The following is a 72,089-nucleotide window of genomic DNA, read 5'->3' as shown; positions in this document are numbered from 1 at the left end:
CAACAGTGACAGCGTCAGCTCTGTTCAGAGGGAACAGCTTTAACAGTCTTGGTGATCAACAGTGACAGCGTCAGCTCTGTTCAGAGGGAACAGCTTTAACAGTCTTGGTGATCAACAGTGACAGCGTCAGCTCTGTTCAGAGGGAACAGCTTTAACAGTCTTGGTGATCAACAGTGACAGCGTCAGCTCTGTTCAGAGGGAACAGCTTTAACAGTCTTGGTGATCGACAGTGACAGCGTCAGCTCTGTTCAGAGGGAACAGCTTTAACAGTCTTGGTGATCAACAGTGACAGCGTCAGCTCTGTTCAGAGGGAACAGCTTTGACAGTCTTGGTGATCAACAGTGACAGCGTCAGCTCTGTTCAGAGGGAACAGCTTTAACAGTCTTGGTGATCAACAGTGACAGCGTCAGCTCTGTTCAGAGGGAACAGCTTTAACAGTCTTGGTGATCGACAGTGACAGCGTCAGCTCTGTTCAGAGGGAACAGCTTTAACAGTCTTGGTGATCGACAGTGACAGCGTCAGCTCTGTTCAGAGGGAACAGCTTTGACAGTCTTGGTGATCGACAGTGACAGCGTCAGCTCTGTTCAGAGGGAACAGCTTTGACAGTCTTGGTGATCGACAGTGACAGCGTCAGCTCTGTACAGAGGGAACAGCTTGAACAGTCTTGGTGATCAACAGTGACAGCGTCAGCTCTGTTCAGAGGGAACAGCTTTAACAGTCTTGGTGATCAACAGTGACAGCGTCAGCTCTGTTCAGAGGGAACAGCTTTAACAGTCTTGGTGATCAACAGTGACAGCGTCAGCTCTGTTCAGAGGGAACAGCTTTAACAGTCTTGGTGATCAACAGTGACAGCGTCAGCTCTGTTCAGAGGGAACAGCTTTAACAGTCTTGGTGATCAACAGTGACAGCGTCAGCTCTGTTCAGAGGGAACAGCTTTAACAGTCTTGGTGATCGACAGTGACAGCGTCAGCTCTGTTCAGAGGGAACAGCTTTGACAGTCTTGGTGATCGACAGTGACAGCGTCAGCTCTGTTCAGAGGGAACAGCTTTGACAGTCTTGGTGATCAACAGTGACAGCATCAGCTCTGTTCAGAGGGAACAGCTTTAACAGTCTTGGTGATCAACAGTGACAGCGTCAGCTCTGTTCAGAGGGAACAGCTTTGACAGTCTTGGTGATCAACAGTGACAGCGTCAGCTCTGTTCAGAGGGAACAGCTTTAACAGTCTTGGTGATCAACAGTGACAGTGTCAGCTCTGTTTAGAGGGAACAGCTTTAACCGTCTTGGTGATCAACAGTGACAGTGTCAGCTCTGTTCAGAGGGAACAGCTTTAACAGTCTTGGTGATCAACAGTGACAGCGTCAGCTCTGTTTAGAGGGAACAGCTTTAACAGTCTTGGTGATCAACAGTGACAGCGTCAGCTCTGTTCAGAGGGAACAGCTTTGACAGTCTTGGTGATCAACAGTGACAGCGTCAGCTCTGTTCAGAGGGAACAGCTTTAACAGTCTTGGTGATCAACAGTGACAGCGTCAGCTCTGTTCAGAGGGAACAGCTTTGACAGTCTTGGTGATCAGCAGTGACAGCGTCAGCTCTGTTCAGAGGGAACAGCTTTGACAGTCTTGGTGATTAACAGTGACAGTGTCAGCTCTGTTCAGAGGGAACAGCTTTAACAGTCTTGGTGATCAACAGTGACAGCGTCAGCTCTGTTCAGAGGGAACAGCTTTAACAGTCTTGGTGATCAACAGTGACAGTGTCAGCTCTGTTTAGAGGGAACAGCTTTAACAGTCTTGGTGATCAACAGTGACAGCGTCAGCTCTGTTCAGAGGGAACAGCTTTGACAGTCTTGGTGATCAACAGTGACAGCGTCAGCTCTGTTCAGAGGGAACAGCTTTAACAGTCTTGGTGATCAACAGTGACAGCGTCAGCTCTGTTCAGAGGGAACAGCTTTAACAGTCTTGGTGATCAACAGTGACAGCGTCAGCTCTGTTCAGAGGGAACAGCTTTGACAGTCTTGGTGATCAACAGTGACAGCGTCAGCTCTGTTCAGAGGGAACAGCTTTGACAGTCTTGGTGATCAACAGTGACAGCGTCAGCTCTGTTCAGAGGGAACAGCTTTAACAGTCTTGGTGATCAACAGTGACAGCGTCAGCTCTGTTCAGAGGGAACAGCTTTAACAGTCTTGGTGATCAGCAGTGACAGCGTCAGCTCTGTTCAGAGGGAACAGCTTTAACAGTCTTGGTGATCAACAGTGACAGCGTCAGCTCTGTACAGAGGGAACAGCTTTAACAGTCTTGGTGATCAACAGTGACAGCGTCAGCTCTGTTTAGAGGGAACAGCTTGAACAGTCTTGGTGATTAACAGTGACAGCGTCAGCTCTGTTTAGAGGGAACAGCTTTAACAGTCTTGGTGATCAACAGTGACAGCGTCAGCTCTGTTCAGAGGGAACAGCTTTAACAGTCTTGGTGATCAACAGTGACAGCATCAGCTCTGTTCAGAGGGAACAGCTTTAACAGTCTTGGTGATCAGCAGTGACAGCATCAGCTCTGTTCAGAGGGAACAGCTTTAACAGTCTTGGTGATCAACAGTGACAGCGTCAGCTCTGTTTAGAGGGAACAGCTTTAACAGTCTTGGTGATCAACAGTGACAGCGTCAGCTCTGTTCAGAGGGAACAGCTTTGACAGTCTTGGTGATCAACAGTGACAGCGTCAGCTCTGTTCAGAGGGAACAGCTTTAACAGTCTTGGTGATCAACAGTGACAGCGTCAGCTCTGTTCAGAGGGAACAGCTTTAACAGTCTTGGTGATCAACAGTGACAGCGTCAGCTCTGTTCAGAGGGAACAGCTTTGACAGTCTTGGTGATCAACAGTGACAGCGTCAGCTCTGTTCAGAGGGAACAGCTTTGACAGTCTTGGTGATCAACAGTGACAGCGTCAGCTCTGTTTAGAGGGAACAGCTTTAACAGTCTTGGTGATCAACAGTGACAGCGTCAGCTCTGTTCAGAGGGAACAGCTTTAACAGTCTTGGTGATCAACAGTGACAGTGTCAGCTCTGTTCAGAGGGAACAGCTTTGACAGTCTTGGTGATCAACAGTGACAGCGTCAGCTCTGTTCAGAGGGAACAGCTTTAACAGTCTTGGTGATCAACAGTGACAGCGTCAGCTCTGTTTAGAGGGAACAGCTTTAACAGTCTTGGTGATCGACAGTGACAGCGTCAGCTCTGTTCAGAGGGAACAGCTTTAACAGTCTTGGTGATCAACAGTGACAGCGTCAGCTCTGTTCAGAGGGAACAGCTTTAACAGTCTTGGTGATCAACAGTGACAGTGTCAGCTCTGTTCAGAGGGAACAGCTTTGACAGTCTTGGTGATCAACAGTGACAGCGTCAGCTCTGTACAGAGGGAACAGCTTTAACAGTCTTGGTGATCAACAGTGACAGCGTCAGCTCTGTTCAGAGGGAACAGCTTTAACAGTCTTGGTGATCAACAGTGACAGCGTCAGCTCTGTTCAGAGGGAACAGCTTTAACAGTCTTGGTGATCAACAGTGACAGCGTCAGCTCTGTTCAGAGGGAACAGCTTGAACAGTCTTGGTGATCAACAGTGACAGCGTCAGCTCTGTTCAGAGGGAACAGCTTTAACAGTCTTGGTGATCAACAGTGACAGCGTCAGCTCTGTTCAGAGGGAACAGCTTTAACAGTCTTGGTGATCAACAGTGACAGCGTCAGCTCTGTTCAGAGGGAACAGCTTTAACAGTCTTGGTGATCAACAGTGACAGCGTCAGCTCTGTTCAGAGGGAACAGCTTTAACAGTCTTGGTGATCAACAGTGACAGCGTCAGCTCTGTTTAGAGGGAACAGCTTGAACAGTCTTGGTGATCAACAGTGACAGCGTCAGCTCTGTTCAGAGGGAACAGCTTTAACAGTCTTGGTGATCAACAGTGACAGCGTCAGCTCTGTTCAGAGGGAACAGCTTTAACAGTCTTGGTGATCAACAGTGACAGCGTCAGCTCTGTTCAGAGGGAACAGCTTTAACAGTCTTGGTGATCAACAGTGACAGCGTCAGCTCTGTTCAGAGGGAACAGCTTTGACAGTCTTGGTGATTAACAGTGACAGCGTCAGCTCTGGGTTTTGGAAAGAAGCATGACAGTGGCAGAACAAAACACACCCCAGAAGCTCACAGGTTCCTGCTCCAGCTGTGGTGTTTTAACACCTCACCTCCCAGATTATTCAGTGGTAGTTAGAGAGAGACAGAAAGACACTGCATTCTCTCAACTCATTCAATTCTCTCAGGCTCACACTAACAGGCTCCATATGATCCAGAGGACATTACAACTTAATCCATGATAATATACATACCGTCTGTGCATGCATGGGGGCGGGGCAAACTCATTTGAATATGTGCATGTGTAATGAAGGTTCTCTATGTGACAATTAAGTACTGATTTCCTGGTTTAGCCATAGAAACTCCAGAAAAAAAAATATTTTAGGGTTATTTTGTATATATATATATATATATATATATATATATATAAAGGTTAGTTCATTTAGAGATATTTTCAGGTGGAATACTATTTACTACTGTTGTTGCATCAAGCGTTTTTAATTATCAGTCCAGTTTCCCTTGAAATTCTCCCTTTCCCTCATCAAAGAGTTGGTGTCCATTAGCCTTGTTTAAAGGACACCCAGCCCTCCCCCACCCTTTCCCTCCCTCCCTTTGCCCTAGTGGAGGAGCAGCGAGAGTTTAGCTCATCCTCCCAGTGCCTTCTGAAGTGAACGGCTGGAGGACAGAGTCCCCTCCTAAAGCCAAAGATTCCCACTGGCCTGGAAGGCCTGGTCTTCTCTCCCCCAACATCAGGGTCCCCAGAGAGACTATGTGCTAGCTATCTGTTTCTTCATTTCACGGTTCGTTTGTGATCACACTGACTACACCTTACTATGGTGTGTGTGTGTGTGTGTGTGTGTGTGTGTGTGTGTGTGTGCATGTGTGTGTGCGTGTGTGTGCATGTGTGTGTGTGAGTTTGCATGTGTGTGTGCGTGTGTGTGTGTGTTTGCTTCCCTTGAACCTGCAGTGAACAACCAGACACAGAGTATCCTTATGGGGATATCATCCTGATGGGATAGAACACACCCAAGCACCCAAATTGAAAATGATCAACGGAAGGAGCACCCAGTTATTTCAATTTGCGGTAACTGTGATCATTTTCCAAGGGCATGGAAGCTCACAAGTTAAGCCTAGCAACACACTAGGTATTGTTTTGGTTGATGTAGTAGTATGCAATCATCAAGTTCTCCTTCTACTGAGATGTTGTTATGGGTTGGGCTGCAAGACAATGGTCACAATGCAACGATTCGTCATCCACAGTTCGTCTTAGCTACTAATTGTATTGAAATCCACATTTGTTTTGACATGACAGTAATGTTATATGTCAGTATGAATATGACAAAAACTGTCAATTTAGGACAAGAAAACAAATGGCGTAAAAAGTTCCATGAAACATTTTCAAGTTTACTGCAAAGTCAATAAAACTCTTTCAGTCTGCAATTGAAATAGGTTTTCTAATACCAAGCCAGTGTCATCGGACAATTTCCTTGATCCAGACCAGAATCAAGATTACTACAGGATCTCAAATATAATGGTTTCAGAGCACAACACAGGGTTTTCATTGTATCACACCACAGTATAAATTGATGGGAACTATCAAATGTGAGCAAAAGCAATCGAGTCACAAATTAAAGGCATACAGTATGTCCTGAAAGAGTGGGGACAACTCCAGATACATTCCTCTTCTGTCTAGCTTTCCACGCCTGCCAGGTGGGAATGAATGACTGTAATTTCAGAGAGAGCGCGAGAGAGACAGAGAGAGGTGATGGAGGAAAGAGAGAGGTTGTGGAGGACAGAGAGAGGTGGAGAGAGAGAGAGGGAGACAGAGAGAGATGTGGAGATAGAGAGAGGTGGTGGAGGAGAGAGAGGTGGGGAGAGAGAGAGGTGGAGAAAGAGAGAGGTGGTGGAGGAGAGAAAGGTGGAGAGAGAGAGAGGGAGGGAGAGGTGGTGGAGGAAAAAGAGAGGTGGAGGAGAGAGAGTGTGGTGAAGGAGAGAGAGGGAGTGAGGTGGAGAGAAAGATAGTGGTGGTGGAAGAGGAGGAAGATGGAGAGGTTGTGGAGGAGAAAGAGATGGAGAAAGAGGTGGAGAGAGAAAGGGAGAGAGGTAGAGAGAGAGAGTGGTGGAGGAAGAGGAGGAAGGAGAGGTTGTGGAGGAGATAGAGATGTTGTGGAGGAGAGAGAGAGGTGGTGGAGGAGAGAGATGGTGGTGGGGAGAGAGAGAGGTGGTGGAGGAAGGAGAGAGATGGTGGAGGAGAGAGAGAGAGGTGGTGGAGGATAGAGAGAGAGGGAAAAGGAGAAAGAGAGAGAGAGAGGTGGTGGAGGAGAAAGAGAGAGAGGTGGTGTAAGAGAAAGAGAGAGAGAGGTGGTGTAAGAGAAAGAGAGGTGTGGTGGAGGGGAGAGAGAGAGATGGTGGACGAGAGAGAGCGAGAGAGGTGGTGGAGGAGAGAGAGATGATGGAGGAGAGAGAGGGGGTGGAGGAGAGTGGGAGAGGTGGTGGAGGAGAGAGAGAGAGGTGGTGGAGGAGAGAGAGAGAGGTGGTGGGGAGAGAGAGAGGTGGTGGAGGAAAGAGAGAGATGGTGGTGGGGAGAGAGAGAGGTGGTGGAGGAAAGAGAGAGGTGGTAGAGGAGAGAGAGAGGTGGTGGAGGAGTGAGAGAGTGAAGGTGGATGAGAGAGAGAGATGTGGTGGAGCAGAAAGAGAGAGAGGTGGTGGAGGAGAAAGAGAGAGAGGTGGTGGAGGAGAGAGAGAGATGGTGGAGGAGAGAGAGAGAGGTGGTGGAGAGTGAGAGAGGTGGTGGAGGAGAGAGAGAGGTGGTGGAGGAGAGAGAGAGAGAGAGAGGAGTGGTGGAGGACACAGAGATGGTGGAGGAGAGAGAGATGGTGGAGGAGAGAGAGAGATGGTGGAGGAGAGAGAGAGATGGTGGAGGAGAGAGAGAGATGGTGGAGGAGAGTGAGAGAGGTGGTGGAGGAGAGAGAGAGGTGGTGGAGGAGAGAGAGAGAGAGAGAGAGAGAGAGAGAGAGAGGGGTGGTGGGGAGAGAGAGAGGTGGTGGAGGAAAGAGAGAGATGGTGGAGGAAAGAGAGGTGGTAGAGATGAGAGAAAGAGGTGGTGGAGGAGAGAGAGAGGCAGTGGAGGAGAGAGAGAGTGAAGGTGGATGAGAGAGAGAGGTGGTGGAGGAGAGAGAGAGGTAGTGGAGTAGAGAGAGAGATGGTGGTGGGGAGAGAGAGAGGTGGTGGAGGAGAGAGAGAGAGAGGTGGTGGAGGAGAGAGAGAGAGAGGTGGTGGAGGAGAGAGAGAGATGTGGTCAAGGAGAAAGGAGAAAGAGAGAGCGGTGGTGGAGGAAAGAGAGAGGTGGTAGAGGAGAGACAAAGTGGTGGTGGAGAAGAGAGAGAGGCAGTGGAGGAGAGAGAGAGTGAAGGTGGAGGAGAGAGAGAGAGGTGGTGGAGGAGAGAGAGAGAGAGGTGGTGGAGGAGAGAGAGAGAGAGGTGGTGGAGGAGAGAGAGAGATGTGGTCAAGGAGAAAGGAGAAGGAGAGAGCGGTGGTGGAGGAGAAAGAGAGGGAGGTGGTGGAGGAGAGAGAGAGAGAGGTGGTGGAGGAGAGAGAGAGAGAGGTGGTGGAGGAGAAAGAGAGAGAGGTGGGGGAGGTTGAGAGAGAGGAGTGGTGGAGGAGAGAGAGATGGTGGTGGAGGAGAGAGAGATGGTGGAGGAGAGAGAGAGATGGTGGAGGAGAGAGAGAGATGGGGGAGGAGAGTGAGAGAAGTGGTGGAGGAGAGAGAGAGGTGGTGGAGGAGAGAGAGAGAGAGAGGTGGTGGGGAGAGAGAGAGGTGGTGGAGGAAAGAGAGAGAGAGGTGGTGGAGGAGAAAGAGAGAGAGGTGGGGGAGGTTGAGAGAGAGGAGTGGTGGAGGAGAGAGAGATGGTGGTGGAGGAGAGAGAGATGGTGGAGGAGAGAGAGAGATGGTGGAGGAGAGAGAGAGATGGTGGAGGAGAGTGAGAGAAGTGGTGGAGGAGAGAGAGAGGTGGTGGAGGAGAGAGAGAGAGAGAGGTGGTGGGGAGAGAGAGAGGTGGTGGAGGAAAGAGAGAGATGGTGGAGGAAAGAGAGAGGTGGTAGAGATGAGAGAAAGAGGTGGTGGAGGAGAGAGAGAGGCAGTGGAGGAGAGAGAGAGTGAAGGTGGATGAGAGAGAGAGGTGGTGGAGGAGAGAGAGAGGTGGTGGAGGAGAGAGAGATGGTGGTGGGGAGAGAGAGAGGTGGTGGAGGAAAGAGAGAGGTGGTAGAGGAGAGACAAAGTGGTGGTGGAGAAGAGAGAGAGGCAGTGGAGGAGAGAGAGAGTGGAGGAGAGAGAGAGGTGGTGGAGGAGAGAGAGATAGGTGGTGGGGGAGAGAGAGAGAGAGAGGTGGTGGAGGAGAGAGAGAGATGTGGTCAAGGAGAAAGAGAGAGCGGTGGTGGAGGAGAAAGAGAGGGAGGTGGTGGAGGAGAGAGAGAGAGAGGTGGTGGAGGAGAGAGAGAGAGGTGGTGGAGGAGAAAGAGAGAGAGGTGGGGGAGGTTGAGAGAGAGAGAGGTTTGGTGGAGAAGTGGGAGAGAGAGGTGGTGGAGGAGAGAGAGAGATGGAGGAGAGAGTTAGGTGATGGAGGAAAGCGAGTGATGGTGGTGGAGGAGAGAGAGAGGTGTTGGAGGAGAGAGAGAGGTTTGGTGGAGAAGTGGGAGAGAGAGTGGTGGTGGAAGAGGAGGAAGATGCAGAGGTTGTGGAGGAGAAATAGATGGAGAAAGAGGTGGATAGAGAAAGGGAGAGAGGTGGAGAGAGAGAGTGGTGGAGGAGGAGGAAGGGGAGATTGTGGAGGAGAGAGAGATGTTGTGGAGGAGAGAGAGAGGTGGTGGAGGAGAGAGATTGTGGAGTAGAGAGAGAGAGATGGTGGAGGAGAGGGAGAGATGGTGGAGGAGAATGAGAGAGGTGGTGGAGGAGAAAGAAAGAAAGGTGGTGGGGAGAGAGAGAGATGAAGGAGGTTAGAGAGAGTGGTGGAGGAGAGAGAGATTGTGGAGGAGAGAGAAAGGTGGTGGAGGAGAGAAAGAGAGGTGGTGGGGAGAGAGAGAGGTGGTGGAGGAGAGAGAGAGAGTTTTGGTGGATAAGTGTGAGAGAGAGGTTCCAACGACCTTCCAGTGCCACCTTCAGTCAGTTATCAAAATCCTTCAAATGACCTTCCAGTGTCACCTTCAGTCAGTTATCAAAATCATTCAAATGACCTTCCAGTGTCACCTTCAGTCAGTTATCAAAATCCTTCCAATGACCTTCCAATGACACCTTCAGTCAGTTATCAAAATCCTTCAAATGACCTTCCAGTGTCACCTTCAGTCAGTTATCAAAATCCTTCAAATGACCTTCCAGGCCACCTTCAGTCAGTTATCAAAATCCTTCAAATGACCTTCCAGTGCCACCTTCAGTCAGTTATCAAAATCCTTCAAACGACCTTCCAGTGTCACCTTCAGTCAGTTATCAAAATCCTTCAAATGACCTTCCAGGCCACCTTCAGTCAGTTATCAAAATCCTTCAAACAACCTTCCAGTGTCACCTTCAGTCAGTTATCAAAATCCTTCCAATGACCTTCCAGTGCCACCTTCAGTCAGTTATCAAAATCCGAGAGGGAAAAGGAGAAAGAGAGAGAGAGGTGGTGGAGGAGAAAGAGAGAGAGGTGGTGTAAGAGAAAGAGAGAGAGAGGTGGTGGAGGAGAAAGAGAGAGAGGTGGTGTAAGAGAAAGAGAGGTGTGGTGGAGGGGAGAGAGAGAGGTGGTGGAGGAAAGAGAGAGATGGTGGTGGGGAGAGAGAGAGGTGGTGGAGGAAAGAGAGAGGTGGTAGAGGAGAGAGAGAGGTGGTGGAGGAGAGAGAGAGTGAAGGTGGATGAGAGAGAGAGATGTGGTGGAGCAGAAAGAGAGAGAGGTGGTGGAGGAGAAAGAGAGAGAGGTGGTGGAGGAGAGAGAGAGATGGTGGAGGAGAGAGAGAGAGGTGGTGGAGAGTGAGAGAGGTGGTGGAGGAGAGAGAGAGGTGGTGGAGGAGAGAGAGAGAGGAGTGGTGGAGGACAGAGAGATGGTGGAGGAGAGAGAGATGGTGGAGGAGAGAGAGAGATGGTGGAGGAGAGAGAGAGGTGGTGGAGGAGAGAGAGAGGTGGTGGAGGAGAGAGAGAGAGAGAGAGAGAGAGAGAGAGAGAGAGGTGGTGGGGAGAGAGAGAGGTGGTGGAGGAAAGAGAGAGATGGTGGAGGAAAGAGAGGTGGTAGAGATGAGAGAAAGAGGTGGTGGAGGAGAGAGAGAGGCAGTGGAGGAGAGAGAGAGTGAAGGTGGATGAGAGAGAGAGGTGGTGGAGGAGAGAGAGAGGTAGTGGAGTAGAGAGAGAGATGGTGGTGGGGGAGAGAGAGAGGTGGTGGAGGAAAGAGAGAGGTGGTAGAGGAGAGACAAAGTGGTGGTGGAGAAGAGAGAGAGGCAGTGGAGGAGAGAGAGAGTGAAGGTGGAGGAGAGAGAGAGAGGTGGTGGAGGAGAGAGAGAGAGAGGTGGTGGAGGAGAGAGAGAGAGAGTTGGTGGAGGAGAGAGAGAGATGTGGTCAAGGAGAAAGGAGAAAGAGAGAGCGGTGGTGGAGGAGAAAGAGAGGGAGGTGGTGGAGGAGAGAGAGAGAGAGGTGGTGGAGGAGAGAGAGAGAGAGGTGGTGGAGGAGAAAGAGAGAGAGGTGGGGGAGGTTGAGAGAGAGGAGTGGTGGAGGAGAGAGAGATGGTGGTGGAGGAGAGAGAGATGGTGGAGGAGAGAGAGAGATGGTGGAGGAGAGTGAGAGATGGTGGAGGAGAGTGAGAGAGGTGGTGGAGGAGAGAGAGGTGGTGGAGGAGAGAGAGAGAGAGAGGTGGTGGGGAGAGAGAGAGGTGGTGGAGGAAAGAGAGAGATGGTGGAGGAAAGAGAGAGGTGGTAGAGATGAGAGAAAGAGGTGGTGGAGGAGAGAGAGAGGCAGTGGAGGAGAGAGAGAGTGAAGGTGGATGAGAGAGAGAGGTGGTGGAGGAGAGAGAGAGGTGGTGGAGGAGAGAGAGAGATGGTGGTGGGGAGAGAGAGAGGTGGTGGAGGAAAGAGAGAGGTGGTAGAGGAGAGACAAAGTGGTGGTGGAGAAGAGAGAGAGGCAGTGGAGGAGAGAGAGAGTGAAGGTGGAGGAGAGAGAGAGGTGGTGGAGGAGAGAGAGAGATAGGTGGTGGGGGAGAGAGAGAGAGGTGGTGGAGGAGAGAGAGAGATGTGGTCAAGGAGAAAGAGAGAGCGGTGGTGGAGGAGAAAGAGAGGGAGGTGGTGGAGGAGAGAGAGAGAGAGGTGGTGGAGGAGAGAGAGAGAGAGGTGGTGGAGGAGAAAGAGAGAGAGGTGGGGGAGGTTGAGAGAGAGAGAGGGGTTTGGTGGAGAAGTGGGAGAGAGAGGTGGTGGAGGAGAGAGAGATGGAGGAGAGTTATCAAAATCCTTCAAACGACCTTCCAGTGTCACCTTCAGTCAGTTATCAAAATCCTTCAAATGACCTTCCAGGCCACCTTCAGTCAGTTATCAAAATCCTTCAAACGACCTTCCAGTGTCACCTTCAGTCAGTTATCAAAATCCTTCCAATGACCTTCCAGTGCCACCTTCAGTCAGTTATCAAAATCCTTCAAACGACCTTCCAGTGTCACCTTCAGTCAGTTATCAAAATCCTTCAAATGACCTTCCAGGCCACCTTCAGTCAGTTATCAAAATCCTTCAAACGACCTTCCAGTGTCACCTTCAGTCAGTTATCAAAATCCTTCCAATGACCTTCCAGTGCCACCTTCAGTCAGTTATCAAAATCCTTCAAACGACCTTCCAGTGTCACCTTCAGTCAGTTATCAAAATCCTTCCAATGACCTTCCAGGCCACCTTCAGTGTCACCTTCAGTCAGTTATCAAAATCCTTCCAATGACCTTCAGTGTCACCTTCAGTCAGTTATCAAAATCCTTCCAGTGCCACCTTCAGTCAGTTATCAAAATCCTTCCAGTGACCTTCCAGTAACATCTCACAAGGGTGCCGTAATCTTTCATTACTTTTTCCACCTATAGTTTGTCATATTGTAGAGTCTGTATGCAAGGCTGGTTTCCTAGTCTTTGTGATTAACACTGGATCTCTGTCCCGCTTCTCTGAGTGTGTGTGTGTGTTTGTGTTTGTGTTTGTGTGTGTGTGTGTGTGTGTGTGTGTGTGTGTGTGTGTGTGTGTGTGTGTGTGTGTGTGTGTGTGTGTGTTAATTTGTGCGTGTGTGTGTTAATGTGTGCGTGTGGGTCTTGTCAGGCCCTTTCATCGGCAGCATTAGCATTAGCAGTAAATGGGTGGCCAATGAGAGACGTTATCATACAGCAACAAATGAGCAGTAATCCCCTGTTTAAACCAGCCAAGAAAGAGGGAGAGAACAGCCCAAGTCGATAGGAGGTACTGACCGTACGGTGACAATGGAAAAGATCAACTTGATTATGATGAAGGACAGTTAGTGTTTTTCCAACATAGAAAATTACCTCAGGCACACAGATGTAGCATCCCTAATGGTACCCTATTCCCTAGACTCTGGTCAAAAGTAGTGCACTACGTAGAGAATATGGTTCCATTTGGAACGTAGTTAGAATCACATCTACCTGACCTCACATGTACACACGTTTTCCTAATCCTGAGACTATAAGGATTCAACCCTGAGAAGGATTTAAGTGGATTTCTGCAAGGTAATGTGAATGACTTGATAAACACAATCTGATCACAGTGTGTTTGACCTTTTAACCCACATCCCCAGAACCGTTTCCATTGGATAATAATCACATTTCTCTCACTCTCTTCATTGGCTTTAGCATTCCAGTCAATGTATAACTAACTGTCTGACTCTCACGTTTAGCAATTCAGCAAGGTTGAAACGACAACGTGAGGATTATTTGATTATGATGAGCTTTAGCTCCCTCATGTGGTTACACGAGAGAGAGGTGGAGGAGTCCTTCTCCTTGGTCAGGTGACAGATCTATAACCTGCTCCTGTCACACATTTTAAGAGATCAAATTCAGCATGATATCATAATAAATCCTTGTGGTAGGAATTTATGAAATCATAGTCTTGTGATATAAAATCATGAAAATCCTTGAGTCCTGTGATATGACATCACGGTTTTGTGATATAAAATCCTTGAGTCCTGTGATATGACATCACGGTCTTGTGATATAAAATCCTTGAGTCCTGTGATATGACATCACGGTCTTGTGATATAAAATCCTTGAGTCCTGTGATATGACATCACGGTCTTGTGTGATATAAAATCCTTGAGTCCTGTGATATGACATCACGGTCTTGTGATATAAAATCCTTGAGTCCTGTGATATGACATCACGGTCTTGTGTGATATAAAATCCTTGAGTCCTGTGATATGACATCACGGTCTTGTGATCAGATAGAACATTAGCTGATGCACAACAAGGAAACCTCATAATGATCCTCTTTCAATGTGATGGGAGGCAGCTGTCCGTCCAGCCATACTGAGGATGTTCCATCATTCATGAAAGGGAAGACATTCCTTCACTCTCATAACTACCTCCTGCTCTCTTGAATAGGAGTGAAGTTTGATGTACAGTATCAGTCAGAACTCATTCCAGTTTTTTTTTTTTTTTTTTTTTACTATTTACTTCATTGTAGTAAAACTATTAAATAACACACATGGAATCATGTAGTAACCAACAAAATATTAAACAAATCAAAATCTATTTTAGATTTTAGATTATTCTAAGTAGCCACCCTTTGCCTTGATGACAGCTTTGCAAACTCTTGGCATTCTCTCAACCAGCTTCATGAGGTAGTCACCTAGAATGCATTTCAATTGTGAGGTGTGTTTTGTTAAAAGTTAATTTGTGGAATTTCTTTCCTTCTTAATGCGTTTCAGCCAATCAGTTGTGTTGTGACAAGGTATACAGAAGATTATGGCAAGAACAGCTCAAATAAGGAAAGAGAAATGACAGTCCATCATTACTTTAAGACATGAAGGTTAGTCAATCCAGAACATTTCAAGAACTTTGAAAGTTTCTTCAAGTGTAGTTGCAATAACCATCAAGTGCTATGATGAAACTGTCTCTCATGACAACCGCCACAGGAAAGGAAGACCCAGAGTTACCTCTAATGAACTTTTCCTCTGCAGCAGAGGTAACTACACCTCAGATTGCAGCTCAAATAAATGCTTCACAGAGTTCAAGTAGCAGACACATCTCAACATCAACTGTTCACAAGAGACTGCGTGAATCAGGCCTTCATGGTCCAATTGCTGCAAGAAACCACTACTAAAGGACACCAATAATAAGAAGAGACTTGCTTGGGCCAAGAAACACGAGCAATGGCCATTAGAGCGGTGGAAATCTGTCCTTTGGTCCGAATTTGAGATTTTTGGACCCAACCTCCGTGTCTTTGTGAGACGCAGAGTAGGTAAACGGATTATCTCTGCATGTGTGGTTCTTTCAGTGAAGCATGGAGGAGAAGGTGTGATGGTGCTTTGCTGGTGACACTGTCTGTGATTTATTTAGAATTGAAGGCACACTTAACCAACATGGCTACCACACCATTCTGCAGCGATCTGGTTTGCGCTTAGTGGGACTATCATTTGTTTTTCAACAGGACAATGACCCAAAACACACCTCCAGGCTGTGTAAAGGCTTTTTGACCAAGGAGAGTGATGGAGTGCTGTATCAGATTACCTGACCTCCACAATCACCTGACCTCAACCCAATTGAGATGGTTTGGGATGAGTTGGACTGCAGAGTGATGGAGGGCTGCATCAGATGACCTGGCCTCCACAATCACCTGACCTCAACCCAATTGAGATGGTTTGGGATGAGTTGGACCGCAGAGAGATGGATAAGCAGCCAACAAGTGCTCAGCATATGTGGGGACTCCTTCAAGACTATTGGAAAATAATTCCTCATGAAGCTGGTTGAGAGAATGCCAAGAGTGTGCAAAGCTGTCTTCAAGGCAAATGTTGGCTACTTTGAAGAATCTAAAATCTAAAATATATTTTGATTTGTTTAACACTTTTTTGGTTACTACATGATTCCATATGTGTTTTTTCATAGTTTTCATGTCTTCTCTATTACTCTACAATGTAGAAAATAGTAAAAATGCAGAAAAACCCTTGAATGAGTAGGTGTGTCCAGACATTTAACTGGTACTGTAAGTACCTATTAATGAAGCTTTCAACTGTTTGCAGAGGTGTAAAAACCTTAGACATGACCCATTAATCAACATGTAAAGTTAGGGATGTGGGAGGGAGATTTTACAGTACAGGAGAAAGTATTCCATGGTTCTGTGGCATGACATGAGTCACAACCAATGATGTGCATAAACCCTGGATGACTGACAGGAGGCACTGTATTAAAGCCACAGTGCAGCCATCTTGGTACTCCTCCTCCATTGTAATTTTAAAAAAAAATGTATTCATGTCTAGATTCGTTTTTAACACGTTTTCTATTAATGCATTGAAATTGTATCATGTGCACTAAACATATTCAAATGAAAAAATACATAAAACATTTTCCTTAATTAAAGTATAGATTTTTAAAGATTACGAATGTTACTGTCCCCGCAACAACAACAAAATCATGAATTATGTCATTTTGCCCTTAATTGAAATAGTGTAGAATTCTATTCATTCCTAAAGAGCAGTGGTTCCCAAACTTTTTATAGTCCCATACCCCTTCAAACATTCAACCTCCAGCTGCGTACCCCCCTCTAGCACGAGGGTCGGCACACTCTCAAATGTTGTTTTTTTGCCACCATTGTAAGCCTGCCACCCACACACTATACAATACATTTATTAAACATAAGAATGAGTGTGGGTTTCTGTCACAACCCGGCTCGTGGGACGTGACAAAGAGCTCTTATAAGGCCAGGGCACAAATAATAATATAATAATCATCTTCAATCATTTTGCTCTTTATTTAACCGTCTTACATATAAAACCTTATTTGTTAATTGAAAATTGTGAATAACTCACGACAGGTTAATGAGAAAGGTGTGCTTGAAAGGATGCACATTACTCTGCAATATTGGGATGTATTGGATAAAGTCTCAGTCTTAAATCATTTTCCACACACAGTCTGTGTCTGTATTTAGTTTTCATGAGGGCCGAGAATCCACTCTCACATAGGTACGTGGTTGCAAAGGGCATCAGTGTCCTAATGGTGTGATTTGCCAAGGCAGGATATTCTGAGCGCAGCCCAATCCAGAAATCTGGCAGTGGTTTCTGATTAAATAAAATCTTCACAGAACCACTCAGGTGCTTTGCTACATCACATTTGACATTGTCTGTAAGCTTGAGTTCATTTTCACACAAAGAATCATACAATGATGGAAAGACCTGTGCGTTGTCCTTGGTAATGCAGACAGAGAAGAGCTCCAACTTCTTCATCACAGACTCAATTTTGTCTCACACATTGAATATAGTTGGGAAAAAACATCACCCAGATAGTCGAGAAAAAACAGTCGAGAAAAAACATCACCCAGATAGGCCAGTCGTATGAGAAACTCATCATCATACAAGCGGTCAGACTAGTGAAAATGATGGTCAGTAAAGAAAACTTTAAGCTCGTCTCTCAATTCAAAACAACGTGTAAATACTTTGTCCCTTGATAACCAGCGCACTTTTATGTTGTAAAAATGTTACATGGTCACTGTCCATATCATTGCATAATGCAGAAATGGGGCTTTATCAAAGTTAACCATATTCACTGTAGTGTCAAAACATCCTTCAAGCTGTCAGGCATTCCCTTGGCAGCAAGAGCCTCTCGGTGGATGCTGCAGTGTACCCAGGTGGCGTTGGGAGCAACTGCTTACACGTGCGTTCCCACTCCACTATGTCTCCCTGTCATGGCTTTTGCGCCATCAGTACAGATACCAACATGAGCTGCAGCTACGTTTGGCTACATACGGACCGTTAGTGGAATCTCCGTGAGAGAATAACGGTTAATGTGATTGGATGTTAATTATTTGACTAGGCTACCTGTATTTGACATTGTGTTGTTATTTCACTGAACACTAGATGGTTTAATGTTATTTTTGGCAGTGAAACAAGGTTACTCAGGCGAGGAAAAAACCTCACCCAAATGTATAACCCCGTTGGACTGTTTGAAAATGTGAAAGAAAAAACTAAATGATGACTTCTACTGGGGAAGAGACCGGTGGTTTTCTAGCCTCTCAATGGCCAATACGTAGCATTAGCAATCCAGGGTTTATATGCATCATTGGTCACAACTTTAGACTAACTATTGACTAACTATTATTGCCTTTTCTCTTCTGCAGGACAATGTAGAACCAATATCACCATCTCCTGTCTTCTCTAGGACAATGAAGCATCAATATCACCATCTCCTGTCTTCTCTAGGACAATGAAGAACCAATATCACCATCTCCTGTCTTCTCTAGGACAATGAAGCATCAATATCACCATCTCCTGTCTTCTCTAGGACAATGAAGCATCAATATCACCATCTCCTGTCTTCTCTAGGACAATGACGCATCAATATCACCATCTCCTGTCTTCTCTAGGACAATGAAGCATCAATATCACCATCTCCTGTCTTCTCTAGGACAATGAAGCATCAATATCACCATCTCCTGTCTTCTCTAGGACAATGAAGAACCAATATCACCATCTCCTGTCTTCTCTAGGACAATGAAGCATCAATATCACCATCTCCTGTCTTCTCTAGGACAATGAAGAACCAATATCACCATCTCCTGTCTTCTCTAGGACAATGAAGCATCAATATCACCATCTCATGTCTTCTCTAGGACAATGAAGAACCAATATCACCCTCCCTTGTCTTCTCTAGGACAATGAAGCATCAATATCACCATCTCCTGTCTTCTCTAGGACAATGAAGAACCAATATCACCATCTCCTGTCTTCTCTAGGACAATGAAGAACCAATATCACCATCTCCTGTCCTGCCCACTGATCTAGCTGGCGTTTCAATCCATAGCCTCCTCAAGTGCAGCTACAGTATATGATTGCATTACCTTCAAAGTCATTATTTAAAGATGGTCAATTAAGATTTGAAATGACCTGCATGACAATGTGGAGCTGCCATTTATGGTAAACCAATTGTTATCTGAAATGAACTGAGTTGACCTGAGAAGAACACCGGTGCCATTCAATGTGATGATGACACTGATCATTTTTAATCACCATTACGGATCTTGAGATTGGATTGCTTATTTAGACAATATGGGGTTCTCATGCAGAGCGGTCACTGGAAGCAGTGTTAAGAGGACATCCAGTCATTCACATGGGCGAGTGGTTATCAAGGTTCAGCCCATTACATTCAACAAGCCGTCATTTGGTCATGAAGTTAAATTGAGTCAGATTCAATACGCCGGTATGTATTCTATTCCATTAGGCGTTGATTATCTCAGACTGCCTGAGACCCCAATCTGCTGACTGCAGTTGAATACCGTGTCCAGTTAGAACGTGCAGTGAATGTAACATCAATTACATGGCCTAGAGTTAAATTAACTTCATCACCAATGGTTTGATTCACCTTGAACACTACGGATCCAAATACTGCTGGATGAGACTCACTTTCTTTTTCTTCTCATAGTCTTCAAACTACCCAAACAATACTCTCCTCTCTTACTTTTGAGGAGTTGTGAAGAGACCCAGTGGACAGTACTTTGAAGTGAGATATATTAAAAACCATTAGTCATTTAGAAAAACACAATTAAATCTTATTCCCCAATTCACTTCCATCAGGCAGATGCCTTTCCAGATGAATGCTGTGAGTGTGAGGAGAGCAGGGGACTCCCACAGGTTATCAAATAAGCTTTCACATAAAGGTACAGTAAGCTTTATATCCTCAATAGTATAGAAGTACCTTTCCTTTATATATATTCATCTTTCTCCATACTTTCCTTATAAAACAGCTTTAATAACCATGTGATGTATTATGTATTAGTGTTTTCCTTTGAAGAATTGTGACATAAAAGGCTCAGGACACCAGTTATTTTTATAGGGATCTTAGGTTTTATTTAGTAAATAAAATATGATTTCCATCAACGTCATAGGCCTGTTTCCGTTTCAAATGGACACAGTGTGCATACATGATACTTTTCCCATGTCCATTATTGAAAGATGTCACATTAAAATATTACATTAACAAAGAATGGTCCAACAGAACAGCCATCATCCCCAGTAACCTTTCAACACCCCAGACACCGACAGACACACAGGTCCAATCCAGCTGTACTTTAGGACCAGGACTTTTACCCAATGTAGGCAACACATTAAATAGCGCCTATACTGCACTTTACCACAGTAAAACATCTCTATCCATCAGTAACACAACAAAAACATGTGGATGTGTCATTCACTGTGTACAATGACAGACTGATTAAGTAGTGCAACGTAAAACCTCGACAGGAATGTCATCTATTAAGACCTCATAACCTGTTATAATCAGTACCCTAATCTAATCACATGAAACGGACAGGAGTGGAAAAGTGAAGTGCATCTTTTAAGAGAAAGAGTGAGAGAAGACTAGGACCGATGTGAAAAGAAAAGTGAAGTGCATCTTTTAAGAGAGAGAGTGAGAGAAGACTAGGACCGATGTGAAAAGAAAAGTGAAGTGCATCTTTTAAGAGAGAGAGTGAGAGAAGACTAGGACCGATGTGAAAAGAAAAGTGAAGTGCATCTTTTAAGAGAGAGAGTGAGAGAAGACTAGGACCGATGTGAAAAGAAAAGTGAAGTGCATCTTTTAAGAGAAAGAGTGAGAGAAGACTAGGACCGATGTGAAAAGAAAAGTGAAGTGCATCTTTTAAGAGAAAGAGTGAGAGAAGACTAGGACCGATGTGAAAAGAAAGAGAAGGTTATTGCGTCCATCTTAATGTAGCTACCCAGTAAAACTATTATTTGTAGATATGGGTTCAAATACTATTTGAAATCATTTCAAGTACATTAGGTGTTCTTAATTCTGATTGCCTGCTGGCAATGGAACCAATAGAAAAGCGCTGGCTAAACTGCAAACCCTGCCCCTCTGGCAGGTTAAAGTAAACCACACTACTTTTGAAATAAATCAAATAGTATTTAAATCCAGGTCTGATTATTTGGCACTGTGGCAACTCCACGGGAGTGCCTGGTTGCGTACATGTTGTACCTGGGGTAAAGAAGAACAGATAAAGACTAGGGGTCACATGCATTAGGCACCAAACGGAAGAAAACTGACTGAAAACAGGGAGGGACTAACTTCCCATATTCATTTTCCGTTGCGTGGTCCTAATGAAAGTGACCCAGGCGTTTTCCCTGACCTGACAAGTAGAAACTCTGGGCCCTCAATGTATCACCCCTGGTGAGGTCCTGGTGAGGTCTCGTGGTCAGGAGAAAACTCCTGTTCCTACAAGACATTTTCTGAACTAGCTACAATAGTGTTTCAGGATGCAGTTCTGTTGTTAAACAATGCTACCACGAGAATAAATGGAGCCTCTGAAATCCCTTCTGCCTCAGAAGTGTAAGAACAGGTACATGGGATGGTTTTGGGCTGTCCTCGCTGACAGACAGCCTCCTTGGACGTGGATGATAACTGCTCATCCTTGAGTGGAGGGCTGTGGACGGTCATGGAGCTTTGTAGGACGGCAATTTGGTCAGCCAAATGACTGCGGTCACCGTAACAACCGTTCAAATAGCAAAATAAATACAAATTAATAAATGTAGACGCACATTTCTCCTCCGTTCCTGACTGCATGTGCTGCCATAGAAACGGGAGTCCCCATTCAACTCAACGTTGGCATTATGGGTGGACTGGCAGCCATTGCGAGTCTACCCATAGGACCAAAGCAGGAAGTAAAATATGTGCTGTGATTTGGTGATTCAACTCAATAGACATTACAAAAAGTGCAGTACATTCCATTGCATGAGCCACACCAGTTAACATCATTTGAATGAACATTCTACATTACAAAGATAAATCATGTTAAGAGTCCATGTTGCAGAAGAAAGGGACTTAACTGCACACATTCATTTTCTACGGTAATGGAGGTTATTCTTTACAGTCTTCATCCATAACCGTGGGTTACAGGGTAATAGTGCCAGCCCTACGTGTGTTTCAGGGGTTGGTCCACTAGACTAGTGTGAATGGAGTGGAGGCTGGAGATCAACCCCTAGCCCCTCCCCACAAGCCCCTTTTCCTGACCTGAAAGTGACAGACAGCTATGACCAATATGGTGGAGATCCCATCCAGCAGGCAAATCCCATCAGGAGGCCAAGGAAGTAACTACCATATTGCCTACACCGTTCTATTCCCTTCAGGTCTACAGGAGTGCCTAGGGAAGAGGGGATAGGGCTCCATTTGGAATTCAGCTAAACACTAAGCTCAGCAGAGGTCAAGCCCATTGGCCAATTGATCTAACCTACTGTCAACATTCTAAAAGTGTCAACAGATTTCATAATACTGCTCCAAAGTACTATGCATGTTTTTCTATACATGGAGGTACAGTCTTTGGTCACTAATACATACGTTCATGGACTAATTCAAGTTGCACTGTCAACATGTGAAGTACCAGATCATCTTTGTTGAAAACAGTAACATGAACAACTCTAAAACAGCTAATGGAATAATGAATGGCAGGCAGGATGTGTGTCTGTTCAATGGAAGTGGCCCATAGCTTCAGCTGCCTTGACTCTCACCACTGGGTCTGGGTCCTGGAGCAGCATGACCAGACCTGGGAGACACCACACACAGAACACAGTATGAGGTCATTGTCTTCCCCCAGGTGACATCACTCCTATGCAACACTGATCAGACAGAAGACAATGAGTATGAGGTAGGTTTCCCTGGTCAGACAGAAGACAATGAGTATGAGGAGGTTTCCCTGGTCAGACAGAAGACAATGAGTATGAGGAGGTTTCCCTGATCCCTGGTCAGACAGAAGACAATGAGTATGAGGAGGTTTCCCTGATCCCTGATCAGACAGAAGACAATGAGTATGAGGTAGGTTTCCCTGGTCAGACAGAAGACAATGAGTATGAGGAGGTTTCCCTGATCCCTGATCAGAGAGAAGACAATGAGTATGAGGAGGTTTCCCTGATCCCTGATCAGACAGAAGACAATGAGTATGAGGTAGGTTTCCCTGGTCAGACAGAAGACAATGAGTATGAGGAGGTTTCCCTGATCCCTGATCAGAGAGAATACAATGAGTATGAGGTAGGTTTCCCTGGTCAGACAGAAGACAATGAGTATGAGGTAGGTTTCCCTGGTCAGACAGAAGACAATGAGTATGAGGAGGTTTCCCTGATCCCTGATCAGACAGAAGACAATGAGTATGAGGTAGGTTTCCCTGGTCAGACAGAAGACAATGAGTATGAGGAGGTTTCCCTGATCCCTGGTCAGACAGAAGACAATGAGTATGAGGAGGTTTCCCTGATCCCTGATCAGACAGAAGACAATGAGTATGAGGTAGGTTTCCCTGGTCAGACAGAAGACAATGAGTATGAGGAGGTTTCCCTGGTCAGACAGAAGACAATGAGTATGAGGAGGTTTCCCTGATCCCTGGTCAGACAGAAGACAATGAGTATGAGGTAGGTTTCCCTGGTCAGACAGAAGACAATGAGGTAGGTTTCCCTGATCAGACAGAAGACAATGAGTATGAGGTAGGTTTCCCTGATCAGACAGAAGACAATGAGTATGAGGAGGTTTCCCTGATCCCTGATCAGAGAGAAGACAATGAGTATGAGGAGGTTTCCCTGGTCAGACAGAAGACAATGAGTATGAGGTAGGTTTTCCTGATCCCTGATCAGACAGAAGACAATGAGTATGAGGAGGTTTCCCTGATCCCTGGTCAGACAGAAGACAATGAGTATGAGGTAGGTTTCCCTGGTCAGACAGAAGACAATGAGTATGAGGAGGTTTCCCTGATCCCTGATCAGACAGAAGGCAATGAGTATGAGGTAGGTTTCCCTGGTCAGACAGAAGACAATGAGTATGAGGTAGGTTTCCCTGGTCAGACAGAAGACAATGAGTATGAGGAGGTTTCCCTGGTCAGACAGAAGACAATGAGTATGAGGAGGTTTCCCTGATCCCTGGTCAGACAGAAGACAATGAGTATGAGGTAGGTTTCCCTGATCCCTGGTCAGACAGAAGACAATGAGTATGAGGTAGGTTTCCCTGATCAGACAGAAGACAATGAGTATGAGGAGGTTTCCCTGATCCCTGATCAGAGAGAAGACGATGAGTATGAGGAGGTTTCCCTGGTCAGACAGAAGACAATGAGTATGAGGAGGTTTCCCTGATCCCTGATCAGAGAGAAGACAATGAGTATGAGGGAGGTTTCCCTGGTCAGACAGAAGACAATGAGTATGAGGAGGTTTCCCTGGTCAGACAGAAGACAATGAGTATGAGGAGGTTTCCCTGGCCAGACAGAAGACAATGAGTATGAGGAGGTTTCCCTGATCCCTGGTCAGACAGAAGACAATGAGTATGAGGTAGGTTTCCCTGATCAGACAGAAGACAATGAGTATGAGGAGGTTTCCCTGATCCCTGATCAGAGAGAAGACAATGAGTTTGAGGTAGGTTTCCCTGATCAGAGAGAAGACAATGAGTATGAGGAGGTTTCCCTGGTCAGACAGAAGACAATGAGTATGAGGAGGTTTCCCTGATCCCTGATCAGAGAGAAGACAATGAGTATGAGGTAGGTTTCCCTGGTCAGACAGAAGACAATGAGTATGAGGAGGTTTCCCTGGTCATGAGTATGAGGTAGGTTTCCCTGGTCAGACAGAAGACAATGAGTATGAGGAGGTTTCCCTGATCCCTTGGATCTGAGCAGGAATAACTCCTGGCCCGACATACCCAAGCACCGTTACAGTTATATCACATGGAAGGAGTACTCATCACACAGACTACTACAACCGGTCCAACAAGCCCAACTCACTGGGAAGCAGAACTAGAGAAACAGCCTACCTTTGGTCACACTCCCCATGTTGATGTGAGAAAATAATTCCTCAGGAAGATTACCCAGAAGGAAACCTACAAAGAAATAAAGGCCTTTAACATTTCATTAGATAAATGTTTAAGTGAAAAGCTCTACCATGGTAAATGAGAGAGAATATTTGGTTTGTGCAAACAGCTTCACTGATATTCTCTTCTTGAAAATTACAACTAATTATGACATTTATCCAATATTAATAACAGAACACTGTCTGAAAAATGACTAATAATTGTCTAACTCATGAATGACTACAAAGGGATAGCTACAGAAGCTAAGACACAGAGCAGAGCCATGTTGAGCAGGGTTGAGGTCAATTCACAAGGTAAACCAAATTCCAATTTTCCTTATTGAAAAGCATTGAAGATAATTGGGATTTCAGTGTACTTCCTGAATAGAAATGGAATAGAACCCAACCATGGTGTTGAGGTGAAGTTGAGGAAACAGAGACATCCCACTAACCAGTTTCCCTACCTACCGATAAACATGGCAGCGCCGGCCCGAACCTCGGCCCAGTTGCTTTTGAAGAACTGGATGACAGTGATGTGGTAGAAGTTGAGCATGCCAGGGAAGTCTTGAATCTGGGGACAAATCAAAAGAACAGTTCTATCATATAAAGAGAGAAAAATAACTAACCTTTTGTAATAGAACATTATTCAAGGTGGGTTTCCAAGGCAACTGCTCTAGTGATTGCATAGCGTGCAACGCATTTAAAAAGCTGTTTACTACAGTAGGTAAATAATTTCCGCCTCCTGACGCCAGATCTCCGCTACTGGTTTTGATGGCCGACGGTGAGGTCTGTACCAGTTTGTGGATGTGAGTAGACTATTACAGTATTAGACAGTGCTCAACTCACAATATATTTGGTGAGGTCGTTGATGAACTCTCCGTAGTGCAGACTCTTGTCCTCGTGGAGATGGTTCTGGAACATAGTGGTGATGAGCTCTGAGCCCACCACTGGAGCACACACTCGCATGGCATACTTACACGCCTGCACAGAAAAACAGACAGGAAACAGTCTTTTAGCCTACCATCTGAGTCTCTGCACAAAGGCTGCTTCAATTCAATCCACATGACGTAATAACGTATCATTTACTTATCTATGATATAAACCAGACTATATCAGATGAATCTATGACATAAACCAGACTATATCAGATGAATCTATGATATAAACCAGACGATATCAGATGAATCTATGATATAAGCCAGACGATATCAGATGAATCTATGACATAAGCCAGACGATATCAGATGAATCTATGACATAAGCCAGACGATATCAGATGAATCTATGACATAAGCCAGACGATATCAGATGAATCTATGATATAAACCAGACTATACCAGATGAATCCTATGATATAAACCAGACTATATCAGATTAATTCTAGGTATGTAAAGCACAGGACTGCAAAGAAAACTAGACAACAGGTATAGTGTACCAAACCAGTTTGTAGAACCATAGTTCCCCAAGTCCACTGCCTGAGTGTTGATGTGAGGTTACCCACCTTGACCACCTGCAGGTTGGGGTCACTGAGGTGCAGCAGCAGGCTGACCAGTACGTTGTGGATCTGGTCTTTGAACACAGGTTCTCCTGAACCAAACTTAGACAGGTTCCCCAGGAGCATGATGGAGGCACAGCGGATCTCATCATTCTCCTGTTGGGTCAACAATACAGGAGCGCAGTTAGAGGATCCACACTAAACCCATCATAACATTAACACACACCAGTAGACCTAGATAACCTTCAGAGGATCCACACTAAACCCATCATAACGTTAACACACAGCAGTAGACCTAGATAACCTTCAGAGGATCCACACTAAACCCATCATAACGTTAACACACAGCAGTAGACCTAGATAACCTTCAGAGGATCCAACCTAAACCCATCATAACATTAACACACACCAGTAGACCTAGATAACCTTCAGAGGATCCACACTAAACCCATCATAACGTTAACACACAGCAGTAGACCTAGATAACCTTCAGAGGATCCACACTAAACCCATCATAACATTAACACACACCAGTAGACCTAGATAACCTTCAGAGGATCCACACTAAACCCATCATAACATTAACACACAGCAGTAGACCTAGATAACCTTCAGAGGATCCAACCTAAACCCATCATAACATTAACACACAGCAGTAGACCTAGATAACCTTCAGAGGATCCACACTAAACCCATCATAACATTAACACACACCAGTAGACCTAGATAACCTTCAGAGGATCCACACTAAACCCATCATAACATTAACACACAGCAGTAGACCTAGATAACCTTCAGAGGATCCAACCTAAACCCATCATAACATTAACACACAGCAGTAGACCTAGATAACCTTCAGAGGATCCACACTAAACCCATCATAACGTTAACACACAGCAGTAGACCTAGATAACCTTCAGAGGATCCAACCTAAACCCATCATTTAAAAACACTGTAATTTAGTAGATCAAACCCTTCTTATCCAGAGCGACTCAGTCTTACATCCATTTATTGAAACAAGGTTGTCCTTTTCTTGACCCTGTCAACTTCTACATGATAGAAATCTGGCCCTGAGAAACTAGGAACTCAAAACACCAAATATCAAACATATATCTTGCCTTCTCTCTGAGAAGTGAAACGTAATAAGCCTAACAAATGTGTTTCAGACGTTGTAGCCACATCACAAGCATCCTCCTCAGAGGCCACTAGTCTCTAATACCCTGACAACACCGCTCGCTGCAAAATAAATGTAGGAATCCATGTTATTCAATTATTGCACCCACACTGCTCGTCTGCGTTGCCAAGGGCTAAAATAGAAGTCATTCCTATTTCTGACACAGATCGCGCTGCAAGTCCTGCCTCTCCCATCTCCTCATTGGTTTATAGAAGTAGGTACGCACGTGCCATCTCCTCACTGGTTATACCCACGTGGGTGATTGAAAGACTGCCGGTTGTCGTGGTAATACTATGAAACTTTAGATGCCAATCATCATATAAGTTAAACGATGAAAAAGCCTGGAAGGAGGAGAGATGACTAGAAACAATTCGGTTGACCGTTTTTATGTGTGGAGTAGAGGACCTTGTGCATTTCAGGTAAAATAACAACCTAATGTTTATATCCCAGGACAAATTAACTAGCAACAGCAAGCTAGATAAATAGGACAAATTAGCTAGCAAGTGCAAGCTAAATTGCCATGAATGTTTAATGCTTTTCGACCTGTCCCCAAATGAATGTAATTGGTTAAGAGTTTGTTTTGATATTTTAACCTGTGTGTCGTGATGGCGTTTGGTGTAGTGACAAAATAAATGTGTGCACGATGGAGCACGCTCGCAGCCAGTTTGGGTTTCGTGTCAGGGATTGGTGTAATTTCACCTTAATCTATATCTATCAGGTAGGGGAGTTACCAAGAGAGAAAAGCATATTTTAGGGTGCCAGACGCTAGACTTATGTCAGGAATAGTTCAAATAAGCTTAAAGACCCAACCACATATACCTCAATGACACTTGTGACATCAGGTTAAACTGTATGTCTTATGTTATTAACTACAAAAGGCCCCTGAGATAAGAAACCTATTTTGCAACCTTGCAAAGTTTCAGTAATTGTATTATTTTTTATTTATTTATTCTTTATTTAACTAGGCAAGTCAGTGAAGAACAAATTCTTATTGACAATGATGGCCTAAGAACAGTCGGTTAACTGCCTTGTTCAGGGGCAGAATGACAGATTTTTACCTTATCAGTGCGGGGATTCGATCTAGCAACCTTTCAGTTACAAGTCCAACGCGCTACCCACTTTATTTTGTCCCCCTACACCAAACGCAATCACGACACACAGGTTAAAATATCAAAACACACACTGAACCTGCCGCCCCAAAGTAATAAAGTCAATAGACAAAAGCTACTGGACATGGAATCAATGTACAGGGACCAGGATTCACCTCTATTTATTTTGATTGAACCCAAACTCTACCAGTTAAGTTGACTGAAAAACACATTCCCATTTACAGCAATGACCTGGGGAATAGTTATAGGGGAGAGGAGGGGGGGGGATGAATGAGCCAATAGTAAGCTTGGGATGATTAGGTGACGGTATGAGGGCCAGATTGGGAATTTAGCCAGGACACCAGAGTTAACACCCCTACTCTAACAATAAGTGCCATGGGATCTTTAGTGACCACAGAGAGTCAGGACACCTGTAACGTCCCATCCGAAAGACGGCACCCTACACAGGGCAATGTCCCCAATCACTGCCCTGGGGCATTGGGATTTTTTTTTTAGACCAGATGAAAGGGTGCCTCTTACTGGCCCTCCAACAACACTTCCAGCAGCATCTGATCTCCTATCTAGGGACCGACCAGGACCAACCCTGCTTAGCTTCAGAGGCAATCTAGCAGTGGGCTGCAGCAGGGTGGTAATGCTACCATGACAACAGTGGGCTGCAGCAGGGTGGTAACTCTAGCATGACAACAGTGGGCTACAGCAGGGTGGTAACCATGACAACATAGAAGTGTGTATCTGCTCAACTCACACTCTCCAGGAAGGGTTTAATCTTCATGAAGATGTAGACGACCAGCAGCTGGACGTTCTTCTTGTCCAGGTAGAGGAGCACCTTGGACAGGCCCGACATGGCCTCCAGAGTGATGCGTTTCCCAGGGTCGTCCTTCTCCTCCATCCCAGAGCTCATAGCAGCCAGCAGCTCCTTGGCATACTTATTTACCTATAAAATAGATTAAGTATAGGTTGTGATTACCTAGAGATCCATATTTGTCTGAAACATTGTTCCCCTCTGCTGCTGTCTTGGTTGGACCAGAGGGATATACTACAAAGTAGGATTAGCCAGATAACTTGCCTAAATATTCTGAAATCACTTATTTTATATAAGCTTAAAATTTGCATTTGATTCAACCAAAAACACAGTTCAGATGTCTTAATGAACCAGAAAAATCAATATATATTTTAGGTTGTTTATAAAATATATCTGGCTAACTCATTGCTCCTGCTCTGTAGTATATCCTAACCCGATCCCTCTGATATCTCTTGAAACTTCTGTTAATACATTTTGTCTGCGTAATGTTGCCACATTGAGGTAAGATTAATCAGTCATATCTTCTCAGGTGATCCTATGGCGATGTTCCCCAGCCCCCTGACAACCAGCACCTCCCATCCCCCCTCCATATGTACCTTCTCAGGTGATCTCACAGCGATGTTCCCCAGCCCCCTGACAACTAGCACCTCCCCTCCCCCCTCCATATGTACCTTCTCAGGTGATCCCACAGCGATGTTCCCCAGCCCCCTGACAACCAGCACCTCCCCTCCCCCTCCATATGTACCTTCTCAGGTGATCTCACAGCGATGTTCCCCAGCCCCCTGACAACTAGCACCTCCCCTCCCCCTCCATATGTACCTTCTCAGGTGATCTCACAGCGATGTTCCCCAGCCCCCTGACAACCAGCACCTCCCATCCTCCCTCCATACGTACCTTCTCAGGTGATCCCACAGCGATGTTCCCCAGCCCCCTGACAACCAGCACCTCCCCTCCCCCTCCATATGTACCTTCTCAGGTGATCCCACAGCGATGTTCCCCAGCCCCCTGACAACCAGCACCTCCCCTCCCCCTGCATATGTACCTTCTCAGGTGATCCCACAGCGATGTTCCCCAGCCCCCTGACAACCAGCACCTCCCATCCCCCCTCCATATGTACCTTCTCAGGTGATCTCACAGCGATGTTCCCCAGCCCCCTGACAACCAGCACCTCCCATCCCCCCTCCATATGTACCTTCTCAGGTGATCTCACAGCGATGTTCCCCAGCCCCCTGACAACCAGCACCTCCCCTCCCCCTCCATATGTACCTTCTCAGGTGATCTCACAGCGATGTTCCCCAGCCCCCTGACAACCAGCACCTCCCATCCCCCCTCCATATGTACCTTCTCAGGTGATCTCACAGCGATGTTCCCCAGCCCCCTGACAACCAGCACCTCCCCTCCCCCTCCATATGTACCTTCTCAGGTGATCTCACAGCGATGTTCCCCAGCCCCCTGACAACCAGCACCTCCCATCCTCCCTCCATACGTACCTTCTCAGGTGATCTCACAGCGATGTTCCCCAGCCCCCTGACAACCAGCACCTCCCATCCTCCCTCCATACGTACCTTCTCAGGTGATCCCACAGCGATGTTCCCCAGCCCCCTGACAACCAGCACCTCCCCTCCCCCTCCATATGTACCTTCTCAGGTGATCTCACAGCGATGTTCCCCAGCCCCCTGACAACCAGCACCTCCCCTCCCCCTCCATATGTACCTTCTCAGGTGATCTCACAGCGATGTTCCCCAGCCCCCTGACAACCAGCACCTCCCATCCTCCCTCCATACGTACCTTCTCAGGTGATCCCACAGCGATGTTCCCCAGCCCCCTGACAACCAGCACCTCCCCTCCCCCCTCCATATGTACCTTCTCAGGTGATCCCACAGCGATGTTCCCCAGCCCCCTGACGGCCAGCATGCGGACGGTACAGCTGGGGTCAGAGATACGCTCCATCATGTTGTTCATCAGGACATCCATCATCATCAGCTCTGTCACCACGTGGTGGTTCAGCAACTAGCGTTACCCACAGAGACAGAACACAGTTGTTCAGCAACAAGCGTTACCCACAGAGACAGAACAGTGTGAAGCCAGTGGTTCAGCAACTAGCGTTACCCACAGAGACAGAACACAGTGGTTCAGCAACTAGCGTTACCCACAGAGACAGAACACAGTGGTTCAGCAACTAGCATTAGCCACAGAGACAGAACACAGTGGTTCAGCAACTAGCATTAGCCACAGAGACAGAACACAGTGGTTCAGCAACTAGCATTAGCCACAGAGACAGAACACAGTGGTTCAGCAACTAGCGTTAGCCACAGAGACAGAACACAGTGGTTCAGCAACTAGCGTTAGCCACGGAGACAGAACACAGTGTGAAGCCGGTACATTGAGATATACATGAAGGAGACCTACAAAAGCACAACAAATGCAATGTAAACTACTTTGACTCCTGGTGACAACAGCAATTAAAATGCAATTCCTTCTAAGTATTATAATACTGTAAAGCCACTATGTCCAGTTTGACATCCTAACTCTGTCACACCTCTACAACCCCCTAGATGTGGGCAGCCCCCCCTCCAACACCATGTTTTACCTTACGACCCCCCCACAAGCATCACGGGAATCGTCTGAAGTCGGTACATCCGATCTGCCAACTTCTGTCTGTAGTGTTTGAACAGTTTGGGCTACACACTAATATGACCCTCACAACCACGTACATGTCAGTTGTTTTGCTCCAGGACACCCACAACCCTCATAAGACTAGTCTGAAGGTAGCCGTGCACCACTTTAAAAAAATATACATGGAACTTTATGGAGATAGTTTAAGCATTAAACTAAGGGGTTAAATACATCAACAAAATGTTAGCTTAGTAAGCAGAGTTGCAGTTCTTGACACAAATCAGTGTGCCTGGAACCTACTGTACTACCATACCCTGTTCAAAGACACTTCTGTATTGTCTTGCCCATTCAGCATCTGAATGGCACACATACACAATCCATCTCAATTGTCTCAAGGCTTAAAGATCCTTCTTTAACCCGTCTCCTCCCCCAGACCTTTCTGTCCAACATGAACTGCACTAGCTAGCTAACTTAGCTCCTCGCTAGCTTGGTTTGCTAGCTAGTTACAGTAGCTTGGCAAAACAGCAACATTTTCACTAACTATCTAAATTTTACAGCCAGCATTGTCTATAACAATTATGTTACAATTACCAAACGTTTGGCACATTTTTTTTTTATGATACCATGATGTATTACAGGGTTGGATGTTGCATGCAATTTATATTGCATTTTAATTGCTTTGTGTATCAGCAAAGCTGATGTCACTTGCATCTGCAACAGAAATTGCATCCAAATTGGTTGGTGTGACACAGGATGTATATGTTTGCAGATGTGAAGGGTCTGGATAGGTATAATCAGTGTGGTGGTGGACATTCTACCATATTCCCTCTTTAAAGACCTACAACAGTGGGCCCTGGGCTTGGCTCACCTCACAGACCTACAACAGTGGTCCCTGGGCTTGGCTCACCTCACAGACCTACAACAGTGGGCCCTGGGCTTGGCTCACCTCACAGACCTACAACAGTGGGCCCTGGGCTTGGCTCACCTCAGAGAAGAAGGCTGTGATAGTGACCCTCTGACACTCGTAGATGTTGTTGAGACAGGGGCACAGACACTCCACTATGGCCGGGAGACGAGGGCCTGCGTGTTTGGCCATGGCCCTGAAAACAACAACACACCTCTCACACTAACTGGTACAGCATATAGGGTAGCTATACTGTACATATCATGAAGAAAGAGTTAGGGCTGAGGTTAGGGTTGAACCAGGATGTGGACATGAAGCCAGGGTCAGGGTGTACCTGGCGAGGAGGGTGACCCCGGTGATGTGCTGCTGGGGGTCCTTCATCTTGTCCCAGGCCCCCTCCTGGTCCAGGGGTTTAACTACATGGTCCAGCTGGGCCCGGGCCAGGAGGATCCGCAGCGCCTCCACCGCTACCCTGCAGACCCAGGAACACACACAGACAAAGGAGTTAAACCTTGAATAAAAATAACTACATTTTTCCTGAAGGAACTTCATTTTCACAACTTCACATTGTATGGTAACTATGATCAGTGAAACAGATACTGTCATTACCTGTACTGATAACTTCATATCGTATGTCACCAGTACTAAGTGTATATTTACATGTTTGGATGATTTCCGGTATGACATTTTCTGGGAGGTACATGTGGACCCCTGTAGGACCTAACCTCTAGTTATTTTCTAACAGTGGCTCTCCAGATTATCTAATGGAGTGCACTCCAGCCCGTGTGTCTTATGATACAGTATGTGCTAGCTAGCGTATGTCGTCTCCTAACCCACCCGCACACGTCGAAGCCTGCGGCCAGTTTGGTGGGGCTCTTCCTGTTTGTTCCGGAGCTGTTGATGTCTTTGGGTAGTGTGACCCCCACGCTGGAGCCCAGGCGGACCAGCAGGGAGCTGAAGAGCTGGGGGAACAGGGACACCACAGCCTCCTGGCTCTGCCCATTCAGCATCATCTCCTTCAGGGCACAGGTCATCTGACACAATAGAATAGCATAGAAAATGATTGCTCAGACTTGTACATTTGACACAAATAAACCTAGCAACACACCATTACCCAGACATCTACAGTCTCATCATAGCACTCTACAACCTGCTACTCACAGCTAGAGGGTGACTGGTGGCCACCTTGGTGAGGCCTCCTCTCATCATGGACTCCTTCTTGTCCACGTAGGGTACCATGATGTTGAGCTTCTCCATCAACATCTCCATGATCTGAGAGGCCAGTTTACTGTCTGCCCCCAGGGCAATCCACATCTCACAGCTCCAACTGGGGATCACACAGGGAGAAGTGACCATGAGGGGTAGGGCTCACTTTGAATGGGAGGCAGTGAAAACATTTCCTCTGCTTCTACACACAGGGTTGCAAAATGTCTAACTTTCCCCAAACCCATCAGTTCTCCAGAAATACTGGTTGGAAGATACATGGAGTCTCACTCGTGTGTGTGTGTGTGTGTGTGTGTGTGTGTGTGTGTGTGTGTGTGTGTGTGAGTGTGAGAGAATTAACATGTCAAATGGAGAAACAAAGACAGAGGAATCTTCCTTGTTGAACAGAGGGGAGATAGAAGAGAGAGATGGTTCTCACCTGTCGAAGGGCAGGTGGTAGGAGATGGAGGAGAGGAAGAGAGATGGTTCTCACCTGTCGAAGGGCAGGGGGTAGGAGATGAGTGTGTTGATGACAGTCTGGAGGTGCTGTGTAGCCAGGATGAGGATGGACTGGGCCACAGACACCTTCACCTGCTCCTCACTGATCATCTGCAGACGGATGTGAAGCACCTCCAGCATCTCTGATACCTGACACACACAGATCATTTAGAGGGGGTGAATGTGAGTGAGAGAGCCAGTGAGTGAGAGAGCCAGTGAGTGAGAGAGCCAGTGAGTGAGAGAGCCAGTGAGTGTGAGAGCCAGTGAGTGTGAGAGCCAACCAGGTCTTGTAGTCCAGCTCCTCTGTTCTTCAGCAGGGTGTTGAGTAGAACACTGGAGGCTCTGGAGCAGTTAGACTGGGAGTCCACCAGCCCCTCAATCAACATGAAGATCAGAGTGTTGAGCTGCTGCTGGGGCAGACGCTTACTGATGATCTACACAGATGAGGGGAAAAGACAGACAAAATAAAGACACATTATGAAAGCAGAGTTGCAAAATTCCAGTAACTTTCCCGAAATTCTCCGGTTTTCCAGAAAGAGTTGACCAGAATTTTGAAACCCAAGGTGAAACAATGTGTAAATATGTTTGACTATGTAATGCTGTATTCTCCTATCCTCACCTTGGCCAGCTCGGAGCAGGTCTTGTAGAGGACAGAGTGGTCTGGGTTGTCCATGCTCTCCCTCAGTGTGATCAGTCTCTCCACAGAGTCGTCTTTATAGTCCAGAGAGAAGCCTAGCGCCAGGGCAGGGAGACAATGAGACCAGCTGCAGCTGAGCTCCACACCCTGAAATCTCCCTCCCAGCGGAATGGCACACAGAGGTGTGCTTCCCAAATGGCAGCCCATTCGCTATATAGTGAGCCAGAGCCTTATGGGCCCTATATAGGGAATAGGGTGCCCTTTGGAATGGAACCAGAGTTTCGCGTATTAAAGGTGCCCACAAATGGGCTGTATTGGTCGCTGGGGGAGTTAAGCTGGTCGCTGGGGGAGTTAAGCTGGTCGCTGGGGGAGTTATGCTGGTCGCTGGGGGAGTTAAGCTGGTCGCTGGGGGAGTTAAGCTGGTCGCTGGGGGAGTTAAGCTGGTCGCCAGAGAATAGGAAACTAAACAAAACAAGGCGTACTGAATCAGAGACAGTGTGTGTGTGTGTGTAGTGGTGTGTGTGTGTGTGTAGTGATGTGTGTTACCTTCGTAGCGTAGCTGGATGTAGAGCAGGGTATAGATGCAGTCGATGGCTGCCCTGCGGACCAGGGGGTTGGGGTCGGTGCATCGGGGGGCCAGGCGGCCCAGGAGAGAACCCAGGTTGTGGAAGGTTACCATGTTCTACAAAAGACAGAACACCCAGATTAAGGCTATGGGTTGGTTCCACGTTTAAAGGGATCCTTCAGGATTTTGGCAATGAGGCCCTGTATCTACTTCCCCCACTTGTGGATACCATTTTTATGACTCTGTGTCCAGTATTAAGGAAATTAGAGGTTGTTTCGCAAGCCAATGCTAACTAGCGTTAGCGCAATGACAAAGTATATTGGTATCTACAAGGCTGCTGCTAGCAGATACCCATAGACTTCTAGTGCAGTTCACCTGTTCATCAGAGTCTGGGAAAGTAAATAAATGGCCTCATTGCAAAAATCCACAAGAATCCCTTTAACAATAAAGAAGCACTTTTATCAACTTCTACGGTTCCCCAGGAGTTCTGGATGATTTATTTCCATGTCCTTCAGTATTTTGTGGTGCTGGTACCACAAGCCCCATATTCCTACCAAATGGGCCTTTAGAACCACTGCAAACATCGGGCAGCTCATAAGATACACTACTGAACATTATGGCATCTCAAACATTTTGAAGAACACAAACACAGCTATATTTGCTGTTAGTTCATGTCTACAGAACTCAAGGACTTCAGCTAGTAAGGTCCAAATATTACCTGAGAAAGAAGGGTTTGCAGAAGTTCTGACTCACTTTGACGTGGAGGTTGTTGAAGTAGAACTCTAGGATGTGAGCGGTGGTGTTCATCGCCCTCTCCCTCTCATGACCCTGACCAGAACTCAACCACTCCTCAATGTGCTGAGGACAACCAAAGACAGGGTCAAAGTGGAGTTTAAGATCAAGGTATAAATAAGTCAACGTTTAAGCGTATACTTCTTATCACCAACTTACCTTGAAAACACTCTGGAGTCCGTCTGGATTCAGGTCTCTTGCAAGAATATTCCTCAACAACTCCTGAAGAGCATTGAAGGTGTCTTTGTATAACGCCTGAGGGAAAAGCAGTAGACAGAAGCTTTACCATCTCCACTGTCAGGGTATCTGCTGGTTCCATGAAGGTGAATTGAAGACTGTTCCCAAGCATTCCCACGCATTAGAGAGAGACACGTGATCGTACACAAATATAAACAAGGTTGGACATGATCATGTATTAGTCAAACATACCTGTTTGGGCTTATTGTGGTCAATGTTTAGTCTACAAATTATTAGTCATTATGTTCCATCCGCTCAATAAAAAAAATGAATTTTGGTTTTGTTTTAATTAGCCTGCGTCTGAATCTAGGTGATGATTCCTGGGCTGCTAGGCTATAGATGGCTGAAGCATGGGGTTGCCCATCTGCATTTGTTTAGGCTGGCCCAATCATTAGCTAGATCACAAACGAAGGCTTCGATACCTATACCTGCAACAATGATACTTCATAACATCACCACCATACCACTGTGAACAAATCCTTCAAGTCACAAACGCAGCACAGTAAGTGTATAAACATGTGGTCAACTCTCCACCTGGAGAACCAGGTCACTGGGTGTGCAGGCGTTTGATTCAGCACTGAGTCAGATTAACAAGGTCCTGTTGAGCAGCTGATTGGTAGAATCTGACGTGTTAGACTGGGGCTGGAACAAACGTCCACACAAAAGTCCACGCTGGAACAAAAGTCCATTATCCAATAATTATTATGGGATACGACTAGAACATTAGCCTACAACCAAAAGAGTCTAATAAAATAACTCATTCAGTGAATCCAGGATCAAATGGCGGTACTTTGAAGCAAGGTAGCTGAGAGGGAAGGCTCCAAGACTGACTTTACCCAGTGCAAAGACATTATTATAGACATTTCATCTAACTTGTTCAGGGAATGCATGATAGTTATTCTGATGTGCAATAACAGAATAGGATCCAGAATAATCAAATATTAGTTTGATTTATTTGCCTGCAAGTTTGTGTATATTGTCCTAGGCCATACACTACATAATGATACAAATAAATATGTTATGTCACATACACCAGATCGGTGCAGTGAAATGTGTTGGCTTTAAAGGGTCAGCCATAGTAGTGCGACACCCCTGGAGCTAATTAGGGTTGAGGTGCCTTGCTCAGATTTTTCACCTTGTCTAGTCAGATATTGAAACCAGCAACCTTTTGGTTACAGGCCCAACGCTCTAACCGCTAGGCTACCTGCTGCCCGAGGAAGTGGAAACTCAAAACACATTAGCTAGAGTGCTAACTCTAAATATGATATTGTTGCTGGGTAGCAACGCAATTGATCCAACAGTAAATGTAACATCCTACAAAAACGTCCCATTGTATTCACCCCAGATGGTACGCTCCTCTCCGTTCCCCTGGCTCATCATCCGTTTGTAAAGTGGTGTCATTTCCTCCATCTTGACAGAAATTATTTTTACAGGGATACACAAGGCTGAGACTCTACTCTTAACAGTAACAGTAGTTGTTTTAAAACAACTAAGTCTTTCCCACAATTACATTTCTAAAATGTTGCTCAACTGTCAGTATGCTCTTATCAGAACGCATCTCTCCCTTCACTCCGTGTGTAAGTCAGCAGCGAAACAGCGCAGATACTTTCATTTCAGGAAGCAGATTAATGCACATTACTGTTGAGCAAAACATGTTTTTACAACCAAAACAATCTGCAGGAACGTTGTGGAGCCTCATCACCAACACAAGCTAAATGTATTAGGTAAGAAGGACAATGTCTGTTTATCATCCCAGATCGGGTTGTTGTCTGATTGTATAGGCTACCTTCTCTCCCGCGACACACACCTAACATCTTGAAAGTGCGGTTCGATTGTTATTTAATATTGTTGTTTTGTCAAAGTAGCAACAATTACGCAGAAGCACATTGTAAAACAGTGTAGTCATCTCCGTCACATTATTTAAGACACTTAAACTGAATTTAAGGCATTTTTAGGTCTTCAAATCAGATTTTTAAAAAAATCATTTATTCATTTAAGGACCCGCAAACACCCTGTTTCATACTTTCACAAAATGAGTGTGAAGGAATAAAGTGCAGGTTTATGTTGAGATGACTGTATGTCTACACACAGAGAGAAGGTCTGTGCATACAGTATGTGTATACTTGAGGTTGTTCATGTGTCCTAAAGTTGAACATAACTATTAGGTTTCTCTATAACAGGATACATAATAAATCACTTCCTGCTTTAGTCACATGGCTTGTGACTCACCCCATGTCAATCCACTGACTATGAAATGTCCTTGATGCATTGATTTGATTGCACTTAGGTCAAGATCAATTATACTGAATCAAGAACAAACTTCCTTTGCAATATGGATTGGTTGATTTGTATGAATAACGGTTAATGTACCTACATGTACAGTAATTCTCATTTTGCTCCCCCTCCAGGTTTGTGCACCTGTTGACTACAGCAACCCACTGACGGTGAAGAATCACAACGAGGTATTGAGATGCTTCAGATCTCACCTCTCTCTGTTGGGGCTCCAGCACCTCCTCGTCTTTTCCCCTGTCCTTGTCCGGAGTGTTCACCGGGGGAAGGCCGTACACACCGTTCAGACACGTCCGCAGCATATCAAAGTTCTCATTCTCCGTCAGCGCCGGCTCCAGGTTACTGGGGTCAACCTGGGGTCAAGGACCAACGATGTCACTCAGTAGAGGCTAGGGTTGCAAAAACTGCCCAGGTTTTCCAGACATCCTGGTTGGAAGATTCCTGGAATCAGGAGGGAAGGAATATCCAGAATCTTCCAACCAGGATTTCTGGAAAACCTGGGAGTTTGGGGAAAGTTCCCTGATTTTTACAACCCGAGAGGAAGATGAAACACCTGGTACTGACAAGCTCCTGACAGGCTGACATCTCTGGGCTCTGTTCCAATATGCAACCCACTAGCACACCTCTGGGCATTAAAGGATACATGAGGTTGGCACACGTGGTCATCACAAGGTGGCGAACCGGAGTCCGCATGGCATCCGTGGGTTCTGCCTTGATAAAATCCTTCAATAAAAGGAAGATATTGAGATGGGTCAACACAATCAGAACCACTTGACTGTAGCAGCCCTTATATCATAAAGCCTTTCTAACAGCTACCTAAGATATAACAGCTGTCATAGGCAGTCATAAACAATGTTTTACAGTTGGTGTGATCTAAATCCAGTAACATTTAATGTAACCCTCCATCATAAGGGCGACATAACACTGTCCTAACAACGACACAACAGAGTACATAAACATGACAAACACTGACCATCATGACTCCCATGAGTTCCTGCTTGCGGACGAACATGTAGCCCTGATTACGTACGACGGTGCTGATGGCCCTGGCTATGAGGCCCACACTCTGAATCAGACTCAGCTTCATGGTCAGGTCCTGACGGGGGGGGGGATACAGCGTACACACACACAGAGACAGGGAGACAGGCACAAACACAACAAAAACACGGACAGAGACAAACACACAGCTTCAGACTGTGTTCATGGCAATTGGCGATAGCAGTCCGAGGTTTAGTTTGTTCGCATCATTGTGAGCAAGACAACCAAATATTAGTTGTATAGTGCAGCCCTCAAGCATACATAGACAGTCACTTACCCTGATTCTAAAAAGGTTCCTATGCCATTCATAAAACATCTAGAGATAGCTGGATAGCCTAGAGCAAGAACAAGGGTTTCAACCGTAGTGATTTTTAGATTTTGTTGAAAATGTCAGGGGTCCATAAAAAAAAAAGTAAAAAACTTGATAAGAGCATCTCAATAATAGAACTGTTTCAGAAAATGGCATAAGAAACAACAGCTTATGGTTGGGTAAGTCACACATTCTACTGAAGATGAATTTGACTACTTTTCAGTTGGCTTAAAAATCAATGTGTAGATACAGGTCAATATGAATGAAACAATCAGAGTAGAGGGTGTATTTTTAAAGAACGATCATCCATGCCTTGATTTGCAGACTAAATGTCAGACAGAAATGTAAGCTTTGCGATCTGGAAGGGGAAAAAGAATTTGAACATCAAATTCCACCATCTGATTTGGCATCACAACCTAAGAGCTGGTGTGTGTCGTCGATCAAAGAGGAAACCACAAGGCCCTAGAAACACCAGTGTCAGACCGTGTTAGTAGGACATGGAGGGCATTCAGAAACACCATAGTGTCCGACCATGTTAGTGGAACATTCAAAAGCACTAAACGTTCTGAACTTCTGAAACAGAGGCAAACAAATACACTGCCTCCCATCATAACTACATGAGGTGCTGATCTTTCAACTAGAGCCATTTACTTCTAAAAGTTCAGAAAGTTGAAGCAGCAGCGTTCTAGAGAGAAGAGATTGTTAGAGGAGTTTTAGTGAGAGAGACAGAGGATCCTTCATTAGGGTCCAGTCACGGTACCTTGGTCTCTATTTTAATTCCCAGAACCTGCACAACATAAAAGCAACAAGGAGTTTAATCCACAAGTGTACGCTACTAGACGAGAATATATCCCATCCCCCTAAAGAGAAGAGAATATGCTCTTTCCCCTCATTAAGAAAATGTTATCAGACTACAGTGTTCCCCGGTTAGATGGTTAACCATGGTATGGGACAGCCATACATTAAATGTCTCACAGATACAGATGAACTCAACCTCTATTTCCACATTGCAGTAAAAAGGTTAGCAAATGTTACAGTGCTAGCCAACTAGCCGTAGCCAATTAAATGAGCCCTGTGTGGAACCCAAACGACTCGATGGATATAGACTCGGCTTCTTAACATTAAACACCGTGTGTGTGTGTGTGTGTGTGTGTGTGTCCAATGACCCACCCTAACATAAAATCCCATGATCCAATTCAAGTGGACATCTGGAGGTCATAGTGTACATTGGCAGTGGCCCCTGAAGGCTGCAGTTTAACAGGTCTCATTTAACCAAGACAACTATGGAGGCTAGTTTTCAGACAGTCATTGTGATGCTAAGCATATGGCCGGCAGCTACAGGAGAAGAACCCGAGGATATAAACCAGGTTCATCGGTAGCCATGGAGAGACAGAGACCTCCTGAATAATAGGAGTGAGACATTTGAAACACTAAAACATAGCGTGACTTCTCCAACTGGTTGATATAATCACACATTCCTTTCACTGTGGTTTGTGCTGTGTGGTTTTATGTACCTTTCAAATACCTCAATTATGACCCATCGTTGGTTTTAACGATATAACCACCTGTATGTAATTGTGAGCAGTAAGCCTGACCGACTGTCTGTGTACATCCCAAATTCACTATATAGTGCACTATATAGGGAATAGGGTGCATTTTGGGATGGATCCTCTGTCTGACCAGCATGTCTTAACTCCATCAGACTCAGCCTTATCACAACTTCTGCTCTGTGAGGTCACTCAGTACCATGCCAACCCACACATGCTCACAGAACTTCTTCTCGGTGAGGTCACTCGGTACCATGCCAACCCAAGCATGCTCACTGGGCCAACGGTAAAAAATAGATTCAGGAATAATGTGAAACTGCAGCTATTCTAACTACGCTAGCTGACGCTGCCATTGAGGAAAGAGAAAACACTACAAGTCGATGGTAAAACACAGTGCTATGTGGTGATCAGCAACGGGTATCGCTCAGTCATTATTTCCTCTCTCTGCAATGGGGGGGATAACTGGATGGTTGGAGATGGGAGTGGGGTTTCATTTGACAGGCCGCACCTCTTTATAGGACATGTAGGGGCATTTAACAGGTCGGTCCCTGGCGGCCTCTGTACTCTAACAGTATGGGCAACCAAATGTAACACCCAAACTAACTCTCTTCAGTCTTTATGCTGATGAAGGCCTGGGCCTGTAGTGTCTCAGAGTAGGAGTGCTGATCTAGGGTCAGGTCCCCCCCCTCTTATTCATTATGATTTAAAACTGATCCCAGATCAGCACTACAACTTTGTGACTATGTGCCCTGAAGGCCAAAACTGGTCCATTGAGACTGATGACAACATCTAAAGAACTATTTAAATTTGAGAGATGCTGGCTGTCTGTTTCATCCAGGCCTTCCTGACAGAGATTCCCTCGTGGGTCGAAACGTTGTGGACTAGCTTTATTAAAGGGATGTGGTGGAGCAACCAAGCCCTAGCTCCTTACCTTGGTGTTGAAGTGCTTACTGATGCTGCGGAGGATGTCTGAGTCGATGCGGGACAGGATCTGGTCCTCTGGGGCGTGGAGCGCTACGTAACCATAACACAGGATCAACGTGCTCTTCATCTTCTCTACATCCAAGTCATTCTTGTCCTGAGGAGGAGGTGGTAGAGATGGGAAGATTACGGTGTAGGGGCTTGGTCTCCCACAGATTGAGCCTAGTAGTGGACTAAAAAGCTGTCAACTTTATAAAAACCTTCAAATATATAAATTAGGCTAATTAAAAATCAGTTTTTCAATACCTGTACACGTTTCCTTTAAAATGACTTTAGCAGGGCTTGATCGAGCTTGTCTGGTGAAATGGAACCAATGGAATAGTCCCAAAAGTGCAAACTGTGCCTACTGTACCTGGCACTCCAGGCAGGCTCAATCAAATGCTCAAAGTAGTAGAAAGAAATCAACAAACTCCATAAAATCTTCAATCTGAACGTGTTAAATTGCTGACTGTACGGTGTAGATAGAACCTCCAAGGCAGGCAGACATTGCCACGTTTGTGTTTATCCACCTACAATGAAAATAAAAACAGGAATAGCACACTAACTTTGAGCAGGCTGAATATTCCTGAGGCTTTCTTGAAGGCGTCAGATTTCCCGAAGTCGTCCAGTTTGGCCAGAGTGGCATCGAGATGACTGCTTGCACACAGCCCGATCCCCATGGCGACACCCTGGAAACCCATTACCCCACCCTATTAGCACAGTTTAATGGACACTTCAGCCTCCAATGACCAAACAGTACATCTAGATTATCATTAACACCGGCATTACAATTTCACTACCACTCTCTATTAGGCCTAAAGACTGTAAAAACACCACCATTCCCAATCATCTGGTTAAAATACAACGGAAATGAGGGGAAACTTAACACTAGACACAGATTACAGCTTAGGAAGGCAGACGTGACCTCCCTTTGAAAATAAGCAAAGGCTTAGGAGTACATGTCACAAGACTGTCTTAACTGGGCAATTCAGCTGCACAAAGAAAGACTGTTCTGCCCGGCGACGCTCTGCCTTACACAGACAATTACATCACAGGTCACGCTGAACATATGATGATAAATAAAAGCAAATGCTATCAAGAGGATCATGGCCTGACTCAAACGGGGACGAAGAGGTTTTTACCGCTCTCTCGATGGCGTCGTTGTGTCGTGCACTGATCAGCATCTCCTGTAGCTGCTTCTGGACCACTTCCTTATTGGAACACTGCTGCAGAGTCACACCAATGCACCTGTAGAGGAAACTCTGGAAAGAGCCATGAAGCCAAGACCAGAAACCTTGATAGTTTGTAGAAGACATTATTTTACTAAGATTTTGTTAACGCTTATCAGGTTCAGAAGAGTTCCTTGGGGTACTTTTAAATAAGATCATGTTCAAAGAGACAAATAAATAGAATGTGTTACATCTCATGGTTAGGGCCAGGAGTTTTCCCTGAACTATAAGTGGAGACCAGAGAACTTCCTGGTCAGGTCATGAAGAACTCTTGGCCCTACTCATGGTTGAAGAGAGGTTAGGATGAGGTTGTTCACTAACCTTCTCTTCCAGGGACTGGTTATAGGTGGACAGGTAACGTGTGGCCTCTAGAGCCAGCTGACAGCTCCACTTGTCATCAGCTATGGCCACCAGGGACTTGGCTAGGAACTGTATATGTCCAAACAAATAATGCTGTATATCAAATCCCTTTGAAACAGAAAACACTTCTTATCCAACACTGTGTGTCAGACAGTGCATGCATCCCAAATGGCACCCTATTCCCTATGTAGTGAAATACTGTTGACCCTGGTCAAAGAGGATGTTAGATAAAGATCACCATAGTGACAGTGTTGTGGGGACAGACAAAGAGGATGTTAGATAAAGATGGGCATACCTGTAATAGACTCTCTTCCCATTTCTTGTTGTCTAGTGTTTCTGGGGTAGACTCTGTAAAGAAGAATAGACCATACTACTCAGACCTCGCTCGCCGGACTTCCTCCCAGACAAAAACAAAAAATAAATAAATAATAGAGCAGCAGCAGAATATTCTGTACACGTTCCAAAACCGACCAAAGAGCTAAAATGATTTAAGATGCGTTTTAATACCCTATGCTCTACTTCAATCCAAGCTATGTATTTTTATGATGGAAAGATGAAAATGGCCCACAGCTAAAAAAAATAAAAGTTCTCAAAAAAAATATATATAGCCCATAAAATATTGCCTTTAAAATTGTGAATCACTTATAACATCCCTTAACTGCAGCTGTTGTGGTAGAAGCATGCGTCTTTTTTTATGTCCGTTCTCAGTAGAATCCATGGAGGAACAACTATTTTAAACCAGTCACATTAAAATGAGGTTGAAACAGCCTCCTAAACTGTCAATACTGCAGCAGCAATACAAGTCCCTCAGGGTTATTTCTGCTTTGGAGAGAGAGAGATATTATGAGCCCCAAATAGCACCCTATTCAGTGCACAACTTTTGACCAGGGTCCATAGGCACTACATAGGGAATAGGGTGCCATTTGACAAACAGACATAGCTCGCTACAGGTTATAAGACTCCGGGGTCATTGAGTTGAGGTCCTTTACCTTCCAGGTAGCTGAGGAGAGCAGGGATCTCCTTCTCCCAGAGTGTCTCAGCGTTGGGGTGGATATTAGGACTTATAACGTTCAGTAGAGACAGAGACGGTGCACCATGGCCACGACTCCGGAACGGGAACGAACCATTCACCTGAGACACACACATCCCAACTTACAGGTAAGACATAGCCTAGCTATTACTGGAGACATTGATCATATTTCATGGGGGTTTTAAATCAAGTTCACGTTTTATAACACCCACATAGCAAACTGAAATCCAGGAGCATTCAAGTGGCCTGTCATTAGGGTTTCATACTCACCAAGAGCCGCACCATCAGTATATGTGGAGAGGGAAGATTAACTGAATTAGAAAGAAGAAACAGATGAGAATAAACAAGGTTGATAGCAGACTAAGCATTATAATGAATGACTGAATGATTAACTGGCCAGGCTCATACTTCTCCCCACAAAGAGTTCAGCTTAATCATTGAAACAATGACCTTACAGTTCAGGACCCAGCTGACGCTAGTGCTTTATTTAGTGATAAATGTGGCTTCTCATTCAGCTAATCAGAACCAGACACTCTGGTCTGTCTGGCCTCTAAGAACCGACCAACAGCCCTTTAATGAGAACAAAATGGCTGTATAAAATACAGTTTCAACGAAGAAAACTAAAACATTCCCAATCCCAAAGAAGTGCTGACGAGGAGTGGGCCCGGGCTGCGACCATCTCGTTTACATTAAAGGGACTGTGTGCCGAATCCCAATACGGAAACGCCAGACTGACTGAGTGGGAAAGGGAGGGAGGAAAAGACCTCCCCAGCTCAGATGATGGTGATGACATCATAATGCCTTGTTAATATGAATGTAATGTACTGTGTATGAACCTACTGTAAATGTCTACCAGGGAGGAAGGGATAGAAAAAAATACATTTCTGTTGCACACCTAGTAAATGGAGCTCCTTCTCCTAAAAGACACCTACCATGCTCGTTGAAGTCGATGTTGAAGTTGGGCTCCTGGGAGGCTCTCTTCTTGGTTCCCAGCAGCGTGAGGCTCTTACAGAGCGGTGCGGTGGCGTTGGAGTACTGACCTGGGGTCAGGTAGTACAGCAGCATGGGCCACAGGACCTGAAGACAGACAGACAGAGGGATCACTGTCAGGTAGTACAACATGGACCACAGCACCTGAAGACAGACAGACAGTCAGGTAGTACAGCATGCAAAAGAGCACCTGCCACAGATGTACAGTAATATCACAACATTGAGTTCGCCTGGTGCAATTGAACCAATAGAATAGTCACAAAAGTTCAAACCCAGAGCTCCTAGGCATGCTAAATCAAACCCAGAGCTATAAATCAAACAAAATATGTAATGTATGATTTGAACCCAAATCTGCAGAGATTTAATGCCATGAAGGCATGGTAAATCATTGTTCTCTTCAGTCTCTGTCAATGCCTTGTCTCGTAGCTTCCAGTGGGAAGTAATACAAGAGACATATCATCTCAGAGAGTGTTGATGTTGGGAACTGCAAAGGAACAAGTAACTAAGAGCAGAGTGATTGGCTGTAAAAAACAGACAGGGTGATGCCGTCTTTGGATGTGAGCTGGTTTTCCCCTCAAGACATCTGATGATAGGAAAATATCTGACTGAGCTTCTTTACACAAAACTCCATATTATAGCAATTCCACCCTCAGCCTCTTCTCATAAAACGGTATTATGTTTGGTGTTAAGTGTGACTTGGCTTCGATGTATTCGAAAGCCGTTTTTCCAGCAGGAACAAACATTAAAATGCTCACTGCCTCTATACCTGAAATGATTTCATGAACGACAAAATATGTTTGTGCATAAACAGGCTGATCAGATACATAATGTTAATGTGAGAGAAGAAAACAGGTGATGGATTGCCTGCCTGCCGAGAGAGAACTCTTATCTCCATGCAGTAGACTCACGTCAGTCAGGCGTCCCACGGTCGTAGTGAAGAGGTGAAGTGTGTTGTCACACATGCTCCGCAGCGCCTCATTGGTTACTTCCTCTGGGTCACTGGGGCGCTGGCCTGGACGCTGCAACAGACCAAACCCACACACAGTTCTTTAGAAACACACGGACCACCATATACAAGTCAGAGAGTAGTTTTAACTGAACCACCATCTACAATGTCATGCTAATCCCTCGCCAAGGATAATGTCTTAAGACCAAAAGGGATTGTAGATATGACAAACGTACATAGTAGGTGTCGGGGAGAGCACAGTGTTGGATGATAAACTTGACCAGCAGATCTCCTCCCTCCAGCTCCAGGTAACCATGGTGAGCCATGGCACTGATCACCTGGACAACCCTCTTCTTCACCTGCAGGGGGCAACGATAGACAGAGGTCAGAGGTCAAGCAAAACACTAATACAACACAACAAGAATAAAAATGTAGCGCCGGTTTCCTGATTAAGCATATGTTTGTACTAAAAGACATGTTATAGTCTATTGAAAGTGATTTTCAAACCAGGACCAGATTTAATCCATGTCTGGGAAATTGGCCCATAAAGTATGACATGTTTCCCAATGGAAAATGTGTTTTCTACAGCACATGGATATGGGTCATTGAAACTGTGTTCATTTTTATTTTCTATGCCTTTTAGGAGAGAAAACGATGCCAAATTGTAACAGTTTAATATTTACACGGCATGAGGTTACCTTATTGCTGTGGTCAGCCAGTGGTTGTCTGATGCTGGCCAGGATGAGAAGCTTCTTCGACTCCATAATGGATGCTAGATCACAGACAGAAAGCCTTGAGTAACATCATGAGGTCATTTCATATCAAAACAAGTCCTTTGTAAGTACCAGTGATGCTTTCAAATCCAGAGAACAGGGTCAAATAACACTAACTGCTAAGGTAGTCATTTTGACTGTTCGTGAATTTATTTTATTACTCTGCCATTTAAGTCATGCCCCCCCCCCCCCCCCCCCTCCGTTCTTGACCTGCCTGAAATAAGTCTACATAAAAAGACACGGGTTGTTAGAATCTTAATATCACAAACAGAAGTGGAGTTAGAACCAGTTTTAAGAGGGCATATCATTATTTGAATGGTTTTACACCATAAATTGGTGTGGATGTTTTTGATCAGATGGCACAGCTGCACTCTGAAAGGAGGCACCCGCTGCTGGCCTGTTGCTGTGTTTTACAACATGCTTGACTTGGCTGCTGTCAACACACACACACGTGTTGTTCAAGAAGTGCATGGCCAACACCATGCCCAGGAGAGACTTCATCACGATTTTGGCATATGGGCTACCTGAGAGACATAGGAGAGTCAAGGCAGCAGCAGATTCCCCATGAGCCTTTGCACAAGGCAAATTGCAAACAACTCCCAGGGAGGAGACAGATGCACAAAGAACAGAACCCAAGACACCCGTGTCCCCTGCAAATGACGTGTGGTGAAAAAATTTAAAAGTGGTGAAGATGTGGACGGTTAGGATATGAGATAACTGCTAAAAAAAATCCAACTGATGTCATTATGTGAAGCACACCATGTACAGTGGCTTGGGATATTTTTTGTTATGTTACAGCCCTATCCTAAAATGTATTAAAGTTTGTTTTCCCCCTCAATCTACACACAATACCTCATAATGACAAAGCAAAAACAGGTTAAGACATTTTTGCTAATTTATCAAAATAGAAAAACATAAATATTACATTTACATAAGTATTCAAACCCTTTACTCGGTACTTTGTTAAAGCACCTTTGGCAGCGATTACAGCCTCGAGTCTTCTTGGGTCTAACGCAGCAAGCTTGGCACACAGCTGTATTTGGGAACTTTCTCCCATTCTTCTCTACAGATACTCTCAAGCTCTGTCAGGTTGGATGGGGTGCGTTGCTGCACAGCTATCTCTCAAGAGATGTTCGATCAGGTTCAAGTCCGGACTATGGCTGGGCCACTCAAGGACATTCAGAGACTTGTCCCTTAGCCACCCCTGCGTTGTCTTGGCTGTGTGCTTAGGGTCATTGTCCTATTGGAAGGTGAACCTTCGCCCCAGTCTGAGGTCCTGAGAGCTCTGGAGCAGGTTTTCATCAAGGATCTCTCTGTACTTTGCTCCATTCATCTTTGCCTCAATTCTGACTAGTCTCCCAGTCCCTGCTGCTGAAAAACACCCACACAGCCTGATGCTGCCACCACCATGCTTCACCATAGGGATGGTGCCAGGTTTCCTCCAGATGTGACACTTGGCATTCAGGCCTAAGAGTTCAACCTTGCTTTTATCAGACAAGAGAATCTTGTTTATCATGGTCTATGAATCTTTAGGTGCCTTTTAGGAAGGAAAAGCAGCCAACAAGTGTACAGCATATGTGGGAACTCCTTCAAGACTGTTGGAAAAGCATTCCAGGTGAAGCTGGTTGAGAGAATGCCAAGAGTGTGCAAAGCTGTTATCAAGGCAAAGGGTGGCTACTTTGAAGAATCTAAAATGTAAACTATATTTTGATTTGTTTAACACTTTTTTTGGTCACTATATGATTCCATATGTGTTATTTCATAGTTTTGATATCTTCACTATTATTCTACAATGTAGAAAATCGTAAAATAAAGAAAAACCCTTGAATGAGTAGGTGTTCAAACTTTTGACTGGTACTGTATATATTGTAGTAAATTAGTAGTAGTGTCTATATGTATACTGTAGTAGTGAGTAGTGACTATAGGCATACACTACTGTTAGTAGTAGCGCCTATATATATTTACTGTATTAGTTTGTAGTAGTGTCTATATATACACTGCAGTAAGTGCCTCCTGTCCTGTGCAGACAGGCCCGAGCCAGACTAACTAGCAGTCTTACTGGAGGAGTTGATGAGGTGTCGGAGCACAGCCAGGGAGCCCATGCGGATTCTCTCATTACTGTTCTCCAGTTTCTGAAGCACAAACATGACCAGCCGGTCTGGGAAGGTGTTGGCTAGGAAGGAAGGAAGCGTATGGCACAGAGTCAGACCACTGTTTAAAGTTTAAACACATTTACCTCTGAGTGAAGTCACACCATCTAAGATCTAAATCATGGATTATCTCATTACAGGAGGACATGGTGTCCATCATGTAGTTTCTCTGCAGCAGCTCCGTGTTCTAGAATAACAAAGACCTTATTCACAATGGCACCCTATTCCCTTTATAGTGCACTACTGTTGACCAGGGCCTATAGGGTTCTGGTCAGAAGTAGAGCACTATATAGAGAGTAGGGTACCTCTTGAGACACAAGGAGTCCTGTCCTGTATTAGTTGAAGAGGGAAAACAGTCTGGAACTCTGAATATGGTATATCGTCCTAGTACAGTACCATGTAGGTAACAGAACCAATTAATACTGATATTCTACAATTCCATGATCATTTTCACAATGTGAAGGAAATTACCCAGATCTGAAAATATATAAACACTGCTCAAAAAAATAAAGGAACTCCAAGTCAATCACACTTCTGTGTAATCAAACTGTCCACTTAGGAAGCAACACTGATTGACAATACATTTCACATGCTGTTGTGCAAATGGAATAGACAGGTGGAAATTATAGGCAATTAGCAAGACACCCCCAATAAAGGAGTGGTTCTGCAGGTGAAAACCACAGACCACTTCTCAGTTCATATGCTTCCTGGCTGATGTTTTGGTCACTTTTGAATGCTGGCGGTGCTTTCACTCTAGTGGTAGCATGAGACGGAGTCTACAACCCACACAATTGGCTCAGGTAGTGCAGCTCATCCAGGATGGCACGTCAATGCGAGCTGTGGCAAGAAGGTTTGCTGTGTCTGTCAGCGTAGTGTCCAGAGCATGGAGGCTCTACCAGGAGACAGGCCAGTACATCAGGAGACGTGGAGGAGGCCGTAGGAGGGCAACAACCCATCAGCAGGACCGCTACCTCTGCCTTTGTGCAAGGAGGAGCACTGCCAGAGCCCTGCAAAATGACCTCCAGCAGGCCACAAATGTGCATGTGTCTGCTCAAACGGTCAGAAACAGACTCCACGAGGGTGGTATGAGGGCCCGACGTCCACAGGTGGGGGTTGTGCTTACAACCCAACACCGTGCAGGACGTTTAGCATTTGCCAGAGAACACCAAGATTGGCAAATTCGCCACTGGCGCCCTGTGCTCTTCACAGATGTGCTCAGTGTGAACCTGCTTTCATGTGACAGACGTGACAGTCTGGAGACGCCGTGGAGAACGTTCTGCTGCCTGCAACATCCTCCAGCATGACCGGTTTGGCGGTGAGTCAGTCATGGTGTGGGGTGGCATTTCTTTGGGGGGCCGCACAGCCCTCCATGTGCTCGCCAGAGGTAGCCTGACTGCCATTAGGTACCGAGATGAGATCCACAGACCCCTTGTGAGACCATATGCTGGTGCGGTTGGCCCTGGGTTTCTCCTAATGCAAGACAATGCTAGACCTCATTTGGCTGGAGTGTATCAGCAGTTCCTGCAAGAGGAAGGCATTGATGCTATGGACTGGCCCGCCCGTTCCCCAGACCTGAATCCAATTGAGCACATCTGGGACATCATGTCTCGCTCCATCCACCAACGCCACGTTGCACCACAGACTGTCCAGGAGTTGTAGGGCATGTCCAGGCGTTGTAGGGAGGTCATACAGGCACGTGGAGGCCACACACACACACTACTGAGCCTCATTTTGACTTGTTTTAAGGACATTACATCAAAATTGGATCAACCTGTAGTGTGGTTTTCCACTTTAATGTTGAGTGTGACTCCAAATCCAGACCTCCATGGGTTGATACATTTGATTTCCATTGATAATGTGTGATTTTGTTGTCAGCACATTCAACTATGTAAAGAAAAAAGTATTTAATAAGAATATTTCATTCATTCAGATCTAGGATGTTTTATTTTAGTGTTCCCTTTATTTTTTTGAGCTAGCTATCTAGCTAGCTATATATATATATATATATATATATATATATATATATATATATATATATATATATATATATATATATATATATATATATATATATATATATATAGCTATATCTATATATATATATATATATATATATATATAGCTATATATATAGCTATATATATATATATAGCTATATATATAGCTATATATATATAGCTATATATAGCTATATATATATATATATATATATATATATATATATAGCTATATATATATATATATATAGCTATATATATCTATATATATATATATATATATATATATATATATAGCTATATCTATATATATAGCTATATATATCTATCTATCTATCTATCTATCTATCTATCTATATATATATACACACATACATACACACCTCAAAAAAATAAAGGGAACACTAAAATAATATATATAGGCCCAGACAGTAATCTCTAGATGCAAGCACACAGAATGCTCACAGTCCAAACTATGATGACCAGCCCCTCATAAAATCCTTCTACACGTTGCAGCCAAAAGGTATTCAAGCCAAACTCCATAAGTTGGAAGAGCAGTGAAGACAGACATGTGGAATATTGCTGCAGCAGCATTGTGTCTGTGTGGCAGGGGGACTGTTGCTTAAATCCCTCCCTCCCCAACAGGAAGCAAATGACTCCTGGATTACAACTCCACACAGTGGCCCACTGACTGGTCTAACAAAGACCAGGTCAAGGGGCCTGTTTTAGAACATTCCAGTAGAAATAGATTGGGTAGAACAGTTGTGATTGTCATGTAGAATAAGGAATCGTGTCAATTCTATTCAACGCATTTCTATCTGTAACATTCACTTAAATGACTACAACCCTGACCTCTCAATCCAATAAACCCAGAGAACACACACAGATTATTGAAGAACAGAAAACCAACCTAGAATGCTGAAGCATCTCAATACCTCGTTGTGATTTTTCACCGTCAGTGGGTTGCTGTAGTCAACAGGTGCACAAACCTGGAGGGGGAGCAAAATGAGAATTACTGTACATGAACCATTATTCATACAAATCAACCAATCCATATTGAAAAGGAAGTTTGTTCTTGATTCAGTCTAATTGATGTTGACCTAAGTGCAATCAAACCAATTTGAAATTTCAAAGGCACATGGGGTGAGTCACAAACCATGTGACTACAACAGGAAGTGATTTATTATGTATCCTGTTATAGAGAAACCTTATAGTCAGTGTCTAGTATCATTAGCTATGCTAAATACAGAAAAACATCTTATTGACATTGTGCAAACAGCCCAGGCGGAGTGACCAGAAGCTGTGTGTGTTCAAGGAAGTCCTTTCAAATCAAATGTTATTAGTTATATCAACAGTGTGCAGCATGTGTAAAAGGTGCAGTGAAAGGCTTGCATGCTAGCTCCCTCAACATTGCATTGTACTGGTGCCATCAGGGGACGGTCACTTTGCCGTACCTGCTGGTTTAGAGTAGTGAGCAGGCTGTCGATCTGCGTCTCCAGAACTCTGCTGCCCATGTTCACAGAAGCATCCAGAACTTGACACAGGCTCTGCAGGGGAGGTGAAAACAACATGAGCTGATTAGTGAGCAGAGCAGACAGTGTTGGGAAACTATGTAGACTAAAATACTGATACAGGACTGATGAATGACTGGGAGAGTAGGACTCCATTAAAGAAGAAATGCAAGTCCCAATCAACATAAATACCAGAGTGTCAGACTGCAGAGTAGCCTGGTCTGAATCGGTATGTGCTTCAGTCAACTCCACAGCTAACTACCACTGTCATGCCCAGACAACCAGACGTCTTGGCGTGAGAACATGACAAGCATACCTCCTGGGGGAGCCCTACCTCCCGGGGGCCCTACCTGTTTGACAGGACACTGGCAGGTCAGCAGAGTTAACTATTACACACACAGATCTGGACCAGGCAAACTGCTGAACTCTCTGGGTGCCTCACATACAGCACTTCATTCCCTGTATAGAACACCAGCAGCGGTCATTAGAGGCCGACCTACCTTACTGATGACGTAATGCTCCGTGTTCTTCTTGTACAGGGAGAGGATTGTGGGAATGAGTTTGGGAAGCTGCTCCTCCAGTTTATCATGGGCAATCAGGTGACTCATGGATCCCACTGCTTCTGCCACCGTCAGTCGTAGCTACGGCCCCCAGGGAGAGAGAGAGAGAGAAACACCACAGTTAGTCGTAGGTACAGCCCCAGCCAGGGAGAGAGAGAGAGAGAAACACCACAGTTAGTCGTAGCTACAGCCCCAGCCAGGGAGAGCGAGAGAAACACCACAGTTAGTCGTAGCTACAGCCCCAGCCAGGGAGAGAGAGAGAGAGAAACACCACAGTTAGTCGTAGTTACAGCCCTAGCCAGGGAGAGAGAGAGAGAAACACCACAGTTAGTCATAGCTACAGCCCCAGCCAGGGAGCGAGAGAGAGAGAGAGAAACACCACAGTTAGTCGTAGCTACAGCCCCAGCCAGGGAGAGAGAGAGAGAGAAACACCACAGTTAGTCGTAGCTACAGCCCCAGCCAGAGAGAGCGAGAGAGAAACACCACAGTTAGTCGTAGCTACAGCCCCAGCCAGAGAGAGAGAGAGAGAGAAACACCACAGTTAGTCGTAGCTACAGCCCCAGCCAGAGAGAGAGAGAGACACACACCACAGTTAGTCGTAGCTACAGCCCCAGCCAGGGAGGGAAACACCACAGTTAGTCGTAGCTACAGCCCCAGCCAGGGAGAGAGAGAAACACCACACTGTGTCCCAAATGGCACCCTAATCTCTACCGTGTACTATTTTTGACCAGATACAGCAGCATCAGGTTTGACCAGAACCCTATCAACCCTAAGGGTTCTGGTCAGAAGTAGTGCACACTATAGGGCAGGGGTGTTAAACTCTTTCCACGGAGGGCCTAGTGTCTGTAGGTTTTTGTTTTTTCCTCTCAAGACCTAGACACAGCCAGGTAAGGAGTTGTTTACTAATTAGTGACCTTAATTCATCAATTAAGTACAAGGGAGGAGTGAAAAGCAGCAGACACTCGGCGCTCCATGGAATTAGTTTGACACGTGATTTAGGGAATACAATGCCATTTGGGACACATACAATCACTGGAAAAAGATTGAATCAACTGAGTCCACATCTAACTGAAGCAGAAATCTGTTTACCAACTCAGAGACGGGGAGTCATGTTACTTCTGGCACTCTCAAACATAAAGAGAGCAGCAGTTATGCTGCAGTTACTCTGTGGCTAATCATGTCATAACCAAAATGGAGGAATACAGAGTTTATGACCAGATTACAGATAAGGGACTATTTGTTAGCCCACAAGCCTAGACCAACCTGCACTGTGATTATGTCCTCTACTCAGAAACCACAGGAAAACATTTCTGCATAACCTTGCTGAGAATTAACCAGGCAAATATGTCCAGGAAACTCTCCTAAATGTCTTTATTCATCTGATATCAGTCCTGGCTGTGACTGTGGACCTCTCTCCTCCCTTCCCTATAAATACCAGCACACAGTCTAGGGGGTTGCGTTCATCAAGACATCCCTACAACAGAGGGACCATTGAGACAAATGTAATTAGGAGAAATAAATTGGTTTCCTGCTCCTCTTAATGTAATGTGGTGTACCTTGGATTCCCTGCTCTGGAGCCAGCTGCAGTAGAGGATGTCGTAGGCTGCGTAGATCTCGCTGGAGAACGTGTCCTTTCTCACCGTCGGGTCGGGAGCTTTGTCCAGGTTGGCTAGGTACTCCAGGATACTCTCACTGAAGTGGGACAGAGCTGGGAGAAGGAGGGAAGGTCTATAAACTGGGTCTGGTAATACATGTTTAACCATGTACAATAATAATAATCAAATATAATGCTACAGTATGTTGGACATAGTGCATCTAGTCCTACCAGAGGAGAACACCCACTTCATGTTGTCCTGCTTGGCCATGCCCAGCATTGGGAGCATGGTGCCCAAGATGGCATTGAGAAACGGCACCATACCATAAACTGTCAACAAAAGTAAGATTAGACGTTAGACTCTACCTCTATTACAATGCCAAGAGATCTCTAAGCAATTTGAACACACTGAGGGGGATAGTCTTTGTAAGAAGACAAAACTGCTTCTCGGAAGCTAGGTGACAGGACAGACGGGATACATGTCAGCAGCCTCAGTATTTAGACAGCTCTATACAGTGTGCTTGACACCGTTGTGTCTTGTGTTTGCCTACCGTTGGATTCAGAGAGGCTTGCTAATGTTTGGACCACAAAAAAATGAGGCAGGATCCCTGGCTGGAACTTGCTGAGGATTTCCTCCATGATGTCATTGATGTACTTGTTTCCCACAGCAACCAGAATATTGCTGGCTGCCTGTTGCCAATCAGGTACAACATCCTGTAAAAACATGAAAACTGAGCTGTTGAATCAAACCCTGGGCCATTGTTTTCATGTAAATACAAAAACTAACAGATACTATCCATGTGTTCAGATTGATGCAATGGCCTCAATGTTAGAACAAAGTATAACCACTGATAAATCAAGTACATTCTCAGATGAATAACTAGAGTACATGTAATATCAGGCTAAAAGCATAGAAATTGAAAGACCAACTTTGTATTTCAGATGAGACCTAATAACAATCATCAGAAACAATCTAACCTTTGATCGGGTCATTTCATCGGAGGCCAAAGAAATTATGCTTTTGATTTTCAGGTAACTGATATCGTCTATCTTGGTCTTCACAATCAGCTCAATGGTCTGCAGTATGACAACTCTGTGTCCAACGATAAGCTGCAGGAATATAAGTTTACATTGTAATTCACTTCAAAACACAGGCCTTAAGTCTACATGCATTAATGTCAACACAGTGGCCTGTATGAAAAGTCTCTCCCATACAGTACATGTCATCATCTCTTTTGTATTCATATCATTGGTGCAGCACATGCAGAGTCCCAGTCAACAGAGAAGTGATGATAAGGTCTCCAGCTTCTGGAAGGATGTGTGTTATTGCTTCATGTCAGAACATATCACATCCTAATGCAATCTTTAGTTATTTCATATTGTTGTTGCACTGTCGAGAAGGAACCTGCAAGTGAGCATTTCATTGGACGATGTATACCATGTGTATCCCATGCAAACGACTAATACAACTCTAAAACCTTATCTCTCCAGCATTGTAAGGAAATCTGCAGCACAGAGCAGCATTGGTGCTGTCTGAAATTGCACTTGCATCAGAGGACTATGGTCACACAGTACAGTAGCCTTCTCATATCTAAGAACCCTATCACCATCACACCTCCACTTCCCATGTTTTGAGAGTGAAAGTTACATCAAGGATGTTGACAGGACAGATAAATGGCTGAAATTAGGAGGAATGACACCTCAAAAACAGAACTAGAAATCTATGCTGTTATTCAGGTACAATGGAAACATATGATTGCCACAGTAGGTTTTAAACATCAGGCTTGTATTACAATTGTCTTGGTAGTAAAAAGATGATATTAATATTGTTAACATAGAGCAATGTTTACTTAGGCCAGCATTGAGCACCAACTACCTCAACACAAATACAGACACAGATAGCCTACAAACATGAGCCACATCAAGTTCAGCATAAATTGCTAATGAGACTGGGGACGTTCTATTATAGTGTTCCAGTCTCTCTAATCAACAGTAAGTGGCAGTAGTAGTGGTGGTGTCTGACCTTGGGGTGCTTGACCAGGTAGTCCTGGCACATGGACAGGACCTTGTTAGGCTGCTGCTTCCCCAGGGTCAGTATGGACTTCCTGACCTGCTCCCTGACCACTGGGTCCTTGTCATTGGCTGAATCCAGCAGGGCCAGGGTCACCTCTGACGGGGAGAGAAGACATGGAGGAGGAGTGAGAGAATACAGAATAGATGTGGAAGAGTGAGACACAAATGAGAGACCTGGGGTCTATTCATACCACCAAACAGCATGCAAGGGATAGCCAATATCAAAAGAGGTAATGGCATAAGCACACAACTATGAATAGAGGTCACTCACGCTCCACATCTGACTCCTCCATTGTGCCTGTCTGAAGGCTGGGACTGGAGATATTTAGGATTTCATTTGGTGGTCAGAAAGGGTTCAAACTTGTTCATCTGGTTTCACCACACTGCAAAGAGAGAAAACATGCATGTTTGACATGTCAAAGAATGTAGCCTATGGTAAAAGTCGGGCGAATGGAGAGAACACCAACACAATGTGATTATTATTCATGTGCTTAAAACGGTGCATTATATTCTCACTGGCGATGATGTTCAGTAACATCATGACTAGCTCAGTGGCGTCACTTTGTGTGGCAACTTTAAGACTAGTGCAAACAGCCACATGACATGTCCTATGCTGGATACAAACAAACTGAGTTGCAACACACCGTTGCAGTGCATGACAAAGTAAATCAACTGTTAACTAGCTGTCAAATCATAACGAGCCTGAACCTGAAAACAGTCAGAGAGAAGTGCAGCACTTCCTTGTCAGACCAAGACTTGTTTTTCTTGGTTGGGATATTACTGTGGCTAAGTTAGCTATTCCACATGTTCTGCGCTGGTAAGTGGTTAATAGTATGGTTGTTGTCAATATGCTATAATTGAATTTGGATACATGAAGTGTCGTCGACCTATTTTGTCTATTGCTACAGGTGACAACAAGCTAGCTCTGTTTCGACTGAGACAGAAGGGCAAGCTCTGTAACAGAGCTCGCTAGCGGTCACCTGTAGCAATAGACAATGTGGGTCGATGACATTTCACGTATTCAATTCTAGTATATTGACAACATCCATACTGTTAACCTTATACCAGCAGCGACCATGTGGAATGATGAGCGTCGTCAAATGCAGCAAAGTAGGCTCCCCACCTTTCAAACAGCCCGTCTGACAGGCTAGCTGGATGTTAACTAACTAGCAAGCAGGCTAGCTAACGTTACACACAATTGCAAGGATGAATCTCCTCACGCGCAGTAATTCAGTGAAGATGCGATGTATATTGTCCGATACTTGGCTGACTAACTGTCTTCCACTGTGATATCGTATTTTTCCTCAATATAAAGAGAGAGACTTGTTAGCATCCAGTAGCTAGATTAGCACTACGCCACTGCAGGTTAACACCCCTAATCATGTGCGTCGAGTCAGTGTGGGCGTGACTTTGACAGCAGTTCAGCAGGTTGAATGATTTTGATCCATGTGATAGATCACTGACTGGATATCACGAGGTACGTGAGATATCACTTTTCTGTAACTTTTGCAACGTTATAGCCATAGGAAAGTAATGTGTTTTTGTGTCATGCATCATGACTTGAAATACTTTGACAATGTGTACTGGATACGTCTCAAAATCTATGTTTTTATATTCAATTTCTATTTTCTATCCAACAATTACAGCAATATTAGCCATATTACTGCGAGCATGCGCTGACCAACCAGCAAGTGTATTCACCGACATTTTCAACCTCTCCCTGTCTGAGTCTGTAATACCAACATGTTTTAAGCAGACCACCATAGTCTCTGTGCCCAAGAACACTAAGGTAACCTGTCTAAATGACTACTGACCCGTAGCACTCACGTCTGTAGCCATGAAGTACTTTGAAGTACTTTGAAGTACATCAACACCATTATCCCAGAAACCCTAGACCCACTCCAATTTGCCTGAAAAGATTTGGCATGAGTCCTCAGATACTCAAAAGGTTCTACAGCTGCACCATTGGGAGCATCCTGACTGGTTGCATCACCGCCTGGTATGGCAACTGCTCGGCCTCCGACTGCAAGGCACTACAGAGGGTAGTGCGAACGGCCCAGTACATCACTGTGGCCAAGCTTCCTGCCATCCAGGACCTCTATACCAGGCGGTGTCAGAGGAAGGCCCTAAAAATTGTCAAAGACTCCAGCCACCTTAGTCATAGACTGTTCTCTCTGCTACCATACGGCAAGCTGTACCGGAGCGCCAAATCTAGGTCCAAGATGATTCTAAACAGCTTCTACCCCCAAGCCATAAGACTCCTGAACATCTAGTCAAAAAGGATACCCAGACTATTCACATCCCCCCCCCCCTACCCTCTCCACACCACTGCCACTCCCTGTTGTCATCTATGCATAGTCACTTTAATTAACTCTACCTACATGTACATACTACCTCAACTAACTGGTGCCCCCGCACATTGACTCTGTACCGGTATTCCCCTGTATATAGCCTCCACATTGACTCTGTACCGGTATCCCCCTGTATATAGCCTCCACATTGACTCTGTACTGGTATCCCCCTGTATATAGCCTCCACATTGACCCTGTACTGGTATCCCCCTGTATATAGCCTCCACATTGACTCTGTACTGGTATCCCCCTGTATATAGCCTCCACATTGACTCTGTACTGGTATCCCCCTGTATATACCCTCCACATTGACTCTGTACTGGTATCCCCCTGTATATAGCCTCCACATTGACTCTGTACTGGTATCCCCCTGTATATATAGCCTCCACATTGACTCTGTACTGGTATCCCCCTGTATATAGCCTCCACATTGACTCTGTACCGGTATCCCCCTGTATATAGCCTCCACATTGACTCTGTACTGGTATCCCCCTGCATATAGCCTCCACATTAACTCTGTACTGGTATCCCCCTGTATATAGCCTCCACATTGACTCTGTACTGGTATCCCCCTGTATATAGCCTCCACATTGACTCTGTACTGGTATCCCCCTGTATATAGCCTCCACATTGACTCTGTACCGGTATCCCCCTGTATATAGCCTCCACATTGACCCTGTACTGGTATCCCCCTGTATATAGCCTCCACATTGACTCTGTACTGGTATCCCCCTGTATATAGCCTCCACATTGACTCTGTACCGGTATCCCCCTGTATATAGCCTCCACATTGACTCTGTACTGGTATCCCCCTGTATATAGCCTCCACATTGACTCTGTACTGGTATCCCCCTGTATATAGCCTCCACATTGACTCTGTACTGGTATTCCCCTGTATATGTTGTTATTTTTTACTGCTCCTCTTTAATTACTTGTTACTTTTATCTCTTATTCTTATCCATATTTTTTGAAACTGCACTGTTGGTTAGGGGCTCGTAAGTAAGCATTTCACTGTAAGATGATACACCTGTTGTATTTGGCGCATGTGACTAAAAAAATTTGATTAGATTTTTTAAATTGATTTGATTACACAGGAGGTTGGTGTCACAAGAACGGGCTCGTGGTAACGGCTGGAGCAGAACAGGTGGAATGGTATCAAATACATCAAATCCTTGGTTTCCCTTTGGTTCCAGCCATTGTTATGAGCCGTCCTCCCCTCAGCAGCCTGCTGTACCATCTTGGCTATTTGACATCTCTTGCTGACGGTAATAACATTAACAACAAGCCACTGGGACTTGGACAAACCCAGAAAACTGCACTAGGGGGAGCCAGTCAGTTGGACAAGGCTCCTATATTTACCTGCTTCCAGTGCACTCCAACCAGAGGCCGAGGCATGTGCTGTACCATTACCGTCACCTGCAAAAACACCAGCACAACCTGACAAATGTTTTCAATAAGCTCTTAGTGATGACAACATCAGCACCACTCTTCAAATTAAAAAGATCATGGCATCATGGTCGCTCCAAGAGAAGAGAGCGGGAAAAAACATGGTTTAAGGTCAAGGAAATTTGGATCCAAGGTAGGCCAATAGTCAAGGCATAGCCTAGCAACATTCTGTGGAACTCATAATGAAACTGCCCTTCTTTCTTGAAGCCTTTGGAAATTGAAGAGGCAGATCAATCTAGGGCTTCATTATGAGTGTAGTGAATCACGTTTGCCTCTGTTAAAGGTGCAATGCCATATCTATCAAGATAAAATCTTGCTATACTCATGGTAAATAAACACAACTTACTTCCTCTCTTTCTCAACTATTAGGGATCTGTCCTCAATGGCACCCTATTCCCTTTATCCCCCATAGGGATCTGGTCAAAAGTAGTGCACTATATAGGGGGTAGGATGCCATTTGGGATGCTCAGTCGAGATAAAGACGAGTCATATTGTTTTAGGCATGGTGAATGTAATTACTTTCTCTCTTCCTCAACCATAAGTGCTATTGAAAGTCAAACAGGACGCATGTGATATTACATCCCATGACTTCTTCTATTCAATGTGGCACAAGTCTATCATAATAATTCAACAGCATGAACTAAACCCAACCCAACAATTTACTTGGGGGGACTGGTCCAACTCAAGGTGTCATTGAAAGAAATGCACCCCTCTTCCCAAAGTTATAAATATTTTCACATGACCCTCCCCTTGTACTGTAAAATAAATTGAACACGCTCATAAAATTGACTCAAAATAATGTTTACGACCACAAATAACAATCCCTGTAGTGACCCTGTGTTTATAACCGTGGATATCCACTTTGCTACTTCAGCATGGTTTCGTGGTACAGTTGATGCCACGCAGGGATACGGGCCAGAAGGTTTAGTGTTCGCCGACCACCACAGACGAGCTCACTCTCCCTGCCTATTTCATTACAGTACAATCAGATCCGGCAGCAGACAATAATCAGCTAGGGGGAAATTCGATTTTCAACATTTTTATGCCATATTTATAATTATATAAAATAAATGCAATGAACTTAACACAAAACAGGTTTCTGTGCCAATGCACCACACAACCAATAAACAAAGCATACCATCTCCGGGCTCTTCAATATCATGGTTTGCATTTTCAACACCACAATAGATTGACTATTCACACTGTAGATATGTCAATCTCTACAAACAGAAAATACATCCCTCCTACCTTGTAGACTTACTCAGTATCGAAGGCTTGGCTTCACAATCTACGAATGTCATTAAACTTGCTGTTTTGTAACATATGTCGCTTTCCATTCATCATTTGGCTGCTGCACAGTTTGGATTGATCGATGGATTTTATTTCTCAGGTAATAAAAAATATTCTAAAATGGATTGAATAAATAAAAAATCCTCAGCAATCTACACGCAATACCCCATAATGACAATGCAAAAATATTTTTGGGGAATATTTTGTTAATTTATAAATAAAAAAAAACTTAAATATCACATTTACATAAATATTCAGACCCTTTACACAGTAAGCATCGAGTCTTCTTGGGTCTGACTACAAGCTTGGCACAGTGTCACGGCCGTGGAATGAAGAGGACCAAAGCGCTGCGTGGTGAGCGTACATATACCCTTTATTAGAAATGACGCGACAATAAACAATACAAAACAACCGTGAAGCTTAAGGGCTATGTGCCACACTGAATACACTTCCCACACTGAAAGGAGGGGAAAAGGCTACCAAAGTATGGTTCCCAATCAGAGACAACGATAGACTGCTGTCCCTGATTGAGAACCATACCCGGCCAAAACATAGAAATACAAAATCATAGAAAAACAAAACATAGAATGCCCACTCCACATCACACCCTGACCCAGAAATAAAACAGCTCTCTAAGGTCAGGGCGTGACACACAGCTGTATTTGGGGAGTTTCTCCCATTGTTCTCTGCAGATCCTCTCAAGCTTTGTCAGGATGGATGGGGAGCATTGCTGCACAGCTATTTTCAGGTATCTCCAGAGATGTTCGATCTGGTTCAAGACCGGGCTCTGGCTGGGCCACTCAAGGACATTCAGAGACTTATCCCTTAGCCACTCCTGCGTTGTCTTGGCTGTGTGCTTAGGGTCATTGTCCTGTTGGAAGGTGAACCTTCACCCCAGTCTGAGATCCTGAGCTCTCTGGAGCAGGTTATCATCAAGGATCGCTCTGTACTTTGCTCCATTCATCTTTGCCTTGATTCTGACTAGTCTCCCAGTCCCTGCTACTGAAAAACATCCCCACAGCATGCCACCACCATGTGCTTCACCATAGGGATGCACATCAACCATCAACTCCCTGACCAAGGCCTTTCTCCCCCGATTGCTCAGTTTGGCCGGGCGGCCAGATCTAGGAAGAGTCTTGTTCGTTCCAAACATCTTCCATTTAAGAATGATCGAGGCCACTGTGTTGTTGGGGACCTTCAATGCTGCAGAAATGTTTTGGTACCCTTCCCCAGATCTGTTTCTCAACACAATCCTGTCTCAGAGTTCTACGGACAATTCCTTCGACTTCATGGCTTGGTTTTTTGCTCTGACATGCACTGTCAACTGTGGGACCTTATATTGACAGGTGTGTGCCTTTCTAAATCATGTCCAATCAATTGAATTTACCACAGATGGACTCCAATCAAGTTGTAGAAACATCTCAAGGAGGGTCAATGTAAACCGGATGCACCTGAGCTCAATTTTGAGTCTCAGAGCAAAGGGTTGTTTGTTTTTTGCTTTGTCATTATGGGGTATCGTGTGTAGATTACTGAGGATGTTTTAAAATGTAATTCATTTTAGAATAAAGCTGTAACGTAACAAAATGTGGAAAAAGTAAACGGGTCTGAATATTTTTCGAAGGCACTGTAACTCTGGTAGGTTTGAAACAGTCTTCCTCAAGTTCAACTGTCGGAGTCAATCTGAGTGACGGGGCGCACTGCCTTCATATCGTAGACCTGCAGTAGCTAAAGCTTAGTAATAGCCACACCATAACAAACCTTCACAACTGTTTCTAAACTTTATTAGGGTAATATCAAAAGTAAGTCAAGCCATTGTTAATAGGGAAAATACGAGCAGAAGAGCAAATGTAAACCTGGTAAAACTACACAACCCTCCCCTGTGCCCCCCAAAAACTCTACAACCCCCCCAATTGTGCCCCCCAAAAACTACACAACCCTCCCCTGTGCCCCCCCAAAGGTACACAACCCTCCCCTGTGCCACCCAAAACTACACAACCCTCCCCTGTGCCCCCAAAAAACTACACAACCCTCCCCTGTGCCCTCCAAAAACTACACAACCCTCCCCTGTGCCCCCCAAAACTACACAACCCTTCCCTGTGCCACCCAAAACTACACAACCCTCCCCTGTGCCCCCAAAAAACTACACAACCCTCCCCTGTGCCCTCCAAAAACTACACAACCCTCCCCTGTGCCCTCCAAAAACTACACAACCCTCCCCTGTGCCACCCAAAACTACACAACCCTCCCCTGTGCCCCCCAAAAACTACACAACCCTCCCCTGTGCCCTCCAAAAACTACACAACCCTCCCCTATTTTGGACCACCCCTCCTCCCAGTCAATTTGGCATGAAAGTATTTTGTCTGATGTTTGTAGTAAAATATTGTGTTTGAATGCTGTCTAATGAGCTAGTTTAGGACATGGAGTTGTAGTCTCTGTGTGGATAGAGTTGTAGTCTCTGTGTGGATAGAGTTGTAGTCTCTGTGTGGATAGAGTTGTAGTCTCTGTGTGGATAGAGTTGTAGTCTCTGTGTGGATAGAGTTGTAGTCTCTGTGTGGATAGAGTTGTAGTCTCTGTGTGGATAGAGCCTTTGTTTGTCATTTGTATGGGAATTTATTTATTTTCTATTTAATAAACCACAAATAATCGTTTTCTGAAACAGTGCAGCTGTAGTAACAGGCCCAGACTGTATTTCTTGATATTTAAACTTCATTACACAAATTGTATATTGAAATGAGGCACTTGTTAAATGAATGTGTCAAATCCAAGTCCCACTCCAAATTCACAGGGAATATTTGTCTGGGACTGGTAGTATGTGCGTGCGTGCGTGCGTGCGTGCATGTATGTATGTATGTGTGTGTGTGTGTGTGTGTGTGTGTGTGTGTGTGTGTGTGTGTGACTGCGACTTTCAGGGGCACTGAGCTGTCACTCTAAGCAAACATCTCAATAGCCATGATTTGGTAGGTGCCGAGTGAATACGGATATTTCAAGAGTGATGGACATGAATCAGATATGAAATAAAATGTCAAAGCATTACTTTGACATTTTATTTATACATTTTCCAATACCACATTGCTTACATAAAGGTTTACATTTGCCAGCTAGTTAAATAATATCCTACATTCAAACATTTGCTATAGCTTAAAGTCAGTATAAACAATGAGGGTGAGAGGCCCATTAGGAAACCAGTCATGGTTAAAGCTCAATAACTCTCCGTTAAATATCGCTGCATCTGTTGATTTGGGGAGCCAACTGTTTATAAAACTCCGCATTTTCACGGCTCCAAGTCCATTAGCTCCCCGAGCCAAAATGAATGGTCTCTCCTGGCGGCCCAGTCTATCCTCCTGAGTTTTAACACAGTCCATAATGAAAGGTTTAAGGAGACAGACGAGATGGAACGGAGGTTTAGACTTTTATTAAACAACATTAAACAAATTACAGGCCAACAGGCAAATCAACCCTGTGACCAATTTTAATTAGGAATGCAAAGCATTGAGACAATATGGCCCTGTCCATATGGTGACTGAGACAGTTTGGCCCTGTCCATAGTCCATCTGGGGACTGAGACAATCTGTTCATGTCCATATGGGGACTGAGACAATTTGGCCCTGTCCATAGTCCATATGGGGACTGAGACAATCTGTCCCTGTCCATATGGGGACTGAGAAAATCTGGCCCTGACCATATGGGGACTGAGACTATTTGGCCCTGCCCATAGTCCATATGGGGACTGAGACAATTTGGCCCTGTCCATAGTCCATATGGGGACTGAGACAATCTGTCCCTGTCCATATGGGGACTGAGACAATCTGGCCCTGACCATATGGGGACTGAGACTATTTGGCCCTGTCCATAGTCCATATGGGGACTGAGACAATTTGGCCCTGTCCATAGTCCATATGGGGACTGAGACAATTTGGCCCTGTCCATAGTCCATATGGGGACTGAGACAATTTGGCCCTGTCCATAGTCCATATGGGGACTGAGACAATTTGGCCCTGTCCATAGTCCATATGGGGACTGAGACAATTTGGCCCTGTCCATAGTCCATATGGGGACTGAGACAATTTGGCCCTGTCCATAGTCCATATGGGGACTGAGACAATTTGGCCCTGTCCATAGTCCATATGGGGACTGAGACAATTTGGCCCTGTCCATAGTCCATATGGGGACTGAGACAATTTGGCCCTGTCCATAGTCCATATGGGGACAGACAATTTGGCCCTGTCCATAGTCCATATGGGGACTGAGACAATTTGGCCCTGTCCATAGTCCATATGGGGACTGAGACAATTTGGCCCTGACCATAGTCCATATGGGGACTGAGACAATTTGGCCCTGACCATAGTCCATATGGGGACTGAGACAATTTGGCCCTGTCCATAGTCCATATGGGGACTGAGACAATTTGGCCCTGTCCATAGTCCATATGGGGACTGAGACAATTTGGCCCTGACCATAGTCCATATGGGGACTGAGACAATTTGGCCCTGTCCATAGTCCATATGGGGACTGAGACAATTTGGCCCTGACCATAGTCCATATGGGGACTGAGACAATTTGGCCCTGACCATATGGGGACTGAGACAATCTGGCCCTGACCATATGGGGACTGAGACAATTTGGCCCTGTCCATAGTCCATATGGGGACAGACAATTTGGCCCTGTCCATAGTCCATATGGGGACTGAGACAATTTGGCCCTGACCATAGTCCATATGGGGACTGAGACAATTTGGCCCTGACCATATGGGGACTGAGACAATCTGGCCCTGACCATATGGGGACTGAGACAATTTGGCCCTGTCCATAGTCCATATGGGGACAGACAATTTGGCCCTGTCCATAGTCCATATGGGGACTGAGACAATTTGGCCCTGTCCATAGTCCATATGGGGACTGAGACAATCTGTCCCTGTCCATAGTCCATATGGGGACTGAGACAATTTGGCCCTGTCCATAGTCCATATGGGGACAGACAATTTGGCCCTGTCCATAGTCCATATGGGGACTGAGACAATCTGTCCCTGTCCATAGTCCATATGAGGACTGAGACAATTTGGCCCTGTCCATAGTCCATATGGGGACTGATACAATTTGGCCCTGTCCATAGTCCATATGGGGACTGAGACAATTTGGCCCTGTCCATAGTCCATATGGGGACTGAGACAATTTGGCCCTGTCCATAGTCCATATGGGGACTGAGACAATTTGGCCCTGTCCATAGTCCATATGGGGACTGAGACAATCTGGCCCTGTCCATAGTCCATATGGGGACTGAGACAATTTGGCCCTGTCCATAGTCCATATGGGGACTGAGACAATTTGGCCCTGTCCATAGTCCATATGGGGACTGAGACAATTTGGCCCTGTCCATAGTCCATATGGGGACTGAGACAATTTGGCCCTGACCATAGTCCATATGGGGACTGAGACAATTTGGCCCTGACCATATGGGGACTGAGACAATCTGGCCCTGACCATATGGGGACTGAGACAATTTGGCCCTGTCCATAGTCCATATGGGGACAGACAATTTGGCCCTGTCCATAGTCCATATGGGGACTGAGACAATTTGGCCCTGACCATAGTCCATATGGGGACTGAGACAATTTGGCCCTGACCATATGGGGACTGAGACAATCTGGCCCTGACCATATGGGGACTGAGACAATTTGGCCCTGTCCATAGTCCATATGGGGACAGACAATTTGGCCCTGTCCATAGTCCATATGGGGACTGAGACAATTTGGCCCTGTCCATAGTCCATATGGGGACTGAGACAATCTGTCCCTGTCCATAGTCCATATGGGGACTGAGACAATTTGGCCCTGTCCATAGTCCATATGGGGACAGACAATTTGGCCCTGTCCATAGTCCATATGGGGACTGAGACAATCTGTCCCTGTCCATAGTCCATATGAGGACTGAGACAATTTGGCCCTGTCCATAGTCCATATGGGGACTGATACAATTTGGCCCTGTCCATAGTCCATATGGGGACTGAGACAATTTGGCCCTGTCCATAGTCCATATGGGGACTGAGACAATTTGGCCCTGTCCATAGTCCATATGGGGACTGAGACAATTTGGCCCTGTCCATAGTCCATATGGGGACTGAGACAATCTGGCCCTGTCCATAGTCCATATGGGGACTGAGACAATTTGGCCCTGTCCATAGTCCATATGGGGACTGAGACAATTTGGCCCTGTCCATAGTCCATATGGGGACTGAGACAATTTGGCCCTGTCCATAGTCCATATGGGGACTGAGACAATTTGGCCCTGTCCATAGTCCATATGGGGACTGAGACAATTTGGCCCTGTCCATAGTCCATATGGGGACTGAGACAATTTGGCCCTGACCATAGTCCATATGGGGACTGAGACAATTTGGCCCTGTCCATAGTCCATATGGGGACTGAGACAATTTGGCCCTGTCCATAGTCCATATGGGGACTGAGACAATTTGGCCCTGTCCATAGTCCATATGGGGACTGAGACAATTTGGCCCTGTCCATAGTCCATATGGGGACTGAGACAATTTGGCCCTGTCCATAGTCCATATGGGGACTGAGACTATTTGGCCCTGTCCATAGTCCATATGGGGACTGAGACAATCTGGCCCTGTCCATAGTCCATATGGGGACTGAGACAATCTGTCCCTGTCCATAGTCCATATGGGGACTGAGACAATTTGGCCCTGTCCATAGTCCATATGGGGACTGAGACAATCTGTCCCTGTCCATAGTCCATATGGGGACTGAGACTATTTGGCCCTGTCCATAGTCCATATGGGGACTGAGACAATTTGGCCCTGTCCATAGTCCATATGGGGACTGAGACTATTTGGCCCTGTCCATAGTCTATATGGGGACTGAGACAATCTGTCCCTGTCCATATGGGGACTGAGACAATCTGGCCCTGACCATATGGGGACTGAGACTATTTGGCCCTGTCCATAGTCCATATGGGGACTGAGACAATCTGTCCCTGTCCATAGTCCATATGGGGACTGAGACTATTTGGCCCTGTCCATAGTCCATATGGGGACTGAGACAATTTGGTCCTGTCCATATGGGGACTGAGACAATCTGGCCCTGTCCATAGTCCATATGGGGACTGAGACAATTTGGCCCTGTCCATAGTCCATATGGGGACTGAGACAATTTGGCCCTGTCCATAGTCCATATGGGGACTGAGACAATTTGGCCCTGACCATAGTCCATATGGGGACTGAGACAATTTGGCCCTGTCCATAGTCCATATGGGGACTGAGACAATCTGGCCCTGTCCATAGTCCATATGGGGACTGAGACAATTTGGCCCTGTCCATATGGGGACTGAGACAATCTGGCCCTGTCCATATGGGGACTGAGACAATTTGGCCCTGTCCATAGTCCATATGGGGACTGAGACAATTTGGCCCTGTCCATAGTCCATATGGGGACTGAGACTATTTGGCCCTGTCCATAGTCCATATGGGGACTGAGACAATTTGGCCCTGTCCATAGTCCATATGAGGACTGAGACAATTTGGCCCTGTCCATAGTCCATATGGGGACTGCATTGACAACCATGAACGTAAATCAATGTGATCCCTGGTTGCCATGGAGGTTCAGCCCGTTGAATAGGTTCTAGAAATGGTTAGTACAATAAACACAACTCTGTCCCTCATTCTCAACAAACTAACGCCTCTGAAGGAAAACCAATCACCTGATGAAATAAGGGCCTAGTTTGAGCGGTGTTGAATGTATTTTCCCCACTACTGAAAATTGACCTTGAAAGTTGGCTTGAAAGTTGTGGGAGAAAGTTAATTCACTCTGATGAGGGGAAAAATGAGCTTTTTCAGATATTCAGGTATTTCTAAACTGTAACAGGTATAGTCAAGTTTTGCACAACTATGACAAACCAAACTGTAAAAGTGTTGTTTTATGAAACCACAATCCATAGTTCAAATATATTGTTAGCATATCAGTGAGACATTGTCACATACTGTATTTCACCCTAAAAACAGAGTTACCAGGTACACTCTTGGTAAAAAAGGTGTTCTATAGAGCCTATAAGGATTTTCTGCTGTCCCCATAGAAGAACCGTTTTAAGAACCCTTTTTGGTTCCAGGTAGAACCCTTCTGAGTTCCATGTAGAACCGTTTCCACAGAGGGTTCTACATGGAACCCAAAATAGTTTTATGTTGAACCAAAAAGGGTTCTCACTGGAACCAAAAATGGTTCTCCTTCAGAGTGTACAGGGAAGGGCTCTCAGGGTGTTTTGCACTAGGTCAAACCAGTCTGTATATATGGCTCTGGGTCAAACTTGTGGAAATCATTTAAATCCACCTAAGCTATATGTACCAGTTAAACAAATCGTTATGCCCCTCAGGCAAGTACCTCACCCTCTTCGTTAATATTTTCACATTCAATAAAATGAGGGTTTTAAAGCATTAATACAAAGGTTAGGCACAGGCCAAAGCCCTTAAGTCCGGGTCCACCCCTACATGGCTTAGACTGGGGGGCGGGTGTCCCAAATGGCATCCTATTCCCTATATAGTGCACTAGTTTTGATTCACGCTCTGTTCTAACATAGTGCACTATATAGGGTAAAGGGTGCCATTTGTGATGAAACCAGTGGAACATACACTGTTTATTCAGCTGAAGTCATGGAGCAGAGCAGCTCACAGCCCACAGCACCCCAACACCCTCTCCCTCCATCCAGCCCACAGAGACTGATTGTATCATCTGTAAGAATCTGAAATGATCTCGTATTGAAGTGAACTTTTGACCCTCTTCCCTTGGTGTAACTTTGCTGAAATGTCCTGCAGCTCTATTCTGAGTTTGAAGGACAGACATGGTGAGAGACGTCCTGCAGACATGTCTCCCTCATGTGGAACATCACCAAAAGCATGGTAGAAATATCACTATCTACTCTCCTTGGCAAATGACAGATTACATTCAACTCCTCTTTCATTTCTGATATCACACTACTTAGTTTCTTACCTGTCTGTCGCTGAAAATATCTAATTCACTTACAGTTGAGTTTCTGTTACTATTCTTATAGACTGATAGATTATCTCACTCTCTCTCTCTCACTCACTCACTTTCTCTCTGTCTCTCTCTCACTCACTCACTTTCTCTCTGTCTCTCTCTCTCACTCACTCACTCACTTTCTCTCTGTCTCTCTCTCACTTTCTCTCTCTCTCTCTCTCTCTCTCTCTCTCTCTCTCTCTCTCACTCACTCACTTTCTCTCTCTCTCTCACTTTCTCTCTGTCTCTCTCTGTCTCTCTCTCTCTGTCTCTCTCTCCCTCTCTCTGTCTCTCTCTCTCTCTCTGTCTCTCTCTGTCTCTCTCTGTCTCTCTCTGTCTCTCTCTCTTTCTCTCTCTCTCTGCACAATTTGATGACTGGAAATTTCACTTCATCACCACTGTTTACTTTGGATCTATCCAAATCTGTTGAGTTTCTCCTAAATCTTACTTGCCTAAATATTCCTTCTTGGCTGCAGGTTTGGTGCTCACAAACAGATTTACTCACATCAATATAATTA

At 45.2% G+C, this 72,089-nt stretch overlaps 1 protein-coding gene and 1 long non-coding RNA gene across 5 annotated transcripts; one reads left to right on the top strand and one right to left on the bottom strand.

Moving 5' to 3' along the window:
- Positions 1 to 19,094: 19,094 nt before the first annotated feature.
- Positions 19,095 to 58,882, bottom strand: LOC110506857 (maestro heat-like repeat-containing protein family member 1). Of its 4 annotated transcripts, none has more exons than XM_036965891.1 (43): positions 58,531 to 58,881; positions 57,737 to 57,825; positions 57,416 to 57,561; positions 56,371 to 56,502; positions 55,944 to 56,106; positions 55,624 to 55,722; positions 55,355 to 55,506; positions 53,739 to 53,879; positions 53,182 to 53,274; positions 52,638 to 52,716; positions 49,640 to 49,753; positions 47,506 to 47,579; positions 47,044 to 47,166; positions 46,770 to 46,880; positions 45,804 to 45,948; positions 45,142 to 45,182; positions 44,831 to 44,972; positions 44,137 to 44,189; positions 43,803 to 43,910; positions 43,395 to 43,514; positions 42,819 to 42,941; positions 42,224 to 42,370; positions 40,506 to 40,532; positions 39,371 to 39,493; positions 39,041 to 39,120; positions 38,595 to 38,739; positions 36,031 to 36,126; positions 35,833 to 35,937; positions 35,061 to 35,196; positions 34,497 to 34,609; positions 34,159 to 34,311; positions 33,873 to 34,027; positions 33,338 to 33,503; positions 33,014 to 33,210; positions 32,511 to 32,648; positions 32,258 to 32,372; positions 30,520 to 30,666; positions 28,600 to 28,788; positions 25,578 to 25,727; positions 24,923 to 25,057; positions 24,545 to 24,647; positions 24,042 to 24,107; positions 19,095 to 21,807 (listed from the first exon to the last, which is right to left on the bottom strand). In XM_036965891.1, exons 2-43 carry the CDS (start codon positions 57,756 to 57,758, stop codon positions 21,731 to 21,733), a joined length of 4,944 nt encoding a protein of 1,647 aa, XP_036821786.1. In that variant the 5' UTR covers positions 57,759 to 57,825; positions 58,531 to 58,881; the 3' UTR covers positions 19,095 to 21,730. The 4 variants fall into 4 exon arrangements, with proteins under 4 accessions (XP_036821786.1, XP_036821777.1, XP_036821780.1 ...); XM_036965882.1 differs by having other exon boundaries at positions 57,737 to 57,848; positions 58,589 to 58,881; XM_036965885.1 differs by having other exon boundaries at positions 57,737 to 57,848; positions 58,662 to 58,680.
- On the top strand, positions 23,287 to 23,831 carry LOC118944808. Its single transcript, XR_005040124.1, has 3 exons — positions 23,287 to 23,364; positions 23,411 to 23,730; positions 23,777 to 23,831. It is a non-coding gene; the product is annotated as an uncharacterized LOC118944808 (long non-coding RNA).
- Positions 58,883 to 72,089: the final 13,207 nt, after the last annotated feature.

This window comes from Oncorhynchus mykiss, chromosome 3, assembly GCF_013265735.2.
Source record: "Oncorhynchus mykiss isolate Arlee chromosome 3, USDA_OmykA_1.1, whole genome shotgun sequence".
Classification (NCBI taxonomy): Eukaryota; Metazoa; Chordata; class Actinopteri; order Salmoniformes; family Salmonidae; genus Oncorhynchus; species Oncorhynchus mykiss.
The sequence above is the reverse complement of the archived record's forward strand: the minus strand, read 5'-3'. Positions and strand labels throughout refer to the sequence as shown.

What these genes read in the sequence shown, in the direction of transcription:
- LOC110506857 (XM_036965891.1), bottom strand. Translation starts at nt 57,758, where the DNA reads ATGGAGGAGTCAGATGTGGAGC. An exon ending in TGGAGCCCCAACAGAGAGAG is followed by an intron (nt 36,127 to 38,594) that starts GTGAGATCTGAA and finishes CTTTTCCCTCAG; the next exon opens with GCGTTATACAAAGACACCTT. An exon ending in CCAACCTGCAGGTGGTCAAG is followed by an intron (nt 25,058 to 25,577) that starts GTGGGTAACCTC and finishes TTTTCTGTGCAG; the next exon opens with GCGTGTAAGTATGCCATGCG.